The sequence below is a fragment of the Camarhynchus parvulus genome, chromosome 2 (assembly GCF_901933205.1).
Source record: "Camarhynchus parvulus chromosome 2, STF_HiC, whole genome shotgun sequence".
NCBI classification, from domain to species: Eukaryota; Metazoa; Chordata; class Aves; order Passeriformes; family Thraupidae; genus Camarhynchus; species Camarhynchus parvulus.
In genome coordinates this window covers 31,028,551-31,100,639 of record NC_044572.1, presented here as the reverse complement: position 1 = coordinate 31,100,639, position 72,089 = coordinate 31,028,551, and the positions used below count along the sequence as shown (strand labels likewise).

The following is a 72,089-nucleotide window of genomic DNA, read 5'->3' as shown; positions in this document are numbered from 1 at the left end:
GATTTTTCTTAGTCCTCTAATACATTAACTAGTGTTTATGTCTAACAAAGTTTGAAACAAAGGAAAAATCTTTTGAAATTATGATTTGACAGCATATTTTTATGTCACTTCTATCTCTCTGATTCATTAATGTTTCACTGATGTTTAGAGCTACAAAGATATCTCACTTATGGTAATATTGCTGCTTGTCATGAAAATGAAGCTGAAACATATGGCAGGATATGTCCAAAAGGAAATAAACAGTAAGGGGCTTTGGGGTTTTTTTGTTGTTGGGTTTTTTTTTGTTGTTGTTGTTTTGTTTTTTGTTTTTTAATTAGACATAGCTCTTTTCATGGTTTTCTACTTTTCAAAAATCCACCATAAAGTAAAGTGGCATTTACAGCCAGGCTGGTACTTATTGGAAAGTTTGGCTGATTTGGAATCTTCGTATGAGACATTTCTTAAGAGTGGGTCTTGTGGTGACGTTAGGCTATGGAAAATCTGCATCACTTTCCCAAACTGTTGTGATTTTAGAATGATTCTTAAATAGAAAAAGAGATCAAAATTTTTAGTCAAAATGTCTGCTTAATTACTTTATTTGTCTTGGAAATATTTTTAAATAGAGGAATTTTTTATGAAGTACAAAGAACTTTTTTTTTAAGAAAAAAGGTTTACTGTAAATGTATTTAACAGTTTTGGGGTTTTTTTCCCCTCAAGTACAAGCCTAACTTTCTGACTTTCCCTTCAGCATTCTGCTGAATTTCAGATTACTCTGTAAACAACAGTTAATAAACAAATCCAAGTTCAGCTAAACAGTTTCATTTATCAGGAGGTCTATATATTTTTAGAAGTGTAATAAGTAGAGATGGAACAAAATGATGAGAAAATATAATGTTTTCCTGAAGATAAAATGAAATATATTTAAAATTGAATGTATTTTAAATGCTTTAATTAAAAAAAGGAATTCTATTTCTAACCAAAAGTAAACCTTTTTTTCTTGGTGCAGTAATGGCCTGTACTTATCAGCACCTGAAACAAATAAAAATAGTACTTGATCCCAGGAAGAGAGTTGAAACATTTAATCAGAGATCACTAAAGCCTTTCCTTCCATGCTGCTCAGGGAAATGAAACCCTTGCTCTGCTCACTGTAATTTCAATATCTTCAGGGTTTGTATTTCAAAGTCTGTGACCATGTGTGCCATCTCTGTGGTCATGCAGCTTTTAGTTGAGAATAGCTTCTGATTAAATACATTTACTTGACAAGGGTTCCCTAACCAGAAAAAAAGTTTGAGGCACCAAAGCTCTTAATTTTCAAACAACCACAAGGAATACCAGAGACTTGATAAGTTTTCAGTATTCAGTGGAGAAAGAATGAAAAATGCAAATTGTAGCAAAATTCTAAGTGGTAATAATCTTGTAAGACAAAGATTTTCATCGCAAGGTCACTGTATTGAATAGCCTGAAGACATGCCTGTCTCTCAGAGGCTGAGTACAACTTGTTTCAACTGCTTTTTGCAAGCAGATATGATCTTGGTACTTTACAACAACTGGAAGAGGGCAAAAACAAACGTACAGTTCCAGTTACTCAAAATTAGACAACAGAAATCATGGATCTTAAGATCTTGCAATGGTTTCTTGTAAATGATATCCAGTTATGGTAGATGACAGAGCAAACTTTCCCAAGAAAAAGCAACTGACTTTATTGGAGCACAAATGGATAATGACAAGTTCATATGGAGTCTTCAAGATTACTCAGTGTAGAGAAGTTGTAGTGATAAAGTTCCAGTATTTTATTCATCCCTGAGACTCAACATTTGTCATGGAAACTTCTGTAAGGATTCCAATACTGCTGAGGCCTTGGTGACATAGGAAGCAAAATGGAGATGGCAAAGACTCTGTTTGCTCCTTGTAATGCCTATGCTTGGAATTTGGCATAGCTTCAGACAGTAATAACACTATTATTTTATGTGACGACCATGTGGAGGTTGAGAAAACTATAAAGTTTAATTCAAATTACACAAACAAGATGTTATTTTGCAGGCCAAAAAAAAAAAGTCATGATGATGATATAAGGAATTTGACCAAAAGGATAGCATATGTGTGAAGAAGAAATGGTTTTAATTTCTGAGCTGACTAGAACAAGTTGCAGTAGGAAAACTTGAACATATGCAAAGAAAGAATTTAAAATGATTGTTTGAACTGATTGCAAAGCGTTGTGAGCTTTAAAAATCACCTTCTTTCATACTTAGTTATATGGAAAAATTCTTAAGACTGTAGATCTTTCCAATGCAAATGGCAGCAAAAGAAGACAAATCTTATTTGTCTCCACTCCTGAAATCTAAAAGTAAGATATCAGGCAAAGCTTAGCACCTTGTAATTCAAATGGCTGAATGAGCCTGCGGTAGGAGATTTTTCAAAGTACAATTTCAGATTATGTATGCAATGAGGAGCACTCACTTGATACATTATACTACAAGAGCTCCAGCTCCAGGATCTTTGGCAAAGAAGCAAGGATAAAAATCTGTGAAGAGTGTAATTTCTGAACTGCCACAGACGTTTTGGCAGGAATGATTTGTCAAGGGCAAATCCACTAAAAAGTTGTCAAGTTAGGAATTTTTGAAAGTGCCTGAGATTGTAAGGAAGAAGAAAGTTCCAAGGAAAGTGTGTCTGACAAAACTAGACACTCAAATTCATCAAAGTACTTAATGACATTTTTCCTTGGCTCGTAACTGCATTTCCCAATGTCCAGCAGTCGGTCAAACTTTGAACGAAAGAGGCACCAATTATAGAAGATCTGGTCATTCATACGAACTTAATAGAAACATGCATGCAGATGCACTTTGGATGAATGGCTTTAAATGTAGCTTTGATTGTCAGATTTTATAACTTTCTTAGCATTTTTCCTGTCATGATTTATCTGATTCAGTGAGTGAGCAAGGTTCTGGATAATGGAAAGGGGGAAGTGAGACTGAGGCCTGAGTTGAAGGGGCTGGTATCATGCAGCATTCTTTTCACCCGAGAAATGAGTCCTGGAAGAAGTCATGTCACAAGAGGCAGTCCAGCATGCTCTGCTATTCTGCAATTACATGCTCTATGTGCAGCTGGTCAGCAAATAAACGCTGGTAAAGGAACCAGAGTGAAGGCAGTGCAGGGCCAGTGCAGGAGATGTGCCCAGGCTACCAAGGAACAGGAGCCTGGATTCACGCACAAGCCTCGACCTCTCCAGGTGTGAGGATTGACAGGTCATACCTGTTGCAAGACAGTGTGAGCTCACAGCAAGATTGTCAATGCCAGATCAGAAATATGTATATTTCTTCAACCAAACAGCTACAGTGTCTTTATTCAAAAGCAGCAAAGGCAGTAACAACGGGCCTGGTGGCACTGGTAATGAACGCTCTTTGTGGGCGTATTTAAATATTCTCTTCATCATAACGAACTGTGTCTTTGATCCACAATTTAACAGTCATGACTGAACTTGCATATGATTTTACATGTTTATGAGGGGAAAAAAATTATCACTTACAGCTTGCAGATGTTGTTGAAGAATCCATTTCAAGACACTCAAGAAGACTAGTCTCTGAACCTTTTTTCAGTTTTGTTATTTGTTCTTTTCCCTCATATTTCAAAGATTAATATTTGAACAGTATTTTGCTATGATTAAACTTGTCCACTATTAATAAAGTGAGATAATGATCCCCTATTCCAAAAAAGTATTTTTATATTTAGAAATTAAGTCAAAAATGCCAGTAAACTAACCAAGTAAAATGAGTAGTTACTAATATAAAAGCAAAACTGTAGGGTTTTACATGTGCAAGTATTTATGAGCATTTCTTACATGTTTTTACATCTGCATTACTATAGTCTGTAAGTTTTGCTGAAGCATGGCAGCATCACTGTTCAATTTATGTACCTTTGAAGTTCGCCTTCAGCAAGTAATGCATGCAAAGGGAATCATCATAGATCCTCTGTGATCCAGTGACTCCAAACTATCTTAGACTGATTAACTTTGGTGTAATGAAATGCAACTGTTATTTTTTCTTACCATTTTGAGGTAGTTTTACAGCCCTTTTTATTCCCTGTTCCTACCTGAGCTTCCAGCCACAAAGCAGCACTGCTGCTGATCAAAACCTAAAAGTTGTCTAAGTCCTCAAAGTTGCAGCTGATAACACCACAATCAGTGGAACTGCAATTTCATTTCCTCTGAATAATAATGGCTTCCTCACTGTATTGGATTTAAAAACCAAAAAGAATTGTGTGTGACCCTGGAAGATGCCAGGTTAAGCATTGGTTGTATTATTTTGATGGAAAATGTTTACTGAAACGACCTCTGTCATTTAAAGAAGTTTAAAGCAGTTCATTATTTGATCTTATCTGCTCCTGTAGGTGTCAACAAAGATAAATCATTGCATTCAAAATGAAGGCAAGAGGAACCAACCTTGCAAGATTTTTGAGTGAGCACTCCCTCGAGCTAGTCAGTGCTCAAAATATTCAGTGATTTGCAGAGACCTGCCTTCCAGAACAGGTCCCATAAAGACCTCTAAATCAAATATGCTTCTATTTCCATGTTTTTCAGTTAATAGGCACCCAGTGTACTGAAGTGATGTTCTGTGTTTATCAGCTTCAGTAGGGATCAGATCCTCAGAAATAGCAAACTGGAATTATTCCCTTCACTTCAGCAGTTGCCCTGATTGCTAGCAGATCTGGCATTATTACTTTTTTTTAATTCTCAGCATATGCTGTACTTAAATCCTACTGTTTATTGCACTTTGTAGGCTTTCTCTAAGCTGGAAAATAATTTTTAGTCAGAACCTTTGAGAGCCTGAGAAGAGAAACAAAGAGAAATACAATGTTACTGGAAGATGAAGTCAGAATATTGTCTTCTTGCATTGCCATTACTCCCATATTAGCGGCCTCAGTGCAAAAAGTGTCAGTACAGGTAGGGAGTGCTCGGCGGCCATCACCTCGTGGGCTGCAGGAAATGGCTGGGGGTGCCAGCCGTGGGTGGAGGGCTGCTGGACCAGCACACACTGTTCTGGTGGTGTAGGCACTAATTACAGTCATTATGGTAATCAGAGGCAACTGGAGGTATTACTGAATAAGAGGTTCTCTTTTAAGTACCATGGGCACACAGGTAACAGCAGCTCTTCCCAGGGCTGGTCAGGTCTCAGAGATATTTTTCAGCTGAAATACTCTTGGGTTCCCACCCTATTACTCCTAAGGAAGCCAGAAATTATCTTCTTTTTTGGTAGGCAACATTAAAGACCATCTCTGGGCCTTTACATGAGCTTCAGATTAGCCTTGTGAGGTAATTTGGGAGTTAAAGCCAGGTCCTGCTTTTAAGTTACAAGGATGGCAAAGCCAGGCCTTTTCTGAAAGGAGTGGGGTCACTGTGTTAGGAGTAACTCTGATGTACTCATAGTGCATGAGAAATTCCTTGTTAAAGGAGAAAAGTTCCAGTTGCACAAGTCTTTTCAGGTCAGGTGGGTGTTTGTAGAGCTTTTTGAAAATTGCATTTCAGTTATTAAAAGGTGACAGAATCATCAGGATGGTGTAGCACTGGTTGCTTTGTGAAGCTGAGAGACTCATACTCCAGAGGTCAGATTCCGGCTCATAAAAAAACATACATATGCAATGTAAGTATGATAATACTGTTCCTAAAAAAAAAAACACCAAAATACATGGTTAACTATGCATCATCAACAACAACCAGATTAGATGATGTTTTGCTGACTCAAAAACCTGATTGAACACCCGAGTGAATACATAGCTCAACAGTTTCTTTATCAGTGGTGGGTTTTTTTTCCTTGACATTGTTATAAAAAGTTTTGTTTTGCTTAATGTACCTGATGGTGAGAAACAGTGCTTTTTTCCAGGAAATGAATACACAAAACATAAGAGCTCAGATGCACAATCCTGTATCAAAAATATGTGACAAAGGCCTAGTAGAACTTCACTGATTAGAGACACTATAAAAATAAATAGAATCAAATTATCTAAGGAGAATAAAACCAAACCCAGTTGTAATCTTAATCTTCAAAAATGACGTGTAAGTAATTGATGAATAAAACGTGATCAGTCCAGGTATCTCATACAATTCTATGAGAGTTGAAAAGATAATTTTTTTTTTTTTATACTACAAACATTATTGAAAGCTTAACTCCTATTTCTAGTTGTACACAACATTGGAAAGGTAACCTTTGCACTACCTTATCTACCATACCACACAGTAAATATGACTAATGAATACTTAAGGTATTAGACATAAAAGTACCGGATATGAGAGGTCAAAAATGTTGTAATCTTAGAGTATTCTTTCAGTCATTGCAGATATAGGCAGTCATCTGGCTTATTCTAACAGATCACATTTCAAGGATATGTCACAGCGAGCAGCACCATGCTGTAGAATTAAGGAGGACAGGTAATTGTGAGAAGGGACAAGAAATCAGCTTTTAGCTTCACTCACAACCTCTTGGCTGACTTGTTATTCATCTTCTCTTCAAACCACATTTCATAGAAACAACTGCATTTGGGTTTATTATTAATACAGGCTAAAGCATCCTTAAACTTAGGAGAAATGTTTTCTACTGAACTGATGAAAGGTTCTCAGATGGAGAAATAAAACCCAAAACCAAACTCACTTTGACAATGAAGAAAACAAGAAATTGTGTTTTTTTGGTTTTCAGGGCTTATTAGCTCCTATATATGTGGAGATAAAAATCTGTTTCAAATGGATGAATAGTTGATTTTCAGGTACAATTATAATTATGATGCAATTGATAGATATTTAGCAAATAATTGGCAAGACCAATAAGCTGGTAAGAAGGTGTAACCCAAAAAATTTAATGCCTTTGAGCTTTTCCAAAACTGCATTTTTATTAAGCTGAAGCAAAAAGGAGAAACCCAAGCTAGTAAGTACTTAATTTCAGCTTTAAATGGCATAAAGAATATGAAACTCTTATTGTTTACATCCATTTTCAACACCTATCTAACATGAAGAAAATCAGTTTTAAGCTTTTAATGGTGCTACAATTCATATTTCAGGTCTTACCCTGACGTCTTAAATCTGATTTTCAGAAGCGGCTGCTTTCCATACAGGCGCCTAAACAAAGGCTTGTCTTTCAAGGGCGTCTGGTATCTCCTGGCTCCTGGAGTAAGGCACCCATGGCCAGATTTTCAAGTTCTTAACACAGTCATTGCTGAAAAACAGGTCCATGTTGACAATGCACATGGTCAAAGTGAGCCACCTACTACTTAATTCAGCAGAGCTGCTTGGGATCTGCAATGAGATCAGATTCTGGCTTTTATGTCTCTGTGTTCCTATGAGGAAGAGCAGCTTTAGGATTCAAATTTCTTTGGTATTTCTGTTTTGAACTGGATTTTTTTCCTGTTAAAAAAGAAAACCTTCTCTGGATTTTGTGATTTGATTTCAGTCCCTCTTTCATTTGTAATTTTCTGTGAGTCTCTAGGTCTAATAATAGAAGAACCTTTCCTCCACAGATATCCTCAGCTTTCTTTTTCATGGAACCTAGTGTTCTACCCAGTCTGAGATTTCTGTGCCTGTATTAGGCTGAACTGGCTCATGAATTCATAAACTACTGGTGAGGATGAATTAGAGCCTTATATAGAAATGGCATGATCATGTAGACCCTGTTTCCTGAGAAAATCAGGCTAAAACTAACAAGAAAAGTCTTATTTTCTCCTTCTCTAGTAATCAGCTATATTCTACCCAAGTGTAGCTCAGTACAGTGTGCTCATATTTTCTAGAAGTATAATACAAGAAAATCTGAGATAGAACACTATTTTAATTCCTCACTGCTCATTGCTGTTGAAGACATTACATTTTTGGCCCTGACCCTTTCTTTTGCCTGCAGTTTTTATTTACTGTCGCATGGAATATTTTCCTTGGTGATGTGTAATATAAGTGAAGTGGGATTTAATGATGAACTAGGACTGAAATAGGGTTTTCCCAACCTGAAAGATGTTATTGTTCTGGTGCTACAGGAGGAAATGCCCTGTGGCCCTGCTCTCTGCTGCTGCTTCTGCTTTGGATCTGGAGGCATCACTTCAAGAATTTCAGGACTGGTCTCTGCAAAAGACTGCTTGGGCCATGAGGGTCTTCACCTTTGTTTTACTGACTGAAGTGGGAGGATTGTAAGCTCAAGCTGAACTTGTTTGCCTTCTTTTGAGGTCTCTTTGTACCTTTTCTCTGTAAGAATGGGCGAAGTGAACCTTCTCTGCAAAGTGCTGCAGATTTGGCTGTGGGAGAGAGGTTTGCTAGTGACAAAATGAAAATGGTATAAACAAAAAAAATACTTTGTTTAATGAACAAACTTTGCAAAAAGTAATCTAGCAACCAGCCAAACTAAACAGCTTTAGTTACAGAGAGGAAACAAATGTTTTCACGGTACAAAAGATATCTTGTGAATCTTTCCCTGGGGCACAAGTTCCTACCCACTTATTATTTCAAGAGAGAAAGAGATCTTTCCCTACCACTCTCAGAGCTCTTTCTCCAAGTCCCTTTTGGCAACCATATGCTCACCATTCAGGAATGTTCCTGCTGTGATATTCTTTAGTCCAGTTTGCCAGCTAATTTATCATTGATTGAATGATCCTCTTTAAAGTTTTTGCTATAAAAAAGTATGTTCTCCTTTTGACATAATTTCATGTTCCATCAGCATTAAGACATGGTATACTCATTCCTTCATTAAGATAAATACTAGAGGAAAACAATGGTTTTCCTTGAGCTATTGGTATAAGTTGATATAAGTAGTTTCCTTGATATGTTGAAAACCAGACCAATTCTGTTTTCCGTAGAGCTGAGAGCTCTTTTTTAGAAAAAAAATCCAACCAAATTTAACAAACAAAATCCCCCCTCCAAAAAAACCCCATCAAACCCAACACCAACAAACAAAACCCAAATCCCCCACAAAAAACCAAACCCACAATTCAGTTCTTGGTCCAGATTCTGTGGACAAATGATTAAACCTTTTGTTTTTTTTGTGTCAGAGTGCAAGAAGATCTAGTAAGCACAGATATAGCTTTTGCTGCTCAATATAGCAGCTTCCTTACAAATTTTGTTGTTGGACAGTGTTGTTTCAGTTTGGTCTGCTGCTGCCTTCAACTGTTTCAATCCACATTTGTGCTTTGGCTGTAGCTTCCCATACTATGGTACTCTTACAAGAAGTTCTGTGTATTCATTAAAGTGTGATGTCACAGATTTTTATAAATCAAATATTCACCTTGACTAAAGTCTGCGATACAGCCTGCTGGAGATACAATACTTTGAGAGCTGTTTTTCTGATGTTCAACATTGCCCAGAACTGTATCCCACCTTTCAGAAACCAGGTAAAATCTTTCTGATTCCTGTGGTTCACTATTTATCAGGAAAAGTGGGTTTGCCTGCCTGGGTGGAGTATTCATTAGAGTTTGTAAAGCTTGCTTTGTTTTAGATACGTGTGTTAGTGTAAGTCATATCTCTTAAGAATGTGAGTTTTGGCAGTGTTTCATGCTGGCAAGAGCCCTAATGTGATACAGAACTGGCAGGAGTGCTTTTGCTGGCATGGAATATACTCAGAGCCCTGGAATCACTAAAAACAGCCTGAATTGCTTCTGCCAGCGTTACTATATTATTAAACATTTTCTAGCATAGTCCTGTCAGAGGACCAGTTTTCACCCCCACGCTTCTCTTGGTTATTAATGGTTGTTTTACTGGGAGGAATGTCCAAGCTGATCCTGATGTGCAAATATTGTTGGCCTGAATATTTTCTGCTAGGGCAGTTTTTCTACCATTTGTGGGAAGGGGCAGGGGAAGAATGATATATTTGACCATGTCTGAGTGGATTCTTTATACCCAGAATATCCTGACATTGAACCTTTTTCTCCTCTCCCAGATGCAACCATAAATCATAGTGTAGTGACCACAGCTAATTTGTGTTGGAAATAATTATAGAGGTAACTGTCACGTAGCCTAGGGTTAATGGTGCCCCTCTTCTAATGTCTTGATGGGCAAGGAGTTTGTGTGGAGTTTGTATTTGCTTTGTCATGAGCTTTAGGAACAACTGAAATGAATGGGATGAGAATGAAACAGGGTAAAGTGAGGCCTTGGTGTTTCCCATGCTTCGGCTGAGAGCTGCAGCAAACAGATGCAAGTCCAAGTCCATATGCTAAGTTCTGCCCCAGCTGTTCCATCTGCTGCCAGCAGATAAAATATGTTTACACACAGAACCTAAGTGTGCCCTTTGACCCTACAGTCATTGCTAGGTTCAGCCATCAAAATATGTAGTAATTTAAATACTAAATCAGTGAAGGAGAAAGCACATACTGTAATCAGACAAGAAGCAAAGACATGGCTGCCACTTCCCATGCATGTTATGCTACTTCAAACCATCATGTTATTTTTTTTATGCTCCCAAACACTCCAGCATCCTGCCACCATTACCAGTAAGATTGCAAAAGCTAAAGGATATGGCTTGGTGGCGTTAACCAGCCTTCAAAGCAAGGTTAAGTATCCTGTGGTGCTACTTTTGCCCTGGAGTTGGCAGCTGCTGGAGACCAGCTCTACTGCTACTGCTGTACTTTTTCTGGGCTCAGATGGACTGACCCACCACGTCTGAATTTCATCCAGGGCTTGCCAAATACATGTTCTCCCATCTTCCAGACTTTCCATCTTGGAATTATCCTCATTCGTCCCTCTTCTGTTCCAGGACATTTCTCCCTAAATTCCACTGATTTCAATGACAAAAAAATATATCTGAGAAGTGGGTAAAACTTAGCAAACATAAAAAGGAAAAATAAAATTGTCAGGTGAGCCTGTCAGCATCTGCTATTGGTTTTGTCTGTGTGTACAGCATGCATGTACAACCAGTGCAGTTAATTAAACCCATGAAAGCGCTTATTAACTGTCCACATATTATTTAGCGTTCCTAAGGCCTAGGAATCTAAATCTCTTTCTGGAAGACTTTGCTATTAAAACAAGCCAAACTGCAGAAAACTGCAGTGTCTCATCAAATGATGTTCAAAAAACTGCTGTTGCAGTGCCTGGGTTTCTGAGGAGTCTGGAAATGAAAAGCTGACCAGTCAGAACTCTTTCTGGAGTGGTAGCAGACTATGCAGTGCTGTCTTTTAAATATCTGGTTTAGATGCCTTCAAGGTAAACTTTATTATGCAACAAGACACAAGTGGCAGACTTTAATAAATATGTGGGAACTAATAGATGGTCACCACTGCAGGGAAAACCCAGATAGACAAGGTTATTAATGCTTGGGCCCTTTTGTAGTTAGGAGTTTTCCAGGGCCTAAAGGGACGCTACAAGAAAGCTGAAGAGGGACTTTTTAAATAAGCATGTAGGGAGAGGATAAGAGAAAAAGGCTTTACATTGAAAGAGAATAAGTTTAGATTTGATATTGGGAACAAATTTCACACTGAGAGGGTGCTGAGGCACTGGAACAAGTTACCCAGAGAAGCTGTGGATGCCCCATCCCTGGAAGTGTTCAAGGACAGATTGGATGGGACTTTGAGCAACCTGATCTAGTGCAAGTTGTCCAGCCCAAATAATTTTATGATTCTATAGCTTTATGAGACCCAGAGATCAACTCAAATCTTGTAGATGTTTTATGTGAGTCACCAGGGTCCCAACTGCAGCTTTATGGATTCTAAACTCATTTTCTACCTGAGAAACAGCTGGGAGGGATACTATTTTAATTGAATTTTGATTAATCCCTACAAACAGGGATGTTAAAAATCATCAGCCTAAACTTAAAGTCTTTCTGTTAAAGGTAAAATACCACTAATATTTTTTAAATTATTTTTATTCAGAAGAATGGATTGATAAAAACATCTGGCTCTGAAAATACTTCTACTTTTAACCAACATTACTTTTCTGAGGTAATGTTCCATTCAAAGAAATGAAGCCTAGGAAAGGTACCTGACCTAAACAGAAATTTTAAAGAGTAGTCTGACATAACAGAAAAGAGATTGAAATTTAGAGTTTAGATCACCAAAATCTTAATTTATTATTAGATAATATTAGTATGACGGTGAGTTTCAACTGGTTTGACATTATCTACCTCAAGAAAGCTCAAAAACCCCAGAAAATGAAACATATAATGTAAATTAAATGCTTGCTTTCTTAATAGCTCTGGGCAAGCCACTAAATGTCACTGGAAATTTTTCCCTTCTCTTCCTGGTGTCTGACAGGGCTTATCTGTCCTACACTTTCTATTTCCAGATCTTAATTTTCCCAACTACGCCTTTAAAGAAGCAGTGGTAGTAGAAATCACCCAATTTTTCTGTAACTGGCCGTTTTAGCACAGAGTGAATAACTATGCTATATTACTCTAACATCCTGCTTCAGATAGTGGGATAAAGCTCTCTCAAAAATCTGTTGCTTAAATCATTTGGAGATGGGGCATCTCTTTCTTCATCTTTGTCATGTATGATGAGGTGGAAAAGGCTATTTGCTGGGTTGGGTGGGAGAAAAAGTGTTCAGTTCTCTGAATGGTGCTGTAATGGATTGAACATTTCATTGAAATAGTTGGCCAAAAACTTCACTTTTTCAGGATGAAACTGTTTGCTGAGTTTCATTCCACTTTGTTGTCAGATCAAACATAACCACTTATTTTGGCAGGTTGCTTATTTGTTGGAAATTTCCCACCAATTAACACTATTCATAAATATCCAGGATTCTGCCTTTCTCCATTTTTTAAATCCTGTCTGATTTATACTTCAACTTTTTGAATGCAGGTTTAGGAAGCCTGTGAAACCTCTTTCCATGAAAGGGGAGTTTCTCCTGTGAGTCCTTAGAGTCATAAACCCACAGGTGGCAAATAAAAACAGGATAGGCAAATCATCCCTTCTCCAAGTCCCTGTGACCTTCCTGGCACGTTTTTCTTATCTGTCTGTTCCTGTAACCTTTCTCCTTCTAAGCTTTATTCTATGAAATTCTTAAGTCACTGAAAAAAAACACCTGCAATATAACATATGGGAAAATTTACTATTTCCTAAAGGACATGGGGCTAAAAAGGAACGTTTTCCTCCTCACCCTGCCAAATGTTTCTGTATTCCCTCCTCTGTAGATATGTTATGTTAGGCCACTGCCACCCCTCCTTCACTTGCTTCCTTATATCCAGTTGTCTGATTCTCTCACATACACAGAGATGCCTAAACCGGTCATACAGGTTCAAGCAATTTCAGTCACGGTATTCACTGCCAGTAAATCTAATTATTTCTAACTTGACCTTAATCAGAAGGCCACTCTTTGAACCTCTCCCAGCAATTCAGTATATCTGCAGCGTGGCATGTGAAAATAGAAAATCCTCAGTCTGTTCCAGTGGCACACAAGGAGCACATGCTTCCTCCTTCTCCTCTGCTTATCTCTCTCCCCCCTAAGGTGAAACTTCCACACCACCTCCCCTGGTTTCAGGTGTAATCATGAACCAGCTCAAGGCAATTATGGGTAATGTAGTCCCATGGTTCACGCCTGTCTGTTCGAACCAGCGGTGCCAGGTTCCTGCTAGACTGCACATTCCAGCAGGCATTGCTCAGCACTCCCAGGAGGGAGGCTCGCCAGGTGTGCTCCAGCACCACCTGAACTCTGAGCACGCCAGAGCGTTTCTAAGCCAGAGCAGGAATAAGTGCTCCTCCAACAGTACTGATGTCTTGAGCAAAAACATAATTTGGATCTAGGGAAAAGCTCTTAGTTTCCACAATGGTGAGTTTGCTTTTTTTTTTCTTTCAAGTATATTTTGCTGTTTACATTTAAAATACATTGGAGGATCTGAAATATCAGAGTAGTTTTTTGCCTAGCACTATTGCATCAGTCCAATACTATCTTTTGGCCATTGCTAGTTCCAGGTGCTACTGGAGAAGGTGCAGAACTTATGGACATTTTGAATTGCATGATATCGTACCCCAGGGTGATTTGGGATGTGTGCAGAAAGGCACCTGCTAAGTGCTGGTGATTACCTTTGCTGAGAACATAAGTAATGGTGACCCTCCTAAAATTTTTAATCAGTTTTAAGCTTGTCTTCTCTTTCTTTTTACTTCTGTGAAATGAGCTGCTGTAGATCGGGGTGAGTGTGTGCGCATGCACCTCTGTGGGCTTTGTGGTTTTTTTTGCTGGTTGATTGGTTGGTTTGGTTTTATTGAAGGACTATATGAACTAAAACAGTCCATGCTTGCAGCTGTTGGGTTGGCCTCCAGCTTTTGAGATCAGAATGGTGAACACCCCCTAACAATCCTCCCTGAGAACAAGGCAGCCATTAGAAGTCAGAGAGGGTTTAAAGAGCACATATACTTCTGGACACTAAAATTTTCATTCTCTATTAAAAGAATCCTTGAAAGATAATACCTTCAGCCTAAGTGGAGGCAAGACCTATCATGCTGACATACCTTGAACCAACTCCCTCTATGGCTAAAAAATAACAAGCAGAGTTGGCTGCTTGTAGAAATAGAAAGATTTAAGTGAAAGACAAAAAAAGAAACAGCTCTTGTTCTTTTCCTATCTGTTATTACCACTCAGCTAATACCAGTTTTTTTCATATGGAGGTATTTTTTTTAAGAAGAAAGATCAAAATGTTAACAGCATGGAAATAGATTTTGACTGGCATTATTATGAAAAGGAAATAGGTGTCCTCCTGAGTAACTGATACAGGGAGAGGAGAAGTGAAGGAATTATTGCTGCTGGGTAGATCTTGGGAGGCTCAAATTGCCCCACTGGCAGCACTTTCCCTGGCCCAAAATCATGTATTTGACAGTAGTTAATAGAAAAGGCTCTGACACTGAATTTATACTCTGAAAACAGCTGCAGAGTGTCTGTGTTGGGTGGGACATACACAACGGGATTAACAGCACAAGTTCAAGCTGGTTATTGACATGTTAGAATCCAGAGTTTGGTCTTTGCCTTGGGTACATTAACAGCCAGGAATACCAACATTTGTATTCACTACTACAACAATATCCTGTGGGAGTATGTTCAACAGGCTAATTACATAGAGTCATAGAATCAAAGAATTGCTTAGGTTGGAAAAGACCCCTAAGAACATAAAGTCGAACCATTACACCAGCACTGCCACGTCTGCCACTAAACCATGTCCCTGAGAGTTACACCTATACATCTTTTAAATACCTCCAGGGATGGTGACTCCACCACTTCTCTGAACAGCTTGTTCCAAAGCTTGACAACCCTTTTGGTGAAGAATTTTTTTGTAATATCCAGCCTAAATCTTACCTGGCACAACTTGAGGCCATTTTCTTTTGCCTTATTGCTTGCTAGCTGGGAAAAGAGGCTGACCCCCACCTCACTACAGCCTCCTTTTCAGGTAGCTGTAGAGAGTAATAAGGTCCCCCTTGAGCCTCCTTTTGTCCAGCCTAAACAACCCTAGCTCCCTCAGCTGTTCCCCAAAATACTTGGGTCCCCTCTCATCAACTATTTTTGCCCTTCTTTGGACTTGCCATAGTATGTTGTAATAGAAGGTTTATTTAGCATTTAAATATTTGGTGTAAGTTCTTGTGCTGTCTTGCTTCCTTGTCTTTCTCCTCTTGTTATGAAAACGGCTAATTGGGTTCAATCGCACACTTCTTTGTTATTTAATGTTTTTGTAACTCTTTATCATAGTGATTTCCCCCTTTGGCCCAGGAATATTTGTGTTTGGTGGACTATCTGTGGGAGGTTTCTATGAATGGTATCCAAGGGAAAAAAAAATCTTTGATGCTTGCTATCTCTGAATTTGGATGCCATTCCTCTCTATTTTTCAAGATAGATAAACTCAAGATCCTTGAGAAACTACGTGTGTTCATGCCACTGTAAACTTTGGCACTAGAACCTGCAGGGAAGTCTACCCTTGAAATATGGATAAAAAATATGTAGAACAAACAACAAAAACTGACACAGTGCAGAAGTATAAATCACACTGCTGTAATAGTCAAAAGACTGGCTTTTTTTGGACAGAACAACCAATTAGTCAGCCTAATCTGATGATCACTAGAGGATGTCCTCCTGTCTGAAAAGCTGAGGTCTGAAGTAGTGGCAGCTGTAGTTCATCATGACATGGTGCATATAACCACAGACATGGTGCATACTTGTAACAAAATTTGTAAAACAATAAGCATATTTCTGTCTGGAACTATAGGCTCTTCTATCACTTCTACTGCATAGAATTGCAATTTACGTCACAGATCCCACAGTGGAAAATAAAACATGATTTGGAAAGATAAAAAAAGCTACTTGAATATCATTCCTCTCCTGATGTCCCATATACTGCTGCTATCCCCAAATGTTTAGTCAAGTTTTACCTTAGATCTTTTTAACTTCTATGGAAATCCTCTTTTCTCATCTCTTACCCTCTTTCTGGAATTATTTTCAGTTCATCTCCTCCAAGTCTGCAATTTCAGGAGAAAATAGGTAGGTTTTTTCAGAAACTGAATTTCTGAGTAAAGTGATATCATATACTAATGGAAAACATGTACTTCAGTTAGCCCTGCCATATTTTACTATCTTTTCATCTGCTTCTCAGTACAGATGAGTATCCCGTTTGCATTTCTGCACATCCTTTTTAAACTGCTGAAGGTCATGCTTAGGCTTTTCCTAAGAAATCTCAACTAGGTTAAAAATCAATGTTTATGAGTAATTTTAAATTGTTCCTTTGAGACCACCTTTTCTTATCTACAAAAAACTTAATCTCACACTGATTTGTTAGGCTTTCCTGTAGTTCTTCATAGTCTGCTCTAGTGTTAATAATCTCAGTAATTTTGGTTTGTGAGCAAACACTGTCAAAGCATTCTCTACTGACTTTCCCTTTCCAGCCCCCAGAATTTCCTCAAAGAGCCTATTGTGTTCTTCAATATGTGGGGTCACTGCAGTACATCCCTACCAAGGAGCAATGGTGAAGCTGAATCAGGGCTTTGAAACACTGAAAGCACCAGAAAACTGAAACAATTGTGTAGCTTGTGGCAAAGAAGTTTTTGGGCTCTGGTTTGGTGTCCTTTTGGTGATGAGCAAAAGTCTTTAGGTTTGGAGGTACATGAAATTATATAGAAGGCATATACTGATTATTTACTGTAAGAGTAGGAGTCCTTTTCTTGTGCAGCTGAACTTCACCTTGTAAGCCAGCCTGATCAAGGAGAAGATGGCTGACTATTTAGCTGAAAACTGTGTTATATGCTGCCTCTCCCTTGCTGCGTGAGTGACTCTGCAGGTTGAAACGCTCTGAAATTCCACAGCCCAGAAGAGAATAATTGAGGCCTTATGTCTGGGATATGTACTTACAAAAGACTTTAGATGACAATTTTTTGAGTCCAAAATGTAAAAAGTAGACTATGTTGCCATTTTCTTCAGCTCTCTCAATGGGGAAAGGGCCTTTTTGAATTATTAGAGAAAGTCTGCTTTCACTGGAGACTCAAAGTACTTACAAATCTTTGTGTTCTTCTCTGCTGCACAACTGTGAGATGGAAAGCTGCCACTTCACTTTGGGTAACTCCTTGAACTCCATTTAAGCTCAGTAATGGCTGGGTGCTGCAGAACAGGGTTGTCCCCTTCCTCATGCCCAGCCATTGCTTCCTGCAGGCCAGCACAGGAGGACACTGAGTCATTGTGCCTGGACCAGCTCCGGGTGAGACCAGATAAGCACCAGTGTTGATGCAAAGGAGAGGCAGGACTGCTGTTTTCTGGAGCAGCCAGACAGCCAGCCACCAGTCAGATGGCATCCCCAAGACCAGGCCTAGCCTCAAGCACAATGCCACATGATCTCATTTCTTTTCTAACACTTTGAAGACTTGGGAGACTTGACCCTTCTTCTGTTCCTGGCTTGCTTGCTCTGAACTAATTCTTTAATCACTTTCTGTCTCTCCATGGAGGCATATAATATTTTCCTGCATTAAATAGGGCCTCACAAGTATTTAAACTGATTTAAAATTATTCTAAATCATATTGGTTTATACTTTAATCTGCACTGACCTCTAGTTAGATATAATGATATTTTTTCAGGTTTCATCTGTACCTACTAATAACTGCCAACAGCCTTGCTAGTCCATTGTGCCAGTCATCCTGTGATCATGCCAAAGGAAGAAACTCCTTTCTCCTGGCTGAATAAGCTGTAACGCAAAACATTCATGTAACAACTTGACAAGGAGTTGTTCAAGCTCTCACCTGAGCCTATGTCTGTAGAAAATTCCAAAAGTTTCACAAGTCCATGCAAAGCTCGTGACCCATCTGTAGCAAATCCTAAAGCCTCATTTCTGTCCTATTATCCTAATGGGACCAAAGTTTGGATATGTATTTACATTTAGAATAAACTGTTTTTGTACATGCACTAAGCTGTGTAATTAAAAAGAAATTACATTGTCTGAAATAACTTGGGGGAGGGACAACTGACGAAACTTTGAAGTGGTTGGTTTATATTCATACATGATCTCACACAAGACCTCTGAGCATTGGAGAAAAGGCTGTGATGTGATGATAACCTTCTTGGGTTCATTCTGATCCACTAGCTTTACCAGGATCTCTGTAAAGTTGGGAGGGGTGGTGCACAGCAGGGAGACAAGAAATATCAATTTATTCATAGCACATAGCACTGCCCTAATTCCTGTAACACTAATTGTTACCTCTTGCTCTGTGTGAAATTATAGTGTCTCAAACATGAGTAATGACAGATTGTTCTGTTCAGGGACTCCTTTTCTTTTCTTTTCTTTTCTTTTCTTTTCTTTTCTTTTCTTTTCTTTTCTTTTCTTTTCTTTTCTTTTCTTTTCTTTTCTTTTCTTTTCTTTTCTTTTCTTTTCTTTTCTTTTCTTTTCTTTTCTTTTCTTTTCTTTTCTTTTCTTTCCTTTCCTTTTCCCTTCTTCCTTCCCTTCCCTTCCCTTCCCTTCCCTTCCCTTCCCTTCCCTTCCCTTCCCTTCTTCCCTTCCTTCCCTTCCTTCCCTTCCTTCCTTCCCTTCCCTTCCTTCCTTCCTTCCTTCCCTTCCCTTCCTTCCTTCCCTTCCCTTCCTTCCTTCCCTTCCTTCCCTTCCTTCCCTTCCCTTCCTTCCCTTCCCTTCCTTCCCCCCCCCTTCCTTCCCTTCCCTTCCTCTCCTCTCCTCTCCTCTCCTCTCCTCTCCTCTCCCTCCTCTCCCTCCCTCCCTCCTCTCCCTCCCCTCCTCCCTCTCCTCTCCTCCCTCTCCTCTCCCTCCTCTCCCTCCTCTCCTCTCCTCTCCTCTCCTCTCTCCTCTCCTCTCCTCTCCTCCTCCTCCTCCTCTCCCCTTCCCCTTCCCTTTCCCTTCCCCTTCCCTTCCCCTTCCCCTTCCCCTTCCCCTTCCCCTTCTCTTTCCCTTCTCTTTCCCTTCTATTCCTCTTTTCCGGCTTGCATTGAGCAGTGGACACTAACATGGCAGAGCAGAAAAGTGCTACTAATCAGGAAAATGTGTAGGAGAGCCCTTTGCACCTTGGAATTCCCTGGTGTATTTTAACCAGTAATGATTGTACTGTAGTCACAAAACACACAGCAAAAGGTATTGTGTGCACCACTCACGTGCTCCCCAGATAAGTAAGAACTTCCCTAGACTTTTCCTCATCTCATGCAATAAATAGTAGCAGAAACAGAAGGACAATATTTTGAAAGTCTGAACTTGATGGAAGTTGCATTTTCCACCACTGCAAATATTTTTCAATAATAAATAGTATGAGTCTTCTAAGTTTGGCTACTAGTAAATTGTTTTACCAGATAAATGAAGACGTGGGAGAGAAAAACACTGTGTATGTGTCTATATCTGTATTTTCCTGCTATACGTAGCTAAACTTGTATCTGATTTCTGCTCACAGCTGGAAGGGGAAGACAAACATAGCAGTGTCAAAGGCTGCCAGGAGGTGTTATGAATACCTGCCTTGCACCAGTTAATTGCCTTTTCAGGGTGTAGGCACTTGAGAGAAGGACTCTTGTGATATTTATGCAATTATTTTCATCCCTTTGGTCTTAGTGACAGTTCTCTTCCCGCGGCACTTTCAAGCCCTGCTCCCATTCACTGATTTTCTGCGTGGTCTGGGACAAGCTGTTTGGAGATGGATTTTTAAGGAGTTAGCACTTGTTTGCACAATTCTTACAGTAGGGGTGGAAGACATTGGAATATGATTATCAGTTTCTTTGTAGTTTGGTCTTCCCATCTTGGTTTGGACTTTGGACTACTTAACCTTCAAAGGTTACCTTCAAATGTAGCCTTCCAACCCAAACTATTCTATGATTTTATTATATGCAAACTTGTTTATCTCCATTTTCCCCATTCCTACCCTTCCTTATCTTGTGCATTAAACAATCTGTTGGTATGAGGCTCTGTTTTTATGTATTTGTACAAAGCTTAGCAGAGGGATGCTATTACAGCTAGTTCCATAAGAATACCAATGAAAAAGTAAAAGAAAGCCCTGATTTGAGCCCAAACACAATATAAACACAAGCTCTCAGGCTCAGAATTGGATTTTTCTTTTTTAACATTTTCAGTCCAATAAAAAGTTTTACAATCATATAATTTGTCCACAATAACAGCTAGGTAAAATTCTATGGCCTTGATTCTTCATAAGAAAAAGAAAGATGATTGTTTTGTTGGTTTTTTTTTCTCTGAAATCTATGAATAAATCAAATTTGGTGATTCTGAAATTATCATAATCATAGGATTTTCCAGATTTCTATGCCTGTGGTTCCAAAATCTGCATCTTTTCACAGATAGGTCTATGAGGCTAATAGAAAAACCTAAATGTTTCCTAGGTGGCACATCATGTCTCTCCTAATATGGAGAAAGTGCAGCAAAAGCTCACTCTGTTTCCCTGTAGGCAGGAGGTTGATTTATGGATTATGAGTTAAGCTTCAGTTTTTTTAAATGCTGATCTCTAAAGAACTCTAAAATGAAGTTACTTGAGTGGATGCTAATGATTCAACATACTGAATGATGACAATAGACAGTGACTTACCATTTTAAATATTGCTAAAATCAGCAATTTGAGATGAATCTGCACTGTAAAATAAAATTATCTGAATGAGTTTTCACAGCAAACTGTTTAGTTACATTTATCAAGACTGTTGGGGCGTGACATCATTTCTTCTAGTGTGGAGTAAAATCTCTTGAACTTCTAAAGACTAGAACTTGCACCATCTTAGACAAATATCTTATGTTCTCATTGATGACCTTCTCTGTGATACTTTTCACTTCTGGTGGATGTGAGATAGTTGTATAATAGTTAACAAAAAACCACTACATTATTGAAGGTGTTAGATCATAATGATTCAAATTTTGAGCAAAGTTGGGAGCAAAATTTCTAATATTTACAGATGAAGGAACCTATACAAATACAACCCTGGGTGGTGATCTGTCAGGAGCTGACCTGAACTAACTTCATGCTGGCCAACATTTGGACCATGCACCTCCAAGAATATTTGAAAAATTAAAGTTTAGATGAAGTTTTGGAAGCAGAATATATTTCATTTGAGTATCTATTGACATACTTCATGCTTTTCTTTCCCTTTCTGTATTAGACAACTCTTTGTTGGAGAATCTTGTGTTCTGCAAATACCTGCTTGTCATCATCAGTGACCTGAAATATAGATGAATAATTGCCATAAAAGGAAGGCTGAAAAACACGTTCAATAAATTGCACAATCAGGATTACATGTGTCTGTAGGATAGAGATAAAACAAATAACAGGAGTCTCCTGTCTCATTACAGCGAAAGAAAAATGCCTTAAGCAAGGTTACTTGGTGTCATGCATCAAAGTGCACATCAAGGTGTGTGCTTGACTTGCTATTTGTAAGCTAAATGTTAAAATGATGTTTATGATATTTAGGACATCATGGCACTTGTATACCTTAATCAAGGAACCACTGGCAGTGATGGCAAGGATATATGTGCAGTGGTAGGAGTGAGCTGATTGACCTGAACAGTCTTTCAACTGCACTGTAAATGTATTGTGTATGCTGATCTCTATAGAAAAACAAATCCAACACAAAATAACAAATTTGATTAAGAAAAACTGAACAGTGGAATTTTGCATATAAGGTTCTGCAGTATTTCACATAACAAAACACACATTTTGAACCTTATTATCTTGAGGTGTAGGAGCTAGTTAAAGGTGTAAAACTCAAGACTTGATGCTAAGGATGTGAGATGGGTAAGGGAATGCTTTGATCATCAAAGTCAGTGACCTTATGGAAGGGCTGTGACTTCTTCCTCCCACGTTGTGGTACAAATGGAGCAAGGGCAGTAAACTTATGAAGGTGACACCAGAAAAAGTTTTTCTTTAGGGCTGGCATTTGGAAGGTGTTCCTGAATAGGCTGAATTCTCTGACCTAACACATGGCAGGTGCCTTCAGGTTCCTAACGAGGAAAATCACAGCACTAAAAAGCTGTTGTAAGTGAGGTCTGGATTTTAGTTTATTTGACTTGTAACCTTGTATCTGATCCATTTCTTTCTAAAGCAAAGGCTGCTCTGCTGTTACTGATCAGTCTGAAGCAGACCAGCTAGAAAAACTCTAGCTGCCTAGAAACATAGATCCCAAAAAGAAAGGGCCTGTGCTGGTACTTGTAGGGACTTTGTGCCCTGGGGTGTTTAGTGGTATTTGAGATGGATGTCTGTTCTTTTCAACCTGCTGTAGCCAATGTATGGGACACTGTCAGTAGTTTCCTTCAGCAGGGAGGGATTATCCTCCCTTCCTGCAAGCCAGGCAGTCAGAGAAAACAACTCTAGACATCACATGAAAATTTAATTTCCAAATAGTAGTTGTAAAATTAATGTGGTTTTGCAGGATGTTTAAATATCCTAGTGGTCACAAATCAAATTTCTGTAATTTCTGTAGTCTGACAATAGCCTAATGAGTAGTTTCACTTTGTATACCAGATGTTTATTCTTTCTTGTGAGTGGAGAATCACATAGCTACAGAGGTGGGTTTAGATAATACCTCTTTGGTTTTTTGGTTGTTGTTGTTGTTTTTGTTTGTTTGTTTCTTTTGTTTTGGTTTGGGGTTTTTTGGCCTTGGGGTTTTTTTTGTTTTTTGCTGGGTTTTTTTTTTTTTTTTTTTTTTTTGTAGGAAGCTAGTGTAATCATGGAGCTTCAGATTTGTCCAAGACTTAATAGTATAAAATATTGAACATGCTTAGCCTTTATAAAATTGAAAGGCAAGCATGCTCAGTGTCTGTGAATGCTGATGCAAAACAAAGGATTGAAACTAGGACTGTCACAAGGTTTAGGAGTTGCCAGTTCTTTCTCCACTTTTCTTGGTGAAAATAAATTTTCTGCTTGTAAAAGTTCTTGGAAAAAGGCAAGAATGGTTGGAGTTGTGGATTTGTTTTTGTTGAGGGTTTGGGTTTTTGTTTTGTTGAGAGTTTGGGGTTTTTGGTTTGGTTTTTTTACTTTTTTTTGGGTTTTTGTTGTTTTGTTTTGCTTGTTTTTTATTTATTGGAAGGGGGGAAGGAAACAGGGGCAGACCAAGGGAGAAGCTGGACATAATATATGGTATAAATGCTGTGATTCTATCTAAGAGTTACTGATCTACAGCCTTTCACTTCCACTGGAAAGGCAATAACTTCAGCTGTGGTGAAAAATGGTAAAGCTTGCTGAGACAGAAAAATTGAAATAAAAGTCTGGGCAGATATTTTGAACTGATGGAGTATAATCAGCTGCATTTCTGAATCATTGTCCTGGAGATTTTCTGCAGGGGTATCTGAGAGACTCTCTTTGGGAATTTAATAAGTTTGCTTTCAGTCCAACTTCCTAAGCAATTTGTGACTACATCTCTTCAGCTACTGCTTTTATTTCAGGATGCCAGCCAGATTTTTTGGGACAAATGAAAATTTTTCTGCAACTAAACTGACTATTTTTTGTATGTAAAAGGATGAAATTTATGATAATTTATGGATTGGTTTGTTTTGTTTTTTTTTTCCTTTGACATGTGACTGGAGTGGAGAGCCTTTTCTATTATAAAGCTTGAGCCACTGGCATCCTCATTTTCTGTCCTATGCTCATTCTCTCAAAATCTCTAACACAGTGTCATAGCAAGTGAACCTGTGTGGAGATAGGGAAGGAAATAAGAAAGAAGAAAGCAACAGCTTTCTGCCTTCTTTCTCTTTGCACCACTGCCATATTAAATGCAGAGAATGAATAGCATTAAGTTATTATTAACATTAAGCTTTCTTGGCAAATGGTATGGAAAAATATTCTAGACCTGTGTGGGATAGATTTCTTGCATCATTAGGCACCCATTAGTGTATAGTGTCAGGTCAGACTATTGCTGAGCAATTACAACTCTCAGCTGCTTCATCAAATTTTGCCCTCAGTGGTGTTGGCTCAAAAGGAAGAGTAGGAACCAGTGGGAAAGTAGGGTACCTGTCTGCTGATGGACAGGGATGTCAGGAAAAGCAAGCTGGAGCTCTGCTGTTGTTTTTGGGGGGTATAGAGACAATGTGAGATAAAAGTCAGCACAGGAATGCCTGGGTTAATGCGGTATCCAATTTGTTGTACAAAAATTTCACTGATTAATTTTGGATATCAGCCAACTGTCTGGTGAGAACCTCGGGAATGGCTTCTGTGTCTGAGTTGTTCAGGGAGAATCCACAGCCTTAAGATGCTTCCAGTGGATAATACTATCAATTGCAAGATAATAGTGTGGTTTTCCTGGATGGGAAAACTGGCTTTCCACTGAGGTACTGCATCTAGGCTAATGGTGTGCATCACCAGAAGGAGAACTGCTGCTGAAAACACAGTTGGATACTGCGGTGCAGTGAAGAGAATGAAGGTGGTTAAAGAATATAGGGATGGGAGGAAGAAGAGACCTGGAACAATTATCTCTTACACTTCTTGCTTTCACTTCTGTAAAGAAGGGTGACCATAACTGATGCATAAAAGTGGATCAGATTGAACATGTTATTCTGCTTATTGTACTAAACAATAATGACCAAAAGTATAGATGCCCTCCTCTAAACAGGTAGGAATAGACAGTTCAATGAATGAGCCTGTAAAGCAGCTAGATTTAAAAACTAAATTTGGACACATAAGGGCATGCAATTTTTTGGAGACTTGTTGCCTCAAATCTTTCCAAACTTGATTTCTCCTTCAGAAGAAGATCCCCAGTGACCATGAATGCTGTATTTAATGTTTGGGGTTTTTGGGTTTATTTTGTGGGTTTGTTTTGGTTTTTTTTGTTTGTTTGTTTTTGTTTTTTGGGTGTTTTTTGGTGTGGTTTTTTTTTTTTGTTTGTTTGGGGTTTTTTGGGGTTTTTGGGGTTTTTTTGGGTTTTTTTTGGTTTTTTTTTTTTTTTTGGTTTTTTTTTTTTTTTTTTTTGTTTGTTTGGTTTTTTTTGTTTTTTTGTTTGTTTTTTTTTTAATAGAATCACTGTCATTTTGGTTCTAAAACTACCAGCAGTACTGGAAGTAGCACTTCCTAATTTTCTTAGCTAGGACTTCTTCCTTTTTCCTCTGCTATGTGCAGTCTTCTGTAATTAGAGATGGATCACTAAATGGGACCTGATATTGCATGGCAGTCTATCTTTGTCTGACTTCCTTTTTGTTGCTGGATCTTTACCATTTTACAGTTGATCTGGCAGTCATATTATTTCAGTGAAAGTATTCAGTTCAGAGGTTCAAATGTCCTTCATTAGTAGAGAAACTATCCATTTAAACATGTATCCTATTAGATAGAAATAATTGGACCTTTTCTTGTCAAGAGCATGTGTGATTGTTATGTAAAGGGAGAGTCTGCAGTATAATGAGAGGTGCTGTTTTCGGCTTTTAGAGAACAAAATGCATTTTTATGAACTCCCCTCCCTTCTTCTCTTCAAAATTACATTGTCAAAAATAACTTTAAAATATTGGCAGCTGTAACTTAATGGACAGCTCAGACTATTATTAACAACACAAGCACAAATGGTTTAAATGCAATGATGTCTCACTTCTGGAGAAAAGATCCAACCAAACTTGGGGAACTGTAATTGCCATAAAAAGCAACAAAGGAAAAGTTCACTTTCTGCAGTTTATCTTGGAAGTTGTCTCTGTGATTAAGATTCCCTTTCTGATGCTCTTTTTGCCATGTTCTTCCTAAAGTGTCAAGGATTATTAAACAAGTTTTTCAGTCAAAACAGATCAATACACAAAAAAAAAAAAAGTTACAGTCTTTCCTTGTGAATATTACTGTGATCTATCAAACATACTATTAGTGCTGGTACATGTTCCCTGTGCCTGTTATGTGGTCAGTCAAGTAGAGCAAAATGTAGTTTGTGGATGCATTGAAGAATGATTATGCTTGCAGTTATTAACTCTCTGACCTAACCTCTAATTATAACCAGAAGAATCCTTGTCAAATGGATTTACTTTCTTCTACTATATTTAATATAATTATTTTTCCCAAACAGGTACTTGCCTGTTTTAATAATTTTTTCCATGTTGACCTGATCACATGTCACACATTTTCCATTCTTTCTGCCATCTCAGTATTTCTCTTCCTTTATATTTCCCAAGAGAAATGGGACAACTGATTGACATGTATCCCCCCTCTTCACAATGCCATTCTTGCCCTACACAACTGGGGTATTTTTTTGCTAGTTTATATATTTTGAAAGCTTGCCTGAGACAGTGTAAACCTTGCAAAGAAAATTCTTTGTGTTCTTGCAAAGAAAATGTGTTACTCTGTTAATTCATTTTTTGGTTGGTGTGTGTGTTGGGGTTTTCTTGTCCTCACTCCAAGTTAACCAATACCAAATCAAAGTGGTTCCATGTGAAAGGGTTCAACTGACAGTACAGACTTTCTGACATGTTTTTCCTTTGTGTTGAGGCAGAATTCTGTCATGCTCATGGAAAGAAGCTTTTCTAGTACCTTATCAAAAGCACAGCACATTGTAGTGTCCCCCTGTATCCTTCTCTGGGCACTCACCTCAAGTTGCTGAAACTAGGACACCAGAAGCCTAAAGGCACCTTCCATATGCCTGGATATCAGGTTCAATTTCCTGCAAGGCTCTTATTGCATATTTTGCTTATGCATCTTCAATCTACACCTGTCCAAAATAAAGTGTCACTATCCAGGCAGCACACTGACAGGCAATTTAGTCCCACAGTTGGATGTTCAAGACTGGATCCTGACACAGTGTCATCCACGTCAGTTTGTCATATCATTCCTAAACTGAAAGAGCAGAAAAACTATCCCACATATTTGCAACATATCCAGATGATTTGAGTGCTCAAGGTCTGCTGTTAATATTAATTACAATAATAATTTCAAGAGCTTTAAGAGCTACAAGTGTGACGGTGGTCACAAGGGTTTTCAGGATGAGGAAAGAGACGAGAACGTTGACTCTATGATTAGAAGGCTTGATTTTTATTTTAAGATATATACATATACTATAACTATACTAAAAAGAAAAAGAAGGAAGGGTTTCCAGAAGCTAGCTACGCTAAGAATAGGAAAGAAAGAATGATCACAAGGGAGCTGGCTCCGACAGAGAGCCAGCTCTGCTGTGACTGGTCACTGAACCAAAACATCCACACGAGACCAATCACGGATCACCCTGTTGCATCCCACAGCAGCAGAAAATTATTGTTTACCTTTTGTTGCTGGGGCCTCAGCTTTCCAGAAGGAAAAATCCTAAAGAAAGGATTTTAGTGAAAGGGATGTCTGCGACACTACGAGCAACTAAAACACTGGTCTTTCTCTGTGGGTGGTTTCCTTGATGCATTCTGCTTTATCCTGATGCTGTGAAGAGAGCACAATTTTGCAGGATTTTTTTATCACATCACTGGGTCAGATGAGATATTTAAATGTTGAAAATCAAGAGGGATTTCATCCCTGCCTGTGCTCAGTCCTTAAATTTGAAAGTAATTATTTCTATGAAACATGTAACTCGGAAGTGCCTGATTGACAATTTCTATGGAAGAACTGAAGAACTACTTCACTACTTGACCTGGGTTTGATTGTCTGGAAAGTGGATCCTTTGCTTGCTTTCTGGCTGGATAGTAGATGTGCTATTTTCTATATATAACTGGAAAAATCTGGAAGAGAGTTGCCACAATCAAGTCTTTTGGACAGAGGAAGGATGTTTTCTTCCCTTTTTGGTCATGCCCCAGTGACTCTGAGGGATGGAAAGGATTTCAGCTTATGCTACCACTACTTCTGTCCCCCACCACTGCTTCCTGCCCTCAAAGACCTCAGCTCCTATCTATCCTGCCCAAAGCTGACTTGTGGCATCAACAGACTCAGACATGAGCCTTTCCCAGGGCAGGACATAATGAATACTGTGCAGATCTGGGAGTGCTGTCTAAGGCAAGCTAGTGGGCAGATGTCTCCACTTGCCACTGACAGGCAAGCTGCTCAGTTAAAAACCCAGCGTGATTCCTGCAAGCAGCCTGGATGTGAGAAAAAGTCTAGCTGAGTGAAAAGAGAAGAAGAAATCAGGGTAATGAAATATAGAGTACTTTGGAGGTATCATGTACTTAAAAACCTGTGATCACAGCTATAGTTCACAGGGATATAAATAGCTAACAGAGATTTTAAGAATCCTGGTAGCTCCCACTTCTCTAGGTTGATTAAAATTTTTGATAGCTGAGGTTTCTGTGTCATCCTAGCAAACATTAAAAGTACTTAAAGAAAAGCAGCAGGGCTCTGGTTCACAGGCAGAATGTGGTAGATACAGACTTTGCCTTGCTCTGCAATGTTTAATGCATGAGTTATGGTGACACTGAAACATTTGTGGCACCTAGAAATGGAAATTTTATTTTGTAGTGAAACTTCTAAATTAAAGATGTTCCTTACAGAGTACTTTCAATATCCACTTTGAAGGAACAGCTGTTGGCTTCAGTCAGTAGTACAACATTACAATACTTGTAGTATTGTAATCTCTGTGAACCAAAAGTTGTTTCACAGAACCTCCAAAAGTGAATAAACTCACTGTGCTTCCAAAGCGTGTACAAGTATACACACTAAGTGAGAATTCAGTGTGATTTTTAACTATTGTTTTTATAGGTGTAAGGAGAGCCATAGAAGAATTAGGCTAATAAACTTGCAATGTTTTCTCTGTTCCTGAAAAAAAAAATATTGCAGTTTCATAGTGCAAAGTTGGATCTTTTAAGCAATTTGTTAGTGATATCTTTATTTTCCATTCCCTGTTCTTGAAGTAGTTATTAAGAAGTAGGTAGAAGGCAAGAAGTTTCTTTTTTCCTGAGGCCTGAGTGAAACAGTGGAGTATTTCAGAGTGGCAACGAAAATCTAAAAGATAACATCAAAACTTAACTACACATTCCTGAGGCTTTTGGAAAGCAATATTCCCAAATGTGTGGTTTATAACTGAAAATAAACATTCTACCACTTATGCTTATAACAAGTAGTTTTAGAAGTGTAGATGTGTGGAAGGAAAGGAAGGTTACTTGCCTTGTGGAGGGCGTGTGTAGAGTATAGCTATTTTTGTTTGCATAGTGTTCCCCAAACAGGCTGAAAAGCAGTCAGTTCTGGGTTGTGCAGGCCTGAGCAGAGCCTATAAAAACCCACCTGCAAAATAGTGGAAATGTACTGAGAGGATGACCCATTTCAATTCCCCTTTTTGCTGTGCTGAGAGTACCACGCTTTAGCTGCAGCTCAGGTGAAGCATTATAAGAGTGATTGTGTCACTTCCAAGCAGCCATGCAGACAAATGTTGGGTCTGCAGAAAGTCTAAGCCCTGGGTTCAATGTGAATGGCTCTGCTGTTCCCACAGGTTGATAAATTTTCAGAACATTGAAAAAGTAGGTACCAAACTTGGCAACTGTTTAACAACAGAGTAAACTAGTAGATAGAGCTATTGAAATTTCCTTTCTATAATTACAGCCAAAATGTCAAGATATTGGGTCATACTAAATCATTAATGTTTCTGTTGAACATTAAAAACAATTTTATCTCTGTTATAAGTGAGATACAGACATTTCCTTGATTGCCTCACATGCAGCAGGCTAAAATAAGTCAAAGGCTTCTTCACTTCAGCTGAATATTCCATTTGCTATGCTGTACTGCCACTGCCTACAGTACAGCTCTGTCATCAAAGATTTGTAACTTGGGTCCAAGAGCCTTTCATTAAACACGGAGCTGCATAAAGCTGTTCTAGGCCTCAAGAGCCAAGGGACAGTTAAAATATGGCTTATTACGGTAGCTAATGTTTGCTCAAAAATATATTAGTCTGCTGAGAAAGGGCAGTGGTTTACATTTGTTGGTGATGTCCTTCTGTTGGCAGTCCTCCTGACACACTCCCTCTTCTGTGTATTGCTGTCTCTTTAGAATTCATTTTCTTCTCTCTATATAATAGAATTTAAATAATTCAGTATACTCAGTATCTGGTCAGACGAGGGCCATTTTATTTTACGTTATGATGCATTTACATTTCTCCTTTTTCAGAAAGAAACTTGAAAGTCTAACAACCCAACCCACATAAGTAGGAAGTCATTTTCCCCCATGTAGCTCAAAAGTGAGCCTTAGGAATGAAACACGTCACCAACACCTGTGTCTATTTCTTGCTCTGTCACTGCTGATGCATGAACTTCATCCTCGACACAAAGGCCATGAATCTTTTTGAATAAGGATAGCACTGTCTGTGTGGGGAACATGTAGAACTCCATGGGGAAACATGACCACAGAAGAGCTCTGTTCTTAACAAAACCTGCTTTTGAAGAAGGATTAAGGTAGAATGGAATATAAATTGCTAGTGTTTTGGTCTGGGATGTTGATACTTAAAAAACACAATGGAATGTGTTCTTACTTATTTTTGAAGGCAAAGGCAGTGGGAATGTCTTTGCCTTTGGGCTTTTCTTATTTTCTTCATTACCACTGTTTTAGACACAGCAGAATATGTTTTTTTTGGTAGTGAGACTGGGAAAAAAAAGAAGGTGCACTTGAATTTTGAAAAACCTGGAAGGAATTTCTGGAGGCATTTTATGCAGCAAAAAATGCCGTCTGCAGCAAATCTGTCTCCTAACTTCTGGGAAACTGAACTTTCTACCCAAGACTTTCTTCTTCCTCTAGGGCATCTAGTGCATTTTTCTTCCTCTGTAACAGCGCTGCCAGCAGTGCTCTGAGTCTTGAGTTACATGCTCTTATGGGTCAAGCAATCCTCAGCAGAAGGTACCTGGCAAACTGTTGCTTGCCCTCGTACAATGCCACATCTCTCAGCAGTCACTCAGGTTCACTCACTGGTCAACTCCACAGCTGATCTCTTTCCAACCTCTTCACTTCTTCACTCCCTCCTGACTTCCCACTGTGAATTGACGTGCTATCAGTCAAATAATTCCTTGCACTATTAAGCACTTGTCAGTTTACATCTTTCTAATTCAACTGCTACAGCAAATGAAAAGCTTGGTCTCTGGTTCTTCCTATACACAGTTCTCTCTGTTTGCAGAGAAAGCTTTTTCTACCTTTCCCTTTCAGTGTTGATTAGTATGCCTGTTTATCCCATATATATCCACCTCACATCTCTTGTGAGTGATCATTCTTCAGAATTTGTTCAGGTAAGTCCCTAGTTAATAGGTCTCTGCTATCAAAAGTTTAATTTGGAATGCTATTTTATCACGGAATGTATCCATTGAAAAGGGCAAGCTTTTGCTTTTCTTATTTTCTTAGTCTCATAGAAAGAAACTGGGGCTTTAGTCATTCCCAGCACCCAGGCTGGAACAGAGAAGAGGTGGGACCCAACCCTGGTGTCAGCTGGTGTAACCCTGTGCAGGAGGCACACTGCCCAGTATCCAGGGGTGTGTGTACAGCTTGTCCCCAGCATTTCCCACATCCCTTGACATGCTGGCCAGATGTGGTCATCTTTTGCCCAGGAATGTTTATATATCCCCCCTTCTCTCATCCTCTGCTTGGCTGGCCTGAAGATGTGCCTCAATCACAAGGGATCCCTCATCATCCTGTCATACGAAGAAATGTTTTCATTGGGGTGGAGGATTATTTTTGAAAGTGGTTTTCCTTTTCAGTATCTGCCTTTTCTATCTCTATGCCAGGCTAGTGATGAACGTTTTGAGAAATTCCCAGAGGGAACTTTAAGGAAATGGTTTATTCTATTTGCAGAAGTCCTTATTATGTTTAAAAAACTTCCACATGCAGTCTTGTTGTCATGTCTCTTTCAATATTATCCCCCTGTGTAAAGAGATTGTTTTTCTTTCCCTCTTACTCTCTTCTCCCTTCTTCATGAGTTTCCTATTTTAGCCCCTGTTAATTTACACTCTTATGCTCTCTTGTCATCCTTATTTACTCCCTCCCACTTTATGCAGCTACTGAAATAATTGTAGGTGTTTTAACTATTTAAAGAACTATTCTTAAATTCACTTGTGAATTATCAGCAAATTGTCTGTCAGAGATAAGTGCTGACAACAAGTAAACTGGTACTGTAAAATGAAGACTTACTTTTTGTACATTTTTTGAGATTTTAGACTATGGATACCTTATGCTTGCATGATTAAACCTCCATAGTGTGTATGTAGAAGCCAGAGATAATTACCTTGCATGTTTATACAATGTGTTCAGTTTTTCAGCATTTTGAGATGCAACAGCAAAGCAAAATTGATTCCCTTTTAAGGAGTCTCTATAAGTTATCAAATATCCTCACTTATCAGAGACAGAAGAAACAGTGATATCTCCACACAGATGTGAAATACCAGATCTTGGAATTAATGGTGTTGGGACTAAGGAGGCATTTTAGTTTCCAGTTTTGTTCTGGTGGGGTAGTAGTAGCAGAAGCCAGAATGTATTGGCCTTGGAGGCTAGCTTTACCTACTAGCTAAAATCAGGACTCCAAAGACCAAATAAAAGATGTTTCTGGTAACAAAGGAACCTGAAAATCTATACAGTTGCCCTCAAGGTGCTGGGTGATTGTTGAGCTTCGCCTGACCTCAGCCTTGCATGCTGCTTGTGTACAAAACAGCCCCTGAACAGACTGCCATTAGCTGAAAGTACCGCTTGTGGTAAGAGCAAAAAGTACGAATTTACACTTGCAAGAGGAAAAATAGATATCTTAAACCATGGCATTGGGCAATGAAAACAGGTGGCTTCAGCTTTCTGCAGTAATGCTTGGATATAAGGTATGCTTCCTTTTCCCATAACTCACCTACTGGAACTGAAACTGAAAATTCCTTTTTTTACAGCTGCAGCAAATACAGGCCCAATCCTTTTTTCTTTATTTTAAAAGTGATAAAAAGAGATCTACTTAGACTGCAATGTGTGCTGCAGTAGTAACAAGGCTGCAATATTTCAGGCTCCCAAACAAAGCTATTGTATCCCATGTACAGACCTAAAAAAATTCTGGATATTTTCTTTCTGTCTTCCTTCTCCTTCCTTGTTTCTTTGTTTGTCTCTTTTTTTCCCCAGATATCTTAATGTATCTGTTGGTCGTCAGCATTTATAGCTCACTACATACAGGATGTGTGAGAGGATTCAGGAAAGTCACTAAATGATGTCTTGCTTTTTAGCACTAGCTTGAAGAGCTTTTCTGCACAAGATCTCTCATCTTTTATTTCCTCTAACTTCTGTTTCTGGGATACAGTAATTTCAGCATGTAGGATACTAAATGCTCACTTGAAATTTCTGTAACTCTTCTTTCTATAGGAGACACAACAATTCCTGCTTTCTTTAGCATTAGGCAATGTACCTTGAGAGGCTCATCCTTTTGTTGCCTGCCTCAAAGGGACTGCACCAAAATGAAACAGAACTTCTTGTAGCCAGAACAAGGAAGAAAAGAGACCTGAATATCCTCTCTTAGGCTGTTGCTATGATGGTGTGGTCTCTAAGGAATGACACTTTAAGTAATTCTTGAGCTGACTAGAAGGAAATCTGACCTGATCTTCTTTCTGAGAGGAATATAAGAAGAATAATAAAGCAGAAATGGTTGAAAATACTTTCTATTAATTGGCATGCAAAGTAACAGATATAGATCTTCTCCCTTAATGATTCCACTCAAACTTACCTGAAAACAGGAGGTAGGATGTCTATTTTATTTTTAAAAAAATATTTTATCAAGACCTGAGTGGAAGTTATTGCATAATTGGCTCAGTTCCAATTGCAAGACAAATTTGTGAGTTATTGGACTCCACTATGGGCTGGGGTATCCCATTGTACTGGAGCTGTAGCATCTGCTGGGTTTGATGCACATACAATCATAAGACTCATGATTGTGACGCTCTTGGGCAGAGTTCATAAATTTACTCATCATCTAACCTTCACTTTTTTTTCATGCACACTACAGGAACAAGATCAATTATTCTTCAACAGTTTCCCCTTTTTCAGATTGCATACTTGCTGATGTTTTATATGCTTAACTGTCTTCTAGGAGGAAAATTCTTCCAGTAGTGGAACAGATTCCCTAAGCAGTGGAGAGATTCCTCGAAGTCGGTCAGAGGGGACTTTGATTGATGTGGATGACCGGGCACCTTCAGACAGCTACAGTATGGCTCTTCTGCTATTTTCTGTACTAAGGCTCTCCAGCTAAAGTCTTTATTTCTGCAAAACTCTGGGTCAGGCAGGCTGGGAAGAAGAGTTGAAATCCTTAATGTTACATTAACAAATGCTACTTAGAGTAAGTTTACCGGGGGTCAAGGTGGGGAAGAGAGGAGAAAGTTCTTAGCCAAACTAGATTAATTTAGGGTTTTAAGAGCATGAAGGCAGGTTAATTTTGAGGTTAGATGAATTTAAAAACTGAAGTCTTGGCAAAGTTGATTTAATCTCTGTGCTATTTTAACCCCAAAGCTGAGAAAACTTTGCCCTCTACAAGGTAGGCATTCTCTTCGTTTCTTGTCCAGTAGCAGCTATAACAGCAAGCCTGACACTTGCTGTGTAAGTTGTGGAGCAGGAATTATTTCTTTGCTGACATGCTGCACCTAAGTAATTGTGCTGTTGTGCTTTCTCATGCTCTTGGCATGAGAAAGCGTCTGTCCCAGTGACTCAGGCTCTGACAGAGTTCTCTGCTTATATCTTTCCTGTAGAAACATGCCCTTTAGGATGGGGAAAAAAACCCAAACACAACCCTTATGTTTATTTTGGGCTTAATTAATCTGTATTTTTAATATGCTTTACTGATCTGACTGTAATAAAATCACAGCACAAGGAAAGATTTTGGCCTATGGGCAGAGACAAAAAAACTTTTCAGTGGTGCTTGCACAGCATGTCCCCCTCTGGTGACCCTGGTTAAGACAAAGTGCTCGAGGAAAAAGAGGCTGCCCCGGGCTCAATCCCCCTGGCAGCTCACCTGGAAGGCTCTTGTCAAGACAATATTAGAGCTGTGTAGATAGGCAGCTAGCAAATAGGTAAATTCCACCTTGGTACTTCCAAACTGGGAATTTTCCAGAACCGTGGAAAGACATCACGGTTTTGGCTTTTTATTATAATTTGTAAAAGGAAACAAAAATAGAAGTGCTAACACTTAATTATTGTTTTTTCTTTTTGTGGCTCTATGCATGTCATGCTTGCATTTGACCAGTATAGAATAACCTTGGAAATGGAAAGTACTATGGAAGGTGTAATAATGTAAGCTATAGCTATGGTGAAAAAAAAATAGAAATACTGCCTTTTCCCTCTAAAATTTAAACTCTTTGCAAGAATATATAAAGAAGGGATGGTATAGCCATATATACATGGCTATATATTTCTGTATATAGCCTCTATATACAGAAAAAAATGGCAAAATGAAGTAATAGAAACCCTTAGCATAAAAAGTTGCAGATATTCCATTGCAAGAAGGGTGAGTTGCAACCAACTGTAAACCAGTTTCTCTGAACAATTGTTAATATAAAATGTAAGGACGTCTCTTCTTCTCAAAAAAAATTATTACTGCTAATACTGAGATTTTTATTAGAAAACATGTATAAATACCACTTGCACACCTGGATTTGTCTATTTAAATGCAATCTCAGAAAATTAGTAGTCACACAAACATTCCTCTCCAAACCTGAAGTTGTACAAGGTCTCATAAATTATATCAATGATTGTTTTCTAATGGAAAGCTAGTATAACAAATTCCACGCACATGGAGACAAATTGTAAGAGTGCTGCTATCAATTAAATGCACATGTACTAGCATGAAAAGGAATCTTGAATAATGCATTTATCTATACAGTCTGCAGTATTTGAAAAATGAAACTAGCTGTTTTATCTTTGCAAAGAGACAGACACAAAGGAAAGAAGTCCACAGCATTTTGTAAGAGGCCAAAGATTAATGGAATATAATGGTTTGAACCTATGGAACTTTATCATACTCTATGCTAATTAATAATCATATGAGTTGATAATGATCAACACCACAAAGAAGTGTCTTTACATCCTTCAACACCAATTTGCTATTCAGTACTAATTTGTTATCAGTCTTTCTATTAAGTAAGATTCTTAATTAAATCAACTTTGATACTGTTTAAAAACCTGAAGGAGAAATACTGAAATTATCTATGTGTATTTGAGGAGGAAAATTTAGTCACTTCTTAGTTTAACAAACTATCAGTTGGACATGAATGGAACATCTCAAGTCTCCGTGCTTCAGGAAATGCTTCTTTTTTTCTTTTAAACAGATGCCAATGAAAGTAAACTGGATTTGGATATTGACTGGCCTAGTGTATTCAAACATGCACAATCTGTTTCCAAGACTAATCCTTTCTGGAATGAACTGTCAGGATCCAACCCTTTTGTACATGACATAGCTGCTTCCAATAGAAACGAAAATAATAAGCGTCTTTCTATCTTAAAGGAAAAACCTTATTTGTTCTCTAAAACTTCAAGCAATAGGGACTCTTTGGATTCCTCAGGTGATGAGCTAGATATTGACTGTCTCCTAAGAAAGGCTTCAACAAGAAGATCTGGACGATCCAAGAGTGTCTCTGACTTCCTGGATATAGTTGATAACCAAAGATTTAATCCTCACAAGACAGCTCCTCAAAAAAACACAGTTTCTGATATGACATGGCTTCAGAATGACCGTGAAGCCTACAAGATGGCTTGGCTGAGCCACCGACAGCTCACCCGGTCCTGCCTGGATTTGGAAGCCATGAGCCACAGCCCTGGGTGGGCACAAACACAAGCTACAGACATTCATGTAGTTTGTAAACTGAATCACGAAGGGGGCTCAGTACAGCTACCTGACTCAGATATCAACATTCATGTCCCTGTGGGTCATGTATTACCAGGAGAATTCCAAGAAGTTGGTTTAAAGGCTATCCTTAACCCTCCATTGTCATGCAACAATGAGCTGTCCAGCACAGTAAGTCCTCTGATAGAACTTACACTCAGCAACCTCAACACAAGTGAAGCCATTTTCCTAGAAGTGAAAGTTGCAGCTAAAGTGAAGAGTGATCCACTCAGCCAAGTTATGAGTGATATTGTGTGTTTTTTTAGTCTCAACAAAGAAGGACCTTTTAAGAAGCTAGAGAATTGCTATATTTATCAAGATACAATACAAGTAAAGCTAACAGACCTAAGTCATGTGATGTATGCAGTGATTGCCATACAAGCAAGCAAAATCCAGCCTCCAGCAACTAACGTGTGGGACTATGTCCATAGAACAGTCTCAGTTGGAATTTATGGTCCCAAATACATTCATCCATCTTTTACAGCAGTTTTTACAGTCTTTGGTCACAACTACATTCCAGGAAAACTCACGATTTGCGATATAAAAAAGGGGGGGAAAAGTATGCCTCCTGTGGTGTTTCAGCTGTGGGGAAAGCATACATTTCTGCTTGAAAAACCACAAGACCTAAACATTTCTTTGATATCCTGTGATCCAGACTTTCAAGTAAAAATGGAAGATCAAAGCAAAAATATTAAAAAGGAGGAGTTGAAAACTGGTGAAATGGTCCGCCAACAATTCCTGTTTTCCATGCTTGGATGCAGGGAGATGCATTTCTTTGTTTTCCTTGTTCAGATTAAAATCTTGAAAAGTAGCCAAGTAACACAGTTCCATGTTACAACTCCTGATCCAGCTCCAAAATTAAGTGGAATTATTAACAGGCCAAAGCGCCTACAAAACCGCAAGGAAATCAAGTCTGCACCATGGCTTTTGATACCAACAATAAAATATCCAAAGTTTCAAGACAAAACTTTGAGTGTCAACACTTATGGAGTGGCTTTGAAAACTGTGTTACGTCAGAATAAGATTGACTATTTGCTGGAATATTTTAAAGGAGACACAATAGCACTGCTTGGTGAAGACAAAGTTAAAGCCATTGGACAAACTAAAATGAAAGAGTGGTACGTGGGAGTTCTCAGAAGAAAGATTGGTCTTGTACATTGCAAAAACATTAAAGTGATTCCTAAGGAACAAGCTATGGACACTGCTGATAGTGAGCTAACAACCAGGAATCTTGTAGAACAAATTGCATTGCCATTCAAAAAACTGACTTATATCTACTCAGTAGTTCTGTCTACAGTATCAGAGAGTGTTTATGACTGGAGAGCTTTAGCTGAGGTGTTGGGATACTCACATATGTCTTTGGATGACTTTAATGAGGCACAGATTGATAAAGAATCAGAAAGAGTTGCACATGTTGTGAAAAAGATGAAGCAAGACTGCCATGCTAACAAAAAAAAAAGACTATTTCTTTATGAACTCATTGTTGTAAGTATTGCATGAGCTAACTGGCTTGTTGGGAATGTATTAACAAGAAACTACTCATTAGTAATGTAGGAACAAGAAAACATGATTCTGTATCCTTGCAGGATCTTTATAAACCTGAATATATTACTAAAAGTTGTAGTCACCAATAGGTGGAAAATACATCCAAACTCTCATGAAGAATAATACTTTGACAAATTCATTCTGAACGGTCTTCTGTTAATGCTGCATGAACTGTGTTCATTTAGTAGGTTGACTAAGATTACTTTTCTGGTTTTTAAATAGCCATGATTGAAATTGTTTTGTCATTTGTCTTGGTAAATCACTTTCCTGAGAAATTCACATTCCTGTTGTGAAATATTAAGTAACATTACTGTACTGTGGGAATTCCACTATACATACATAGATATAGATAGGTATCATCTATCTGTCTATATATCTATCTATATCTATGTCTATACCTATATGTCTAGATCTGTACATATACATAGATATTTGTCTATGGTAAGTTGCATGTGTAGCTTAGCTTCATATAATTAAAAGGGACATCTCAATCCAAATGTTGAGGGCAAGATTTTTCTATCGACACCTTACAACTTCATAGTCAATGCTGTAGTGGCCTAAGAAGGATTTTGCAAGTATTTCAGTATGTATTTTCATGGACCTCATTTGTAAGCCATTGGACAACTTCTATGTGACTAAATACTGCCAAATGTGAATCAAAAGTTTATTCTAATTACTTCCAGGTAATAAGTGGCACTATTAACAATCCTAATTTACTTACTGATCTGTGTGCAAATTAGTTTGAAATTCATGGTCACTTAATACTCTCCTTGGCTCTGACAGAAAATTTGACCAACATATTAAGGGACAGAAGATAATTAAATTTCTGATATGCAAATAAAGTATTACAAAAATGGATGTTTAAGAACTCACATTGTAGCTATTCATCTAAAGCCTTTTGACTATCCTGAACTGTAAACCTCGACTGAGTTTACTTCTCAAAACTAGTCTACCCGCTTTGAAGTGTTGACAGAACTTTCAGCAGGATTCAGAAAGTTTTGGTAGCAGTGGCCACTTGCAATTCTTAAGAGCACATCAAACTTTGTGGAATAAAACTGAGCCAATATGAAGTATAGCAAAGCCTGTCACGTCTCTTTACAAAAAAGAGAGGGGGACCTAAACGTGAAAATTCTCCACACTTTTAACTGAATATAGTTAAACAGAGTTCATTACAAAACAGGCAAAAAGTTGGGCATAATTAGATTAAGCTTATAGAATCATAGAACAGCTTGGGTTGGAAGGGACCTTAAAGATCCTCTCATTCCTACCACCCTGTCATGGGCAGGACATCTTTCACTAGACCAGGTTGCTCAATGTCCTGTTTTGTGAGATTTCTGTATTTTTGCTAGGAAGGGCCAATTTTTGCTAGGAAGATCCCTGTCCATATAGAGTTAGACATAAATCTAGATGTCATCCATGTAATTTTTGGGTGGAATTTTCAGTTACTTCTTTTAAAAAATCTCCATTTTTTTGTGCTTTATATGGTTCTTGCTTATCAGAGCAAACACAAACGGAACAACTTTGTCTCCAGTTTAGGACAATTTTGTACAATACACTGTAGTCAGTTTCTCACTACTCTGTCTACTGAAGTTCTATTGTTTGCTGTGAGGACATTATTGGTTAATACTTTAAAATTAAATCACACATATATCTGATTTCTGAAGAAATCCTTGATACTTCAGTAAAAATCAGTATCTAAAAAAGAAGGAAAATTTCTGTGTTTTGATCTTGATCTTTCCCTGAAAACCTCAACAGTTTCAGTGGAATATTTTGGTGTGAATTGAGAAGGAAAAAACCCAACATTTATTTTTCCACTAGCTCTTATCCAAACAAATAAAGAAAGAAGAATGCAATGTATCTACATTTCAAGGTTATACTCCTTCAACCATTTTAATTTGAGTGTCTTTAAATGCTCTTTTGGCAAGGAGAAGGGAATGGTTTCATGTTTGCATTTCTCCTTAATGGTCAAAAAAATTATTAGTTCTGTGGGAGGAGTAAATCAAAAGATGCTGGCCAATGTGTAATTTTCCAAATAAAGCCCTAGATTAAGGACCACACCTTAGTATAATAGTGCTTGAACTAAATTTTGAAGTCTCATGTCATAACTTCTAAGAAGCTAAAATTTTTTTGTGCCAAATATTTTTGTTGGAGAAGTATGATTTCTTTCAGGATTTTTAAGCTTGGCAGGATCCACTTGACACTGGAATGCTGAAGCAGCTGAATGCCAGCTTGATTTTTTTTTCTTAAGCTCATGGGCATTTTTCCTCTGAAAGTGTTGGCAACACCATTTTGTAGGAAAAAACCCCACATATTTGTAAGAACAAAAAGTAAAAAAAGTCTTCCTGTTTACATAGAAACACAGAATAGTGCTGTAAAATTAAATTAAAATGTTCTGTTTGTAATTACTGGTGAAGGATCACTAATGAAAATCATTGTTGCAGGCACTTTTGAAAATAGATTGCCAGGGATTAGTGGCACGTCTTACCCAGGACACCGTCATCTTGACTTCAGCTGTCAAGCTCGGCAAGAGCTGGCGGGAGCTTGCAGAGAAGCTGGCCCGCCTCACAAAGCAGCAAATAGAGGCTTATGAAGTGCCCCACCACGGGAAAAATGGAGCAGTAGCTCTGGAGGTAAGGGGCTGGTGTAACAGTGCATGCACATTTCCTCCTCGGCAAAAACACAGCCAGGGATCTTCCTTCTTCCCAGTTTTTCGGGCTTCTTTCCTTTTGCACTGACCAGTGAAGGTCTCAGTTCCTATCTTGAGCTTCAGGGCTGGGTTCAATCCTTTTTGGTTGTCCTATCCACTTGTTAACCTCACTCACACCTCTGCTGTCATTTCAGACACAGTGAGGAAGAACAGCTGGTCCTTGCAGGAGTGACTTCTATTCACACTCTGTACAGCTTTTGCTATTTCCACAAAAAGGAAGCTGACTTCTATCATTAATACTTTTCTGTATTATTTTCTGTGCCAGTGTAACACTTTTTATCATTTAGCTTAAGTAGCATGAGAAGAGGTTGGAAGCCCTGACACCAATTTTACTGCTGATGTATCAATGTGGCAAATCTATGCTTTAAGTTTATAGTTCGTCAGGTAGATCATGATTTTTTTTCCTTTGTAAAGCATTTTTCTAGTACAGAAGTTTGAGCTTTGTATAAAAGCCAATTTATCGTCTCAGATGTATTTTAGTGCATACAGACCTGAGGAGAAATTTAGGTGCCTAATTAAATCTCTAGTGCCATTTGAGATGACCAGAGATACTCGTGGCATCCTTGCAGTGTCAGATATGCCACAAGACTTGGGGTGGAGCCTTGTCCATGTTTCTGAGCTGAGGGTCAGCCTCTGCTCCTGGAATACCTTTGCCTGGGCAACCAGGTTACTTCCTGCCCTTCTCTCCTCTAACACCAAAGCATGCAGTAGCTCCATTCTTTCCCACAGAGTTATGTGCCAATGACTTCTAGGTTCCAGACTGGTTTTTACTCTGAAAATCCCTTTTTTATGAGCATTGCTGAATGATCATTCTGACTTGAGAGCTTACATTCAGGCTTGACTCTCCCTCTGCCTAGATCATCATCTCCTGATTATTGCAGGTTATGTACGTGATCCAGACTGCATTCCCTCTCCCTCATCTCTTAGTTCCAAAGGAATTGCTATTTCCCATCCACAGGTTCACAACTACTCAAGATAATTTGTTCTTCCTCTTTCTATTTCCCCATAGCTGGTTCTACTTCTTCCCTGCCAAACCTTTCCTTTCCACTCCTTTCCACTGTCTGAATCCAGTGCATCTGTCATCTTGTTTTCATTTGCTTGGTGATAACTATGAAGATATTTCTGCTCCAATCATGAACTACTACCACTTATTCCTTTTGAATGCTCTGGCCTCCCTCCCCAATCAATATTTGATCAAAATTCTATGTGTTGGCTCATGTGCTTCTGCACTTTTCAACAAAATTATCTCCATAATTGTTATTTGCAATCACAGCCTCCTTCTCAGATCCAGTTTTTCTCTATGAGCTATTTTGTGTAGTTTTTTTTCTTTTCTGGGTACTTCAGTCTGGATGCACCTTCCTCCAATTTTTTCTCATAAAATTATCAGCCTTTCCAATCCCATGGCTACTCTCTTGGTTTTTTCTTTTTTTACTGTTAGGCAGTGCCTTGTCTGATTTCCTACACTTTTGTTCTAGTTACTAAGCTTTCTGTGTTTCACTAACAAACCCCCAGCTTTCTACAAGAAGGAGTTATTGACATGAACAATATACAACTCTGCTGGTCTCCATATTATTTGGGAATATCTCCCCTTTGCTGATAGACAGTATAAATAAAGCAATCATATAACCATTTTTCCAGCATCATGCCTATTTATTTTTATATTAAGAAAATTTTTAAATAAACACTTACTTTGCTTTGAATGGGTTTTGATTTTCCATCATGCCTATGTTCTACCTCATACACTCTACTCATTTGTTTTCAAGAGTTTTTGTATTATTTTATGGCAAATCATCCAGAAAATTCTCTGCCTTTCAGTGACCATGTCTGCTGACAAAACAGTGCGTTCAAATTCATCAAAATTAAAACCTTATAATACAGTACTCTCTGGTTTTTTTCAGAAAACATTCAACAAGCAATCAAAGATCAGAATTTTGCTGTATTTCTGTGTAATTTCTCAAAGATTATATTAGGCCTATGGAGGATTTATTGGTTTGGGGTGAGCTTTTTAATTGTGCTTGTCCATATGGGTGTGAATTCAAAGCACAAGGTTTCTAGCACTGGTGTCTCGTGTGGTCACTCAGTACCCTCAATGTCCTCTGAATCTAACCTAAATTTCAATACTTTCTAGTGGATATCAGTGCTTTCTTCTGACCTCCAACTTTTTTATTGATAGTAGGTTTTGGCCTTAAAACGTGAAACTCAGCAAAGCTGGGGTAGGTTAACAAGTTTTGATGTGTTCTTGAGGATGGTATGAAAATATTAACTAGTTCATTCCCCGCCAAGGATTGTTCCATCATCAGGAGGATTGATTGGTTAAAAAAGACTTCTGCTTTTAAACTTCATATTTTTCTTGATGGGAGAAATTATCTTGCAGATGATGACAGAGGCAACTTGAGGTACATACAATTGGTTCATAGATGATGAAACATTTTTCATCAGCAAATTCCAGATCACTTTGCAGTGAGTATATGTGTCATTATTGCATACTCAGCAGAGAGAGCGGGAAAGAGAGAAAACTCATGCGCACAGCTGAGATGAGACTTGACCAGGATGCTGCAGTGATTTAATGTTTTGCCTGACATTTTGCTTTGATATAATTCAGGAATTTTGAATGCAATTCAGTTCACCCATTAGAGTATGTGGATGTGGAGAAGAATCTGCCTTAGAACCACTGCTGTGTTTGCACTACTAGTTTAATGTGATGAGTGTGTAGATTACTGCTGAGTTAATTATTCATAAATGGTGACCTGTTTAAGTAAAGTTTTTGATCCCTACATTCTTCTTTTTCTTCTTTCTTTTATTTTGTTTTAGATTAAAAAAAAACAACACTAATCAGTTGTGCATGATTAGAGGAAACCAAGGTTTCTATTTAATGATATTTCAGCTAATTGTCTTATTACAAAGTCAGACTGATCTTCAGCATAAGTCAAAGCATAACATCTTTTCCTATTTGTTGCTTTTTCACATTCTAGTGAAGACAGAAGACTGTACCCTCATTCTTTAAATATCCTGGTTTAAAAACAGGAATGTAAGAAAGAGACCCAGAAAGAGCATAGCCAGTAACAGAATTTCAGGAGATAACAGCTTCTCTTGTAGGGAATACCAGCAGGAATTCCAGCTTCTCTTGTTGGCTACTTTGGCTACATCAAGCTAAAAATAAGAATACAGAAATTTTCTGGTCCCAACATAGTGATCTGCTTTAGTTCATTAAAATATGTTGTAATATATAATATTTACAGCGGTACATTAAAAAAACTATTTTCAACTTAGCCTCTCCAAAAAAACCCAAAAGAATTCATCAATCTCCTTCTTCCCACTTGCCATCAATGTACTTTTCTCTTCTCCTTCTGTAACCATAGGGTTATGACTTAAGATAGACTTGCTTAAAAGAAATATTAGGCACCATTCATTTGGGAAAATGATGATACCTTTCTCTCCTGTAGACCTAAAATGAGAAAATTCACTGAGAGATCAGGCACTTTTTATTACTTGAACTCAAGGTAGAAACTAGACTAATCAGACTGTGAGACAGTAAGTTTAGACTAGACTAGACTAATGAGACTGTGGGGCTGTAAGTCTAATGGGGTTTTTTTTCCATTTGGGTATGGCAGCAGAATTTGAGGGAAATGTTTACAGAAATAATGACTGAACCAGTCTTGGATAAGCTGAAAGATAGCCCAAAAATATGGAGAAAAGTTCAGAACTATGAGCAAAGAAATTCTCCTCCTACTCAGTTCCTCCAGGGATCAAGTAAATAAAGCTTAAATTAAAGAAGTAAAGTTTTATGTTGTGTACTGTTTGTAAATTAATAAGATAATATTGAGGAAATAACCAATTTCCTTCAGAATTATCCTTCACAACCATAAAAACTGGGTTTTTTGATAAAAGAGGAAAAGATGCTAAAAACCCCTCAACTTCCTGATCACTTCTGTGTATGTGTGTGTATATATATATAAATAAAAATATGCAGTCATCAGTTCAGATACATTTATTACTATGCATTGGTATGTTCCTGTTAAAGCAGTGAATGACAGAACCTTTCAGGAGAATCATGGTTTTCTCTGTGGATTTGTGAATCATCCCTGCAATTGTTGATTCAATTGCTGTTTGCAAAACCTTTATTGCCAATAAGGAGAAGGAAAACAGAATTTTGATTGCCCAAGTAACATTTGGAAAAGCAGTAGCTGGGAAAATAATTATTTTGTTTGTTAATTGAGCAAGTTCACTCAGCACTTGGAAAGATAAAAGTCCAGCTTGGTATCTGAATCATGCTGCTAAAATTTAATTAATGTCGTTAGACCAATGACAAATTACACCTGCTAAGGATTTGCTTCATTTGTTTGGCATTAACCAAATAAATTGTAGTTTGAAACAACAAAAAAAAAAAACCTGGTAATTTTTTAATTTCGTTTGTTTCTTGCAGAAAATTTTTAAATTTTATGTCTTGATTAAAATTTATAAAAGCCTTTGACTTGCCTGCTTTAGAGTGTTTGGGTGCTTTTGCCCTGTTTTTAAAAATAGATTTTACAGATAAATCATGTTAGAATCACAGAATCATTGAGGCTGCAAAAGACCTCTAAGATGAGCTAGTCAGATGATCTAGGTAACCTAGCACTGCCAAGCCCACCACTAAACCATGTCCCTATTACCTGTGTGTGATTTAAATACCTCCAGGGATGGCGACTCCACCACTTCCCTGGGCAGCTTGCTCCAATGCCTGACCTACCTTTCAGTAAAGAATTTTTTCCAAATATCCAATCTAAATTAATTAAAGGGACTTCATTTTGCTCCCCATCCTTGTTTTCCAGCTCAGCAGAATGGATAGCCAGAAAGCAGCTGGTCTGAGTATTTAAACCTGAGGCAAGGAAGGCATTAAGTACCTCAACCTTTCGCTCATCCTCTGCCACAGTGTTGCCCCCTGTATCTAATAAAGGTTGGAGATTCTCCTTAGCCTGAGGACGCTGATGTCTTTTTAGAAGCATCTTTTATTGTCTTTTATAGCAGAAGCCAGATTAAGTTTCTGCTTCTATCATCAGAAAACATTTCTGAATGGTAAAAAGCGTGTTTAAAATTTCCAGGCTGAGTAGAAGGGCAGTAGGATGTTGATTAATGGGGCAGTAACCATCAAAAGCACAACCAAATAGGGAAACTGTTGCTGGGTTGTCTTGGTTTGAAAAGACAGCTGTCCGCTAAGGAAGGCAGGAGCCTTACTTGAAATGGAAAACGTAAACCCCCTCCCTCCAAATTATGAAAATTTTGAAATTAAGAGGCTCTCAGGCAAAGACATGGGAATAGGAAGAACAGTTCTTTACTAGGAAAATTAAAAATACTAATACAATAGCATAAAAAAAGAAAACAAACCATGGACATAGTCAGAATATGACCTGACACCCTGTTGGTCAGGGTGCTGGTAGCACTCCTATTAAATGGTGGCTGCAGTCCTCCTGCAGTGACAGGTGTGGTTCTGTTGGAGCAGTGATCCTGTGGAAGGGTGCAGTGTTCCTCTGAAGGTCCAGTGGTGGTGTAGATGGGCCTGGTCTTCCTCTGGGAATCCAGTGGAGAAGAAAGCTGCTCTTCTTAGAATCCAGTGGGGAAAAAGCTGACTCTGGTGTTCCGAATCTCTGACTATATACGGGTAGGAATGCTTGGCTCCTCCCCCTGGGCGGAGCTTCTCACAACAGGATGATGTAATTTTATCAGTCATGCAGTGACACTCAATGGCCCCTGATAGATGCCATCTCCAGGGAGGGAGGATTGGTTGTGGAAGAGATGAAGAAAACTGCCCAGTTAACAGAAGATAACTGCCCCACCTCTAACAGATGGCAAATAGAATACACACCGCCAGCCTAAGACATGGATGCATGCATTGCAAAAGATGAACAGTATTTTCCTTCCACTCTTGTTCTTTGACTTATAGTTTCAGACAAGGATATAGTTTGACTTGCTGTTAATCATCTAAATGAAGAAATTATCTATTATTTACCTCTCTGAGAATTTGAGTTTCATAGAAATAACATAAATAATATTACTGCAGTTTTTATATCAACATACCTCTTTTTATAAAGCATTTCAGCATGCCTAGAGATTAAACACTTATTTTTTCTTTTCTTTTTTGAGACTTTTCAACTATTTAGCTATTTTTTTTCTCAATAATTAAATTTCTGCCACTATTTTTTCCCTTTTATTTTCAGATGATGTGGAAACCTGCATATGACTTTCTCTACACTTGGGCTGCCCATTATGGAGATGGTTACAGGGATGTCTTACAAGACCTGCAATCAGCCTTGGATAAAATGAAAAACCCAGTAACCAAACAGTGGCGAGAGTTAACTGGAGCTCTGATTCTTGTGAATTGCATGGAGGTGTTAAGAGCAAGTGCCTTTTCCAAAATGGAGGAAGAGTAATGGACAAAATATGTTTTTGGAAACTATACCTCTGTGTAGAATTTATTTGTGTATTTATGTTTCAGAGATACTTGTAGAGCACAACAGAATGAAGTTTATTTTAAGTGAGCTGATGTCGGGTCTAGCCCTATGGTTCTCAACTACAGATTGCCAGAGCATGCTAGTGTCTTCTGAGTAAATAAGAAAAGAATGGGGAATTAAACAATGAGATCAACAAAAATTGTATTCTATGGGGTATTTTCTAAAAGGAGCTATTTCTGATTGCACTGACTTCTAGGCAGAAATCAGTTTTAAAAACAGAACTATTCATGGATGAGTTCAGGACGTGGAGCCTAGGTTTACATTGTTTTCAGCGAAGTATTAAAATCTAAATATTTAATCTTTTAATAGTTGGTGCTCAAACCCCTCAACTCTAATTTATTGTGTGCAGGTTAGCTTACAAAAAAGCCTTTAAGATTCTTTCATCCTCATTTGGGACAAAACTAATCTAATTGTCTCACCACATGGGAATTCAACAGTTCCTGGAAAAATAGGTGTGTGCTGCACACACACAAAAATAGGTGTGTGCTGCACTTTTCCAAAACAGCTTCTGGTATCTACTTCAAAGACTCAAGGGAGACAGAAGTTAAAATCTCAAAAGTATTTGGTTTTGATTTATTTATTGATGCAACTCAAAAAGGTTTTGTCTCTTTTCGTATTTTGTTAGTTTATATTTCTGCAGTTTTTTTCTACATTCTGCTGAATGGAAATTCCAGAAAATTTCAGAAGCCTTCTTTATGTGCACTGATCCCCCTGATCATTTGTGTAGTCCTTCCCTGTTCCTTTTAGGTAAGTACATAGGGGAAGAAGACTTTGTAGGTAGAAGGACTAGAAACAATTCATACCCACATCTGTTGATTGTTTTGTTCTACCTCACTGGATATGGACGATGACTATTATTTTCTCAAAAAAAAGTTAACAGTGCTTTTAAAGTGGAGTGCTTTTAAGATTAATTTACTTATGGAACAATTAATTGTAACTGGCTATATGTTCTAAAAAGAACCCTGCTTAGATGCTATCAGTAAAAACCTTCCAATAGCTGAGTAGCTTATTATAAGTACAGAAAATACAGGCTGAAAAAGTTACAGGCTGACCAAATTTTTTAATATCATTTTTAATGTATTAAATATATTTCTTGTTAAGTGGTAGATTTAAAAGGTTAAATCCATTTTGAGCTCCTTGGATCAACATTCATTCAGAAACATCAGCAAATACTCAAGACAACCAGTTGAAAAGAGAATTGGCATTCTGCCATCACTTGTGGTTGACAAGACAAAGCCAAATTCTTTCGGGAGTAGCACAGAACAGTACTTCAGTCCAGAAACTGTGCTTCCTCTGTTGTCTTAGTTCATTTCTGCTAAGGGAGGTTTTGCCATTCTAAAATAAAACTACATTTAGATATTTTTCTTCCCCTCTCTTTCCTCTAACCTTTTTCTTTTTTACCTTCATTAAGCTTTTCCAATGTATCCATAGCTCAGGAAGGAGGCTGAGGGAGGAGTACTTGCCTCATTCACCAGAAGGTCCTCTATCATCAGGGCATTTTCTGAATTAGCATTCATGCAAGTTATCTCCCTTCAGAGGACTTGCCCTTGATTTGCAAGACAATGAGGAATTCAGTCCACAGAGCACAATCTGCTATTGCTGATCAAGGAAAGGTGGAGAAAAAGGAGTCAGATTATCAAAGCTCCCTGTTGTTTCAGGTGCCAGCACTGATTTTATATCTTTCTCCACACAGTTTTAAGAAGAGCTGCAGAGAACGTATAAATTTCTCTTGTGATCTGCACTTCAGTGCAGAGCCAGCTTGTCCTTCCTTCTGCAGGTAGTGAAGCCCCCAAAAGATGAGAAAGTAGGTTGTCCTACTCTTTTGTGCTGCTAGGTAAGGAAAAGGTATAAGATATATTAATAGACATCTTTAAAGGTAAAAAGACACATGTAAATATTAGAATATAAAATATTAAGAACTAATACAAACTCTCTGAGAATTTTTTTTAGGTTTCCTAGACTGCTTCTGCTTTTACCTTAGACCTTGCTCTTAGCAGACTGTGAAACGTGAACAGGATTTTGTAGTGGTGCAAGAGGCTACACAGCAGATCGACTTAAAACCTCAGGGAAATATATTTTTTTTGCTCCCTCAGAGCTGAAATACCAGAGGAGATCACAAAGCGAATCTTTCAGCTTCGCTAGGTTTTCTTACTATCTGCTTTTCATGCATCCCAGCAGACCATGCTCCCTTGCTTAAAGCCCTGTTAAGTCATATTTTAAAACTCTTTTCCTGTCACTTTTTTCCCTCTTTTGTTAACCAGACTGCAACAGTTAAGCAACCCAGCTTGCATCTGTTTCTGAAGATGAGTCTGTGCTTCCATCCTTTTCTCCACATCTTAATTTCTTATCTTTAGTAAATGTATGTTTACTTTCTTTTCAAAAAGGACATGTGTTAATTACTTTGTTCAGTCCTGTATTTTTCTATTATGAATACTAGTCAAAAGAGTGGGAAAAGCTACCAGAAGGACCTATTCCTAATGGCACAAGTCTACCAAATATCAAATATAAAGGACAGTTGTCTAAAGTCATTGAAGCTGAAGGAAAATCCATCCCAAAAAGGTAGTCAGTGGTCATGGTCTCAGGAAGAGAAGGGCCCAGGGACCAGAGGCTGTTGCCTGTAACTCTCATGGCCAGGCCCTTTCTTTGCTCTGGAAGCTTTTTCTGTCATGAACAAGAGTTGAATTTGGCCCTGCAAATTTAGCAAATATTGACTCAGTGAGTCAGTGTTCTCCTTAGCTTGCAGAATTATGCAACATGTCCTCCAAGTATATTTCTTTAAAAGGAAATTTATATCTGCCTGTAGTTGTGCTGTATTCCAGGGCCTTTGACTGCTGGTTGCTAATTGCACTCCCATTTTTGCTTTAAGCTTCTGCTCATATGAATGAAATGTGCACTCATGCAATATGCTGTTTACTTTAGCAGCCCACACTGGATATATTTAAAAAAAAAAGGTATTAAAACCCCATATTTTATTTAGTGGTCTAGTATTCAAAACCACAAAATGCCAGCTCAGAGTGAAAGCAGCTGCACTCAAGAGCAGCACACGGCTTGGAGCACATGGCTTAGGTAAACATGCTCTGTTCTTGACCTTTTTTCTTTTCCTCCCACCCTGTCAAGAGAGAACAGCTTTCCCATGAGCCTGCACACATACTTTCTTGGGTTTCTTCAAAGTGAGATGAGATTAACAGCTCCTTGGGAGGAGACAAGGAAAAATACCAGCCGCTGGTCCTTGCCTTAAATGACCCTCTGTTTCCAGGTTTCCTAATTTCTTTGTGTAGAAAACAGCTGTGTCAGCCAGTTCCATTTTACTTTGAAGTTGTAGGCAGAAAACCTCCCCTCACCTTCCTTCATCCTTCTATCCTCTGAATAGGTGTTTCTTAAACAAATGGGCAAATGAGATTTGTGAGTGCATCTGTTGCTTTACGATTCCACCCACCCATGAAAACTGGAATAATGGTTCCCTTGGTTGAGAGCACCTGAGTGGGGCAGATACCTTCCACGGTGGGCAGTGGCAAGGAAAACCTGTCACTCATACTAAAAATACTGGGTTTTTTTCAGTGAAGTTGCAAGCCATTCATTTTGCAGTGCAGAGGCTTCATGCCATTTAATGACACAGTGCAGTGACATATTTCTGAATTAATAACAGTCAAGATTGGAGAGAAAAGGCATATTATTCCCCCCCAGAAGTTCTAGCCCTCTGTTTGGGTTTGGGGAAGGGTTCAGTTTCTTAGGTTTCCTTTGCTTTTTTTGGAAAGCAGAGGTTTAGGGAAGGAAAAGGAAGTTTCTTTTAAAATGTGAGTAAAGTGCTACTCCCCAAGCCAGGCTCCAGGCAGCAGGCTGGATGCCAAGACCAAGCTACACGTAATGGGGTGTTCTTTGTGGAATTTTCTAGGGGAGAAAATGGGAGGAGGCACCAGCCATCTTTCTTCCTCCGGAGAACAGAAAAATATGGAGGAGTAGACAAGTGTTTATTAGGTAATTTTTTCATGAAAAAGACTGTTTTACACAAATCCTTTCTGTAAACCTAAACTGTGGGGAAAACAAACACTAAGCAGTTCGAAAGGAGCAACTCAATTTTGTTGCGTTGAGCTGACTCTAAAAACCTACTCCTAAAGTATATCTGGGCTCAGTGTGTGATCCAGCTGACAATGACCTAGGAAATAACAAAGTTACAAATTATGTAGAACTGCAGATGGCAATGCTGTATTCCCATCTAAATCCAGGGATCCTGCTTTTTCGTCATCTAACAGCTTGTTCAGCTATGGTCAGCTGTACCAAACAGGGATATAAAGCTATGCTGTTTTGTTGTGTTTGTGTCATAGATTTGAAATTTTCCTGTGAAAATATGGGAATAAAATAGAGAGAAAAAGGTTGTATTTCCCACCATGCCCAGGAACAGACTGTAGCAAATTATATTCTTCACATTACTGTGAGACACCAACTGTTAAATTCTCTGGCAAGGCCCTAGAAAAATTGTAGATATGTAAAGGAAATGTTAGTTTAGTGTGAATGATAACCATTGTTCTTGAAAGATATGTTGCCAATAAATATCTACAGACACTATGGGATATTCAAATAACTTGTGATTATTTTTAGTACAAAAAGTGCCATTTTCTATTTCTTGCCAATGTATATATATATGTAGATAATCTATTTTTTTAGTTTACAGTATATATTTTTAAACAAAATAAACAAAATTATGTTGTCCACTGGAATCTCTTGAGATTTTTTTTTTGGTTTTTAAGATTAAGAAGAGTAGAGGAAGAGGTCATGAGGTAAAAGATAATGGTTCAGTAAATACCAGGAAATGAGCAATGTCTTTATACAAATTCCTCTTAATTTATAAATCCTGTGTGTTAAAAAGATGAATGCATATTCCTTTTACTGCGTTCATAAACAAAAGTAGTTTGCTGATATTGCTGTCAGAAACAGAATTATCTCACTTTTGAGAAGAGGGCAGTCTGTGGATGTTGCAGTGGAAACCAGTGGAAATCATATTCTTCTTACAAGAATATCCTCTCAAATTTTTTTTTTTTTTTTGTTGGAGAATCTTGAATGTAAGTTCAAAAACATAAATCCTCATTTGAAAAAGACTGTCAAAACTAACACAAGCTTCTGAACCTTCCATAGAAAGAAATAACAGTGCTGATTAATTTTTTAATTCAATTTTTATTTCAGTTTTCTCAAATCAAATTCTTATGATCCTTTCAGCATAAGTTGGACAGGAACACAGCCTATATCTTAAATCTTAAATTTATGGTTCAGACTTAATTGTAAAGCTATGTATCAGGAGTTACTGTACGAACTGAAAGGTCAATTTACATATCCATTCTAAATCCCAGGTTTTAAAATGTAAATGAAGTGACCTGGCAGGAATAGGGGTGGCAGCACAATAGCCCCAGGAGAGCAGGAAAAGATGAAGAGTATTCAGCTCCACTCCACACCTTCAGAGATTAAGCATTATGTTTGTGTTAAATTCAGTACAAGATCGAAAATACAGCCTTGTCAAGTACAATACCCTGAGAACAATGGGAATCCAGAGTGACAAGGGGGAGGTGAATATGCAATGACTGCTCAGTCTGTCTCATAAGAATGAAGTTATCAGGCAATGGGTTTAAAAATAAATAAAATTACCCTTTCATACAGTGAGGAATTGGGGAATGTGTTGTTATGGGATATTGCTGAAGACAAAATCATACACAGGTGCAAAAGAAAACCAGGCAAATTCACAGAGAAAAAAGAAGTGCCTAGTGGATGTGGTGGTTTGTCTAGAGCCACCAGCTTCATATAAGACAGAATTGGATACTGAAAATGCAGCAGGGAGAAATACTACCCTCCACTTGTCCTATTTCTCACCATTTCCTCTAGAGACCGGGTCTGGAGTGGGCAGATGCCTGCTCTCCCCCCACCCTTCCTGCACTCTTCACAGAATCACAAGGTTGGAAGAGACCTTAAAGATCATTAAGTCCAACCCGTTCCCTGACAGGAAATCCAGTGTACAGAGTGCCACATCCAATCTTTTCTTAAACATATCCAGGGATGGTGACTCCGCCACCACCCCAGGCAGACCATTCCAGTACTTTTATCAGTCTTTCCATGAAAAACTTTTTCCTAATATCTTACCTATATTTCTGTTGACACAGTTTGAGACTGTGACCTCTTGTTCTGTCAGTTGCTGCCTGGAGAAAGAGACCAACCCCCACATGACTACATCTACCCCTCAGGAACTACCCTCTTAAAACCATGGGGCTCACATGGTCCTCAGACATCCCAGCAGGCTCCTTTCCAGCACCTGCCTCCATTCTGGCCCAGTTCAGGCAGCAGCTCCTCAATTTATTTAGCAACAGCTGTGGCCCTTCTCCAGCTCTGTGGCCTTGAGTCCAAGAGCAGCTGGACTGAGCTGTGATCCTCTGACATGCTGCCTCTGGCAATGGGGTCACTGATAGGGGAGCACAGTTCTCATCTTTAGGCAGGGAGACATCAACCTAGCAAGACTCCTCAGGGCTGGCCCTGCTCCGTGAACTTGCTTTTCTCTCAGGATCCAACGAAGCCTTATTTTATGCATCTGAGGGAAAGTCATGAAGAGGAGAAAGGAGGAGTGAGGCAAAGGATTTTGAACAAAATTTTAGACAAGAAAGCTCATTTCTTAGCTTTACTCACAAGCAGGAAAAATTATTATTAGAATCTAAAATGATTTCACATAATGCCACCCTCTGTTCTTCATACAAAAGGCTCTATTGCTATTTATAAAGGAATTTAAAAATACCAAACAGCCAATGGATGATTTAATAATGCTGCTTATAAAACTAATTGTGTGTAACTGAAAAGCTCTCCCTGGGGTCCCATTTGCAGGAGGGTTAAATAGGATTATCAAATCTAAAAGAATAAAAAAGATAAAAAACTCCCAAAGCCCTGAAACCCCAGGAAGAAGGAGTTGGGACATTTTGCTGAATAAATTATAGACCTCAGTCATTAGTATCAGGGGATTATCTCATAGAAACAGAAATTTGAATTGGTTTCATACGCCTGCAAGACTCTTTAAAGGTTTTAGGTCAGAAGCTTCATTTTCATACCCACAAAAAAGTCTTTTCACCTGGGGACCTCCAGCCAGCATGATGACTTCAGTGGGAAGCCATTTACCCTTTATGTCAGGGTATCAAACATAACAAACTACTGTAGCAAAACCAAAGGGACCTTATCCTTTCCTTGATTTTTATCTGCCTATAGAAGTTCTATATTGCTCCATAAAGCAAAAGTGGCGGTGTAGCTGAGACGAGGAGAATGAGAATGACCAGTGCAGATCCATGTGGAGACTGTCTGGTACAATTTTCCTCCACAGGTCCTGGTTGGAAGTGTTCAGATCAGAAGCTTTCAGAGCAGTCCCATGCTACAAGCATGCCTTCTCAGCCTTCCCATCCCCTCAAATCCCCTTGCCTCTCTCCCCAGAGGTGTTCTCTTCTCGGCTTAGCTGGCAGTCAGTCATTGTAGACCCTGCTCCACCTCACACCTCAGCTGCTCTCCCTCACTCACTGCTCTGGGTCCTGGGAAATGAGATCCCCATCTCCTATGACCACCAGTCCTCTACTTTCTTCTTTCTCCAAAGGTTCTCCTAAGCTGGACAACCACTTCCAACAGCCTTAGCTGCCTGGGCTAACCTCTGTGGGCTGCTCTCCAGCTCTTGCCTACCCCATGCCAACCCCACTCCAGCCCTGCAGGTCCTTGCAGGTTTGTTACAAAACCTGTGTTACCTGTTGCTCCATCTCTGGTCAGTCAATGCTCTCCCTTAGCACCAGAATGGCTGAGCACAGCCCTTTGTTTGGCTCTGTGCTCAGGAATAGACTTCAGGATCCAGCCCCTGATGAGACTGAGAAGAACATGAGCACAGGCTGCCTCAGCCAAAAAATCTGCCCAGAGATGACTTTGAAGGCAAGGGAGCTGAATATATCCAGACAAAAATCAAAAGAAAACACAGAAATGTGGTAGTCGTGTCCTTTAATAGACAGAAACCAAAGATAAAATATGAATTTTGACCCTAGGCTAAAGACACTTTCTCACAGCTTTTTGGTTTCTTGTTATTTTATACATTTTAAATTAATTAAACAAAGATATTTAGGAGAAACACTGTAGTTAAGGCCAGTATCTATTTAATGCAAGGACTTTAACCTCAGACAGCTTTTGTCCTTTTGAAAGACTTCTAACAAGTAGGCTTTTACTTTGGAGATTGGGTTGCATAAAGGTAAGCACTCCTGGTACAGAAACTCAGCATGTTAATCTAAGAACAATGTTGACAGACTGTTGCATTTCTACAGAAATTTGTGTCAGGTTACTTCACCAGAAAAGGAAAATATAACAAAAGACACAATAGACACAATAATTAAAACCACAAGATATTAACTGCTAGTCAACACACTTCAAGTCCCACACATTTCAAGTCCTCTTCAGTTTATTTTTGCCTACTTTAAAGTACATCTGGAGAGGAGAGGAAGGTAAAAGAGGAGAGAGAGGAAAAAGAGAGGTTATTGTTACTCAAATGCTTATGATTGTTAGTTATTTGTACTACATCAATGGCTGGTTTTAAGCTAAAGATCTATGGTGCAGTGATCTCCTATAATGAAAGGGACAAAAAGCACAGGAAGAAAAGTGAAGCTAGGAAAGCCTTTTTTCAAGGACACAAAAAGGATATCTCCAGGACCTTTCTAAGCTCTTTCTCAGGCCTTATCCATTAAGCATTGCTACCTTAATAGTTAAGTGGATTATCATGAAGCTGTATATTAAGAAATACTTGTGGTTGTGCACAGCAAGGTTCATGGGTTCTTCCAGGAGCATTTGCAGGCTATTCAGAGTGTGCAGGCTTTTGTCATACAAACAGACACATATTCTTCACTTAGCCAAACTGTGGGCATCCTCTGCACATGAGATCTATGCATCTCACTGCAGTCGGAGAAAGTGTCCTCCACCTGCTTGCTGGTCACTCCTGGGAGGGGTCATTGATACCTCACCACATGCAGATGTGGCATGAAGCTTTAAGAGAGAGGAGCTAGCCTGCATTGCAACTGTAGGACAAAGCCTGTGATGAACTGAAAGATTAGCCATGTAAGAGATGCTTTTATTCATACACTAATGGACACCTAAGTCAGGACATTTTTGTAGAAACCCTGACTTTTGTACATCTTTTATTTCAGCCTTCTCAATGTAAATGTGGCCAGTAACAATAAAAGCTGGGAAATATCTTTAGCAGAAAAAGACACTCATAGAAGAGTCTCCCTGTTTCTGTGCAATAGTCAGCTGCAAGTAACACCAGAAACTGTGTAACACCAAATCAGGAAGTTTATCTTAAGAAAAGGCAACACTTAAATAATCCAGATGTCTTTTCTATGTAATGTCAGGTATGTCTCTAGAAAGGGCAGCAATTGATTTTTGATCACTTTTTATCAATTAAATATTATTTCATATTACACCATTCCCAAAGGGAACAGCTTTCTTTTAACTGTATTATTTCAGATGAGCTTTTTCTAGCAGACTGCCCCTTTCAAACAAATATTATTGATTATAAGAAAATACCATCCCAGGCTACTTAATCTAAATGAGAATCTAGACCCACCTACAAGTCTCCAATAAGGTACTGGCTTTGCATAATTTTTTTCCCTCAAATCTAACTATTTTTATCCTAAGGATTACCCATTAACTTAGAATAGTTCTGCTAGGTCTCTCTTTTTCTAATTAAAGCAGAAGGGACACATTAAAACATGTTTAAAAGCAAAAGGTGGTTTGGATGGCTTTATTATGTGCAGCAATAATAGTTTTCACTGTCCTATGAAAATACTTATATAACAACAGTGGCCTGTATTCTGATGGCTTTATGTCACCAAACATTACAATTTTAGGACTATAGTCTTGCAAATGCTGACAAATTACCCTGCCAAATCTCACACTCTTTCTCTCTACTTACCTATATTAAATGGCCTATACCACAAATTATCAGGGATTTTTTCTCCTTTTTTTTCAGAAAAGGCACTTAAAAATCTAAGTTGTCTCTCTCCCCAGTCTCCCTCCTCTTCTGTGCATAAGGATGCAACATTTGGTACACAGTACAAATAAACATTTTTGTGGGAGGTACTTATTGAAATGCTGGCAGCACATGACTAAGATTATAATGAGCACAAAAGTGCTTGCACAAATGCTTAGAAGAAGCCAGCACAGTACAGAGTAATAGGCAGAAAAATAATTGCTGAGGTTAGTTAGAGAGTTCCTGTATGTCATTATTAGTTATGGCCCACCTAAATTTTGCAAAACAACTTGACAAAACAAAACGAATACTGATGTCAGCCATGGTCTCAAGTCACAGACAAATAAAAACCACAGCGATTCTTTGTCATTCTGGAGCTTTTTCTCTTTCCTGTGTTTCATTTAGTGGAAAAGTCTCATAGTTTCCATGCATGAATGTAATAATAGGAAAATATATATTCCTTTTTCTAGCCTTGTTTTGTTCATGTACAGTTCTGGAAAATATTCTCCTGTAGCTGGTACTCTCCTCAAAAAAAAATTCAATCACTTGTGAGCACAATACCCTAACCATACTCTAGCTTGGATTATTTTGCCTGTGCTCCTATGTGTCATTAGCTTAATTATTGAAGGAAAGGATCATAGGAAAGTTTCAAAATTTTAGCTATGAAATACCTCCTGAAATGAAAGTAATGGCATTCAAATTCAGTCTTCATAATTCTGTCCTTTTTTTTTAAATGATCATTGGGTTTTTATTTTTGGCTTTTGGTTGGTTTGTTTGGTTCTATATTACAGACTGCTGTAATTTCCCCCACTTCACTGCCATATTAACATCAAGACACATTAAGTTTTCTTTGAAGGCAATATATAACACTATAACACTGTCTTTGTGTTTCATTACTCTTCTATTATAGCTAAACCTATTTCAGCCTCTGACACATCTTGGCTATTGATGTAAACATTGAAAAAGCCTATGGAGAAATGTAGTCTGATGCTGATAGGACACAGCTGAAGGTCAGGATATAATTTAGGCCAATGTATTTGAAAGATTTTATTACTGTGCTATTTGTAGTAACTGATCCAGAAACAGGCAGAATCAGTACAGTTATGCTAAGCACTGCATAAAGTCAGAGCAAAAAGCAGTTGTCAAGATCTCCTTGAAGCAACCGCAGAATTCAACTGTAAAGGGCACAAAGATGCTTTTCATCTATGCTGAGAGGTCACAGATGTCCACTAATTTACAACTGCTGTAGTCCCTTCGATCAGGACTGTTGTTTAAATACCATTAGCCATCTGATTCTGCAACAGCAGTTTGGGAACCATGGATTTAGTTCTCTTGCAAACAAGGAATTTACACATTAATATTCATGATTGACTGCACAGGACAAGTGAAGGTGACTGACATGAAATAAAGAACTAAAAATCATATGTTCTAGCCACTGTACCAGGCATTTCTTGCATTGGCTCCTCCTGTGATGTGTAATAGACAGCAGTCGGCTGAAAATTCAGACTGACCTAAATCTTGGTCTGAGCACTATCAGTGTGCCTGCTCTCATTATTCACATGTCCAAACTCACAGAGCTGACAGTAGAAATTATTAGGAATAACAATCTGGCTCAGTCATCTGCCTGGGTCAGCTTCCAGAGCTGCCTACTTCACTGACTTCTGTGAGTTTCTGCTGCAGAAAAACTGGAGTCCAAACAGGCATCTCACTGTCTTGGTGCAACATGAATTGTTTTCATGGTCACCACCTTCTACTGGAAGGAACTTCTTTCACACAGCTGCGGTGCCAGATCTTTAACTGGCCTGAGCAGCTGGGATAGACCTCTCACTTCCCAGATCCTCTGGAGCGACCAAGGGTACTCCAGCATTGTTACGTAAGGAATGTCCTCCTGCTATTTTATTACCAACGTTTCACTTCATTCAAGGCAATTCAAGGTCAAATTCAAATGAAAGCACACATTCATGTAAATCCCAAGTAGACAACACTGCTATACTTATTTCTACAAGACAGCTGCAAATTTGGGACAAAAAAAAGCAAATCCAGTGTTCTTAACAACATTTAAGAAATTAGAAATATCACTGCTTCTACAGCTTTATAAATATGGCCTGCTGTCACATCCTGCCAAGGTGCTGTGTGCCCCAAATTCCTGCTGCTACAGTCAGTGATTAGACAGATCTCATCAGAGAGCACACTGTGTCAGTATGGGATGCTGACTTTCACAGCCAGTCTCCTCTGCAATTATAAAGCATAATACATAAACACACAACTTTAAAAATATTTTTTAAAGTCTTGTTGGAAGTGTGCTTCAATTACAACAGTGACAAAAATGAGCTAGCCACCCTCTTTGCCATCCAAATGAGAAGCAGGCTCTGAAGCTCTCTGGGAGCTGTGGCAACTGGCATCAGAATTTTACTGCAAAAGCCATCAAGTGTTTGGAGACACTTTGTAAATGGCTGGATGGTTTTGCCAGGCTCCTTTTATATGGCTGCCTTCTCCTGGGACATATACATCTGTGAGACAGCCTAGGTAACTACCTATAAAAGGAGTCCATTTGATGCCAGCAGCAGGATGCCAAGAGCAGGATAAACTGGATAAGGTTTAAAAGCAATGCCCCTAAGGGAAAAGCACTCTAATTATTTTTCAGTAACACTATATTGTTTGACTATAAGCTCCTTTCTTTTGAAAATATTCACTGATCATAAACTTCAAGTGCTGGGATCTATTTCTCTTCTCTTACATTTATATTGTAAAACTAGCTAAATATATCTAAAATCAGAATTTAAAATATAGTGTTTACTTAACTGTCTGAAGTATATAGATTATGGTTCTCATGAAAGATAAAACAAGATCCACTGTGGAGACTGAGAAGAAAATAATGGCTCCACTCTTGCTCTAGACACCTGGGCCTCAGACTGAGTCTTTTTCACAGTTTTCTTATACCTTGGATGCTGACCATCTTTCGGTGTTTAATTCACTCTCTGTGACGGCATTTGCCAAATACTGAATAAGAGACAAAAATACTTCTTTCTCTCTTCAAACACATGCCTTTGCGGAGAGAAAAAAATCCATACAAATACAGAGCAATTTTTAGAAATGTCTAGTTTGGCATAATTTTAATATCCTTATTTAAGGACTTTGAATTGTGGTTTAGTTTTATATCATAAAATACCATTACAGTCAGCTGAGGGATGCCTATCTGTGCATGTGCTATTTGATCCCTGTAAGACTTCCCAGCCTAATTCAAATGGAAAGCAAGGGACAACATATTGTTTGTACATTGTTTATTCTAAATAGGGCTATAAAGTTGCTTGGACACAGACCAGATATTTTCTAAGTACTGGAGACTATGTTGTTTTATGTTTTAACTAAGCCAAGTGGCCTCACTACAGTTTTCATTGTTCATATCTGCGATAAAATCTACTCTCTTGGACAAGTATCTTTTTCTCATCTTTTAATGAAAACCACAAGTAATCTAAGTCAAATGACCGAGCCAGATTCCCCCTTAGAGTTCTGACTCACCATTTAGTAGTGTTAATTGAGCAACACAAAGTGCTGTAAGCTCTTAATATTAGTCTTTTATTTCAGAGACTAATGTAAAACTTTTAAGACACCTTAAACTACACCTGCATGGTCTGAACAGGGCAAAGCAAGCAGGTACAGAGTTGCACCCTAACACTAAATGGAGAAAGGAAAAGGCAAAGAACATGTGTGTGATTTGAAAGGGTTTTCCATAGCACTGCAATGGTGACCTAACACTTCTAGTTGTGTGGTTTTTTTTGATAAACACAACTCTGGTTTAGAGAACTAGTAGTTTCTTGGTGGTGTGTTACTTAATAAACATCATAACCGCCTAAATCTCTTACCTCTTAAGTCTCCAGTCTAAAGGGTTGCAGTCAGATCTTGGTAGTAAGAATCCCTTTCCATATTCACTGGCGAGACCCTAAGGCACAGTTATCAACTCTTAGAATCATATTCGTTAAAATTCCAGATTCTAGAAGCTTGTTGTCGCAGACATCTTTTGTGAAAATCCTTTTCTTTAGGATTTTTCCTTCTGAGAAGCTGAGGCCTCAGAAACAGAATGTAAACAATGGTTATCTGCTGCTGTGGAATGCAACAGGTGGATCCGTGATTGGTCTCGTGTGGATGTTTTGATTCAGTGACCAGTCACGGCAGAGCTGGCTCTCGCTCTCTGTCCGAGCCAGCTGCTTTTGTTATCATTCTTTCTTTTCTATTCTGAGCTAGCCTTCTGAGGAAACCTTTCCTTCTATTCTCTAGTATAGTCTTAATGTAACACATATAATAAAATAATAAATCAAGCCTTCTGAACATGAAGTCAACATTCTCATCTCTTCCCTCATCCAAGAACCCTTGTGACCACTGTCACAGCTTACAGTTCAGAAAATCTCACTTTGCATTTTCTTTTAGGAACCAAAGGATTGCAAAGGAAAGGGTGCAAAATATATCTGAAGAGCATATCATAAAGTAAAACCATAGGGTAAGTAAAAAGCATACAAAATGCATTTTATAACTTTTCCAAGATTTGTCTTATGATTATGAAACTCCTGAATTCTTGTGATAGACAAGTGTTTTTATAGAAAATACTTGGCACTCTTGATATCCTCTTAAATATCTTCTATTTCTGCTGCATACTGAGAAAAGATTATGAAGAAGCCACTAAGTGTTAAACAACTTTTGTGAACTTTCAGCTGCATTTTTAGAATAGGTAAGATTTGCCTAGAAACTATTGAAATTAATTTCTCAAGCAAAGACTATTAATCCCCACAAGAAATAGAACAAAAGTTGTACCAATGCTCTCCAATAAATCAGAGTATAATTGCATATAAGCAATCTGTTTCTAACAAAAAACCAGTCAATTTGGCAGCTATAAAGAAAAATAGATTTTACTTCAGCATTAACTTACTGGAGTGTAGCAGTTCAAGCAGCAGAAGTGAATGTGTAAGCAGAGAGATGAAGAGTTTTAATAAACTAATCCTTATAATAACAGGCAATTTTTAAAAAATCAGATTAAAGACAGAAGAGAGAATCTCTGGTCAAAAATAAAAACTTAATTTTAGAATTCAAAATCCATATTAAAGATGCATATTGGTGAAATTAACAAAAGTGATAACAAATAAGAGCAATTTAAAATATGATTCCTTAATGCTTATTGGTACTGTTTTATTAGATCACTACATTTCTGTAATGATATTAAAAATATTTGAGTATATTATATTGAGTTTTTAGCAACCTTTAGAAAAATAATTCTGACAGGGCAAATTGGAAATCAGTATTATGATTTCCATACTTATCTGAGCTGAACTCTGATTTAAATCAAAAATCATGGATCATCTTGTTATAGTTTCATAATGACAATTAAATTATCAGGTTTTCATGCAATACATCTCTATGTTTTAATGAAATGAAATGGAAACTAACATGGTAGGCTCATGTGACAAAAGAAAAAGCTCTTCTTCCATCATCCTCCCTAGCCTTGTTCTGATGAGCAAAGCTTTACAAATAAGAAATTATCCCATTCCAGCTGCCTAAATACCCCACAGTCCATTCAGTCTTTGAGCTGCTCAGCAAGACTGGCAACAATGGAATCAGTTTTGACAGTGATTTTTTGCTTAATAGTGGTATTAAGCTGATTATAATTCTAAAGACTGGACCAAATACACACACACATATTTTAAATAAACCATTGAATACAGATAGGGACTTCTTTAAGAGGGGGATTTATTTAGCAAAATCTCTTTGACAGAGAAATCTTCCCCTTTCCAATTTATTCAAAATACTTGGGTAAGATTAAAAAAATCTCAGGAGGATTTCAGGAAAAAACAAAAATGAGGGGTAATAAAAAACCCCCTGAAGTATCAGAATATTTTTTGACATTTTATCAGAATATTTTTTGACATTTTCTAAACAGAAATAAATTCGCTACTTCAGACATTCATTAAAGAAAAAAACCTTTCAAAAATGGAAAATAAATAATAGGAAATGTATGGTTTTGGCTTTTTTTGTTTTATTTGGGTTTTTTTTGCCTTTTTTGTTTATTTTGTTTTGTTTTGTTTTTTTTTTAAAGTTATTAGTTTTATCTAGAAAAAATCTTTTGAGTCCACCTAATAATTTTGTTTGATCAGTAACTGAACCACAATAAACTAAACCACAGAATTATTTGTAAAACTGCTGGAAAAATTTTGGGATCCCAGACTCAAAAGGCAGTCTTGCATTCTGCTTCAAGTATGCAGGTCTGGTCCTACTTTTGGGCTTCTAAACTTGCCAAAAAATTGCAAAAGATGAGAGTTTTACCAGCACAGTGTCAAAATACAGCTGGCATAGCCAAGGCAAGATGTCTTTCTCACCCAGTGCATTTAGAAGGAAATGATCTTTCTCTGATGTCTGTAATATCTTCCCTCTCCAAAAGTGAGACCCAAGGTAAGCACTGCATCTCATTTCTATTTTAAAATCCTTTCCTGTGGTGGTAAGGGCAGGATTCACACAATGCCCTGCAGCATGCAGTAAGTGGGGCTGCACAGGAAGGGTGATGCTGCCTCAGCTCCAGGGTCTGTATTACAGTATTGATTTAATTGCACAAGGTTAACACTGAGCCAGCCCTTCCATTCTGTACTCATTTTTCAGATCTTTAACTGTACCAGAATTTGTGTCTAAGCTGAAACCTATCCCCATGACTTATCCTGTAGAAATTGCTTACATTAACTATCACGTCCCACACTTCTGAAGGAGAGTTTATAAGGAGCTCTTTCAACAGATTCATTAAAGTATGGTGATCTGCTCTTAACTAAAGTCTGAGATTTTCAAGATAAACTAATGACTTGAACTGTCTATTTTTGAATCACCAATTTAAAGCAATTTTAAAGGATTGTGTTTCAGAAAATGTTCTTTGAAAATCTGGCAATTTAAGTGTTTAGTCTGCTAAAAGCTTGATCAGAATCTGTGGTTTGGGCCACTCCGATAAAATTATATTGGTGCCATGAAGCCATTTACTGTTCTTCAGTGGGTAAAATTACAGTGAAAATCTAATTACTGTTCTTTCAATTTTTGGTATATTCCTTCCCTAAAAGATCCAGCTAGCAATAAGTCTTCAGAATGTTTTCAGATAGGTTAAATTTTCAGCCCGTGTTCAGCTTCTAAAAGGCATCATACTGAACATTTTTGGAACCTTTCAGATTACCCATATAATCTTTCTTGAGCATCTGGTGCATGCATCTTTTCCTACCACTTGAAAGAAAGGGGAGTTAGGTTCATCTTTATTTTACAGTTGTAAAACTGATGTACCTGAGGCCAGATAGGAAGCCTGATCAGAGGAGTGCCTTGGAGTTGTCTCCCCAATTTCCCTGTCAGACTAAGGCCTGGGAAAGTAATTGTTTGCCCATTCTGGACTAGCAGTACTGGCAAGAGGACAGCACTGTCTGTTTCGCTATCTGTACAGTTACCAGATGTACAGGCTGAATACCACATGTTTGACAGTTCAGATGTCATGGATTTCTTCCCCTTCAGCAGCTTTTCCTCTTATTCTAGAGAAGTAGCATAGTAATGGTGGACAGGTGCAGGAAGCAAACTATTTACCTTTGCTCTTGAAAGAATGCATTAAGCTGAATGGCAATTTTTATTTTCCTCATTGCAAAATGGACATTAAGCAAATTACAAGTGTGTTAAGAAAATTCAGTTCAGTTTAACTTCCACTGAAATCAAACATTTTTGTGCTCATATTTAAAATGCTTTGATAAATTGACTCTTTACCATCAGATCTGTAGTATCCACTATGATGAAGTATTCATATAGCACTGTATTTCAACCTTAAATTGTCATGTTTCTAACAATTTATTTAGTAAAAATTAATTTTTAACAATGAAGTGAATGCATGAAAAATCAACCTTGCTGAAGCATTTACAATGGGTTCAGAAAAAGAATCAGAGATTAAAATATTTGGGTATTATATAAAAGCCATTTTGCACAATAAAAATCCCTAGTTGTTAAACTAGTATGTTCCGTTAATTTTTTCAACCTTCACTCTGCAAAAAATTTTATTGAGGGATTGTCAGAAACTACAAAAAATTTTGTCTATTTTGATTTGATGTGATCCTAATTGGGTTTGTACATATTGGATATACTGTTTTTAGGGAAGATATGACAATCGCCAAGAACAATTATTTTGAGAAACTGAAATTCTGCTTGAATACTTAAAAAATGCAATTAGAATACTGCAATTATCTGAACTATTACATTACCACATTACCAGCAGAAACCATAAGTGCTACATTTCCTTTTTCCCTGATCTGTTTTTCAATTGTACCTTAATTTAAAAAAGAGTTAATTTAAAGGATACTGTCAGTCTCCTTACTTTCTATTTGCACCAGTGTTCTTACCAGTAAAAAAAAAAACCAAAAACCTGTATTAGAAGAGAACATAATTTAAAAATTGATGACATGATCATCGATCATTTTTATTGTAATACAGTGTGCTGGAATATATTATGAAGGCAGGAGCAGTCAGAACACCTGGATGAGCTTTTCTTGTAGGAGAAAACGTGGGGGTTCATTATCAGGAATAACCTACTAATGAAGAAGAACCCGCTGCTGAGGGTGTGAGACCTCCACTTTTAAAATGCCACACACTGGCTGACCCCATCATAAAGCAGAGGAATAGGGTTGATGACCTTTTAAAATGCCTTCCAATCCTGTTTTTGCATAATCCTATGATTTTATAACATATGAATCTGCAAAATATGTTGACCGATCTTGTAGATTATTTAAAATGAGCCAAGACACTCTGGAGTAAACATCCAGTAAACTTGCCTCTAATCCAAGAACTAAATTTTTGTTTTCCAAAGCTGTACTCATTATATAAGCAGGCGATTTGAGTGGTTAGGAAAAGACTTTCTGAAAGCACTTTCCTATCTAACTCGAAAGAGAAGCTGCAGTTTAGGCAAGGAAAGGGAAAAATTGTTTCTGTAACACAATTTCAAAAGAACATTAGAGCAGGTTGTTATTCATGTTTTCCAGATGTGATACTAAGAAAAAGGAATTGCAATATGGGTTTTTTGCAAGCCCATTGGCTGGTATTTTTGAAGAGTGAGAGGCTACGCATAATTAATCCTGTGGACTGCTCTGTCTATACTCATACCTTTGCTGTCTTCTGGATGTCCAACTACTACATTTTTAGTTCCTCTGTGATGAGAATATATTCCTGTTATAAATGTCATATATCTGATATGCCTGGATGGATTCATTGCTGAATTTCCTAGATGCCACAATGAACAGCAACCATGAGATACAAGGAAGACTAGTTCCTCAGTAATGCAGGCAATTATTAAGTGAAGCTTTCATATTTTGAGCTTCCTAATCTCTGCCTAATTTCCATATTTAGTATCTTCTTTGACCACTGTGTTACACACCTTTCTACATCTTTTTTATAGCTCAGATAATCTCTATGCACAGAAACTCCTTTAGCAGTGCTGGCATGTCATGGCACAGTTATGGGGTCGGTTGTGACCAGAACTGGTGTGGACATATAAAGGACTTTAAAAGCCCTATTGCATGCCTTATGGATGTTTTGATCTCATGTAAGATTTCTGATATACGTGACTACCTACCATTTCTGATCAATCAGTTGGTTACATGTCCCTGGGAGATGGTGGGTTAGTCTCAATCATACATGTGTAAGCTAGCGCTTGGATGTCCCACACAGATAGGAAATGAGTACAGAAAGTTGCATTGCATTCCCCAGGACCATTCCTGATGCTTTATACTCATTCTCTGTACTGGCATGAGCAGTCTAGCAGTGAGCCCTGGAAGACAGATCAAAGCTGAGGTCCAAGGACAACAAAAAACAGCTTGTTTCTCTAATATGATGGGCATCTGTACAAGAATGGAAGAGTCTATTTGTGCAAGAAACAGAGATTTATGGGATACTTCTATCTTTTCCAGAGTGACTATGCATAATAAGACCAAAAATAAAATAAAAGATTAATCTAAAAAAAAACCCCAAAACCACTCCCCCAACCCCCTTAGAAAAAGTACAGAAAAAAATATCTGTCAAACCCCAACTTTATATTATTCAAGGCTTATGCAGGGACAATGAAGCTGCAGAACAAGCTGCAGTTATAATGTTACTTGATACGAAACACTTTGGGTATCAAGCTCAGCAATTTTCACTAGGAAGGATTTCTCAAGTTGCAGAAAATTTTTTTAGTCAAAACTACTGACCTCTCATAGATACTGTTTTCCTTCTACTTTGGACATTCAGATGAGAAGTAAAAAACTTTGGGTTCAAAGCCAGAGGTGTCATAATTCAGACCAGGAAATCTGAGTCATATTGCCTGTTCCACACTTTCGTGACTCACGTGCATCCCAAGTTTCCTTACAGCAGAAGTCCCGGGTATTCCGGATTAGATTTGATAATCCAGTATTTCAGAAGTGGGAGAGAAAGATTAGGGAGGTATTGCTTTCATTCTGTTTCTGATCAGTAAATTTTCTAGAACTGTCATGTAATTCTATAAGGCAGAAATAGCATTATGCCAGTAGCAGCAGGAAAAGTAAAAGTGGGAACATTTAGCAGTACAAGATTCAGATCTGGGTGATGTCCCTGCTCTCCACTGTGTGATGCTGAGTAGCTTGGACAAGAGTTTTTAATGAAAACCCCAACTGTAATACTTGCAGTATCCTGCAGACCAAGTGATGGCCTTGGGCATACCAGATAATAAGAACAATACTCCTGTGTTTTTGTGCAAAATGTCAAATACATCTGTGTTCTTCAGGTTTGTTGTCTGTGGTAGGTCATTTTTCCAGTCAGATTATCAAAAACACTGCATAAAGCAATACGTTATTTGGATGGATTCTGCACCACATTAATGACAGTTCTTCAGCTGCATGAGGTTGTTCTGTGCTAAAGTTCTAATTTGCTAAATTTGTCATTTTATAGCCACAGTAAGCCACAAAGGAATGCTTCAAATTATTTTCTTTCTTTCAGGTGATCAAGTGTAAAATTTACCATGCTACCTGGAGTAAATAGTTTCCAGTGCACTTTTCTGCAGTGCTGAAATGAAAGCCTTCATTTTTTTTAGCACTTTTGTTGTTTTCTGAGAGTACAAGCAAAGAATGTAGACTGTAGATGAAAGAATTCAGTAGTTTGAAGTCATGTTGCTACGTTGCATCTCATACTTGAAAATAAACTGAATGCTTTAAAGCCATTTTGTCCCTGAAATCTCACTGTCACAGCTTATCTCAATTTTTCATGGTTTCCTACCCATTAGAGTAAAAAAGAAAATTGATACAGAAAAAGACATTCTCCCCTCCAGTGTTAGAAAATAAGCCCATAATCATAGGTCACTTAGCAGCTAAAATCAATGCAGTGCTAACTAAGAAAAATTTGAACACCTAAACTCTGAAAAAAAAGTCAGAATAAACTACCATTTCCAAAGCAGCCTAACATTATTGAATCTGTGGGAAATCAGGAACGTCTTTGTGCTTAAAAATCAATGATGTGGGTACTTGAGCTTGAACTCAGCATAGAATCATCTTGAAAGAAATGTCATTAATATAAAAAGAAAGCTATTCATTATTTCTTCAAGTCAGATGAAAAATCTTAACAAATTCCTCTGCTGGAGTGTGCAACCATATATATTGCTGTGATGAAAGAAAAGACACTGATCTCAAGTAGCTCTAAGTGTGCAAGGTGAAGAAATGGGTAATTTTATTTTGCTTCCTTGGCTTTTTCAGCAAAGCTGGAAAAGCCTTTTCCGGAATGATGAGAAACCAGCTACACAACAAGGTGACCCTGTTTGAACACCCCTTTCATCTACTTAGTGCTACAGTGAAAGACATCCCTTGACAGGATGGAGTCTTTCAGTCAATACCCAGGGCCTGACTCAGAGCGCAACAAACACTTCTCAGACTTCTAAATAGATAAAAGGCTATATTGCACTTATAGAGAAAGAAATTATCTTTCATAATTAGATGGATCATTTTGGTACTGATTTAAGTAAAAAAAAATATTCATATTAATGAAATAATAGCTCTCCCAAAAGAGTGAATACTTTTCTATAGGAAATTATGTTCCCTACAAGCTATAGATTTATCACGGGCTTCAGGTATTTAAAATCCTGTAATTTGATGAAGTAAAAACATCTAAAATAAACTTTACAAAGGGAATGTAGATTTAAAAAACCCCTCTAAAAAACCATTCATGCAACTCTTTCAAAAAAGACTGTATGCAAACTTATAAATAAGGGTTTAAAATAAGAATTTGGCAGAATTGGTTTTATTAAACATTTGATAAAGGTATTAGCCCTAGTATCTAAAACCAAGTCTAAAATATGTACATGCAACTTTAGTTGATATTAACATTATTTTTTCCTATAGCAAGTGAACAATCCAGTAACTTTAGCCATAAATTGGATCTGTTAACTGTGTTACATTGATCAGAACTTTGAATAGCATATCTTGCCCTGCATCTCAGAAAATCACCGCTGTAGATAAAAAGAAACTTTATAATTTAATTATTCTCATTGGAAAATTTTTAGAGGAATATCCCCTTTGTACCTGCTATTCTGTTTGAATTGCTCCATCTTTATCCAGACAGCTCTGCTCATTAATGTATCATGAAAACAATAGCAAGTGCCTTTACTAGCATGGAAAAGAAACAATGTTAAATCTCCAATTTCTTTTGCTGCCTTTTGATTTACCTTTTTTTAATTATTATTTCATCATTTTTTCATGGTAAAGAAATGTAATAAAATTTTCTTAAAGCACTTATGACTTGTTTGCATCACCACTGGGCTTGTTACTGGTATATGAAGAAGAAAAAATTGGACCTTCTCTATTTTACATTGTGGCTCCAAATGCCATAATGAAACCCCAAAATTATTAACAGTGTTTCTATCACTGCTTTTAACCTTTCAGTTAGAGACAGTGAGTTCTCTTTACACAAGTCTTTGAGACTAAAAGAAGAGACTGTACTCAAAGCTTTTTTTTTCCCCTATGAAATGCGTGTCTGAAAATAGCTAAGCATTTCGCAGCTGGTAAAACAAGTAACTCCTGGATTAATCTCAATTTCTTTTGAGCACTGACACTTCTTGCTGTATGTTCTGAGAGTCAGCCACTTTACTGAATACCACAATTTTCTTCTTTTCAAAATAAGTCTGATGGGGGTTTCTCAAGGTTACTACAGTGGTCCCAAGTTACAAGAACTACGGGGCTGTATTTTGCAGGAGGCCAAGATCATGATTTCTCTCAGCCCACAAGTAATTCCATGAATCAAAGTGCTTTGTGCAATTCTGAAATGAAAAATGCTACATAAAAAAGGTTTTATTATGAGGTTTTGCCTCAAAGCTGTTAAAAGCTCATATTTCTTTTGGATAGAAGTGGTTATGAGATTTTAGATGTAATGCAAAAGAAAATGCCTTGCACTCTGTTGAGCTTAATATCGGCTGGTTGGAACTGGCATAGCTTCCTCATAAATCACAGTGGCCTCCAGAAAAATTATTTGTTCAGTGATAAGTTTGAAAGATCTGTGCAATGACACAAGTGGACCTGTATATACCACACTGGGACTTCAGCAATGTATACTGACATTTTCCATAGAAAACAAGACAGAATGGGGACATATAAGAATTTGATCTTTACTGATACTTCTGAATTATTATTTCAAGTACTGGTCATAAATCACATGTATTTTTATGTTACTGAATTTGTCTATAGGCTTCAAACCCATGGAACTTCAAATGGACTCCACATTCCATAAATGTTTGCCGGTGTATAGACACAAACAAAGACAAGTGAACATCACACAAATATTAAGGACACATTGATTCTGTCATGTTATTTTAGCCCAATTATTTTTGGACAGAAAGTTTATTGGAACAGACTTGTTTTGTTTAGACAAAACAATAATGTTCACATTTTCCTTCTGGGACGATTGATATATGAAGGCTCTGAAGTGCTGCTGAGCAAAGTAAAGGTATATTTTCTAGGATGCTATAAAACTGTCAGTTCTGGCTGAGATGTTTCTGATAGTCTCACTACTGAATGTTAACCTTTCAAATACCATTCTGATATTCTGCATGATCTGACTTGCCTTAATTATGAAAATCTCCAAACAATGTTTCAGTAAAGCATTACTAATAAGGGAGGTCTAAATAGTCAATTTGCTTTTTAATGCAAGACCTCCACATATATCAATACTTCATCTAGAAAATTTCTGTAAAACTTTATGAGATTTATGGTGACTAACTTAGTAGCTAAAGGCTTCAGTTTCAGTTTCAAGAAAACCCATAATCCCGCACCTTGGCTCTGAAGGATTTG

The 72,089-nt window shown here is 37.9% G+C and overlaps 1 protein-coding gene across 1 annotated transcript; it reads left to right on the top strand.

The window, feature by feature from the left end:
- Positions 1–13,593: 13,593 nt before the first annotated feature.
- Positions 13,594–47,760, top strand: MACC1 (MET transcriptional regulator MACC1). The gene is made up of 5 exons (XM_030943177.1): positions 13,594–13,687; positions 34,245–34,359; positions 36,472–38,510; positions 41,012–41,200; positions 47,469–47,760. Exons 1-5 carry the CDS (start codon positions 13,685–13,687, stop codon positions 47,679–47,681), a joined length of 2,559 nt encoding a protein of 852 aa, XP_030799037.1. The 5' UTR covers positions 13,594–13,684; the 3' UTR covers positions 47,682–47,760.
- The last annotated feature ends 24,329 nt before the right edge of the window (positions 47,761–72,089 follow it).

Bases quoted from the DNA above. Each gene is read 5' to 3' on its own strand.
- MACC1 (XM_030943177.1), top strand. The intron at 34,360-36,471 runs GTATGGCTCTTC...TCTTTTAAACAG, and splicing joins GGCACCTTCAGACAGCTACA to ATGCCAATGAAAGTAAACTG. The intron at 38,511-41,011 runs GTAAGTATTGCA...TCATTGTTGCAG, and splicing joins TTCTTTATGAACTCATTGTT to GCACTTTTGAAAATAGATTG.